The sequence below is a fragment of the Styela clava genome, chromosome 10, assembly GCF_964204865.1.
Source record: "Styela clava chromosome 10, kaStyClav1.hap1.2, whole genome shotgun sequence".
Lineage (NCBI taxonomy): Eukaryota > Metazoa > Chordata > Ascidiacea > Stolidobranchia > Styelidae > Styela > Styela clava.
The window spans coordinates 19978768-20030746 of NC_135259.1; the positions used below are offsets into that span (position 1 = coordinate 19978768).

At 36.3% G+C, this 51979-nt stretch overlaps 1 protein-coding gene, 11 non-coding genes and 1 pseudogene across 12 annotated transcripts; all 13 read left to right on the forward strand.

Moving 5' to 3' along the window:
- The first annotated feature begins 8603 nt into the window (after nt 1-8603).
- On the forward strand, nt 8604-8677 carry Trnan-guu (transfer RNA asparagine (anticodon GUU)). The gene has a single exon. It is a non-coding gene; the product is annotated as a tRNA-Asn (tRNA).
- Nucleotides 8678-8992: 315 nt separating this feature from the next.
- Trnan-guu (transfer RNA asparagine (anticodon GUU)) lies at nt 8993-9066 on the forward strand. Its single transcript has one exon. It is a non-coding gene; the product is annotated as a tRNA-Asn (tRNA).
- A 752-nt stretch (nt 9067-9818) lies between these two features.
- On the forward strand, nt 9819-9892 carry Trnan-guu (transfer RNA asparagine (anticodon GUU)). Its single transcript has one exon. It is a non-coding gene; the product is annotated as a tRNA-Asn (tRNA).
- Nucleotides 9893-10318: 426 nt separating this feature from the next.
- Trnan-guu (transfer RNA asparagine (anticodon GUU)) lies at nt 10319-10392 on the forward strand. Its single transcript has one exon. It is a non-coding gene; the product is annotated as a tRNA-Asn (tRNA).
- A 1856-nt stretch (nt 10393-12248) lies between these two features.
- Trnan-guu (transfer RNA asparagine (anticodon GUU)) lies at nt 12249-12322 on the forward strand. Its single transcript has one exon. It is a non-coding gene; the product is annotated as a tRNA-Asn (tRNA).
- Nucleotides 12323-13203: 881 nt separating this feature from the next.
- Nucleotides 13204-13277, forward strand: Trnan-guu (transfer RNA asparagine (anticodon GUU)). Its single transcript has one exon. It is a non-coding gene; the product is annotated as a tRNA-Asn (tRNA).
- A 423-nt stretch (nt 13278-13700) lies between these two features.
- Nucleotides 13701-13774, forward strand: Trnan-guu (transfer RNA asparagine (anticodon GUU)). Its single transcript has one exon. It is a non-coding gene; the product is annotated as a tRNA-Asn (tRNA).
- Nucleotides 13775-15408: 1634 nt separating this feature from the next.
- Trnan-guu (transfer RNA asparagine (anticodon GUU)) lies at nt 15409-15482 on the forward strand. The gene has a single exon. It is a non-coding gene; the product is annotated as a tRNA-Asn (tRNA).
- A 936-nt stretch (nt 15483-16418) lies between these two features.
- On the forward strand, nt 16419-16492 carry Trnan-guu (transfer RNA asparagine (anticodon GUU)). The gene has a single exon. It is a non-coding gene; the product is annotated as a tRNA-Asn (tRNA).
- A 1185-nt stretch (nt 16493-17677) lies between these two features.
- Nucleotides 17678-17751, forward strand: Trnan-guu (transfer RNA asparagine (anticodon GUU)). The gene has a single exon. It is a non-coding gene; the product is annotated as a tRNA-Asn (tRNA).
- A 1110-nt stretch (nt 17752-18861) lies between these two features.
- Nucleotides 18862-18935, forward strand: Trnan-guu (transfer RNA asparagine (anticodon GUU)). The gene has a single exon. It is a non-coding gene; the product is annotated as a tRNA-Asn (tRNA).
- Nucleotides 18936-20570: 1635 nt separating this feature from the next.
- LOC120341796 (casein kinase II subunit alpha pseudogene) lies at nt 20571-26595 on the forward strand (annotated as a pseudogene).
- Nucleotides 26596-26743: 148 nt separating this feature from the next.
- Nucleotides 26744-49326, forward strand: LOC120342207 (apoptosis-stimulating of p53 protein 1-like). Its single transcript, XM_078116914.1, has 8 exons — nt 26744-27058; nt 27465-27646; nt 28056-28270; nt 28811-28979; nt 29772-31582; nt 36445-36652; nt 43369-43493; nt 45530-49326. The coding sequence occupies exons 1-8, from the start codon at nt 26881-26883 to the stop codon at nt 45633-45635; spliced, it is 2994 nt and encodes a 997-aa protein (XP_077973040.1). The 5' UTR covers nt 26744-26880; the 3' UTR covers nt 45636-49326.
- Nucleotides 49327-51979: the final 2653 nt, after the last annotated feature.

The window sequence follows — 51979 nt, forward strand, 5'->3', positions numbered from 1 at the left end:
AGTTATTTCTAAATTATTGCAAATATTTTGCGTAACTATGTTTCCAGAGTTATAAAAGGAGATCAGAAGCCTCCTTGAACTGGTCAAAAAATTAGGGTTTCGAAAACTATTAAGTTTTAAGAGTTGGAAATTGTACAGAATCTTTTAATGCCTGTAGTTGCTATTTTAATCCTATTATCATTAATATTATTAACTCAATTTTTTTGTGTAATTTTCAGTAAAATGATAAACAACTATTAATATAGATATAACTGTTGCCCAAAAAATTCAAAATTGCATTTCGGGAACTCACAAATTCAGAGCTAGTTTGATGACCATATTGTTGCTGTACAACAGCCATCCACTCACAATAGTGCAACTATTCGTCACAGTAATAAATGGATAAAACAAAGTATTGCCATCAGAAGAAATTACAAATTCTATTGGAAAAGGGTATTGGACCTCCAAAACGTGTTTCAGTCCTGTACCATGTTCATATGATTACTGACTCAGCAGCAACAAATCGATTCTATTTTTAGAACTGGCGTTTTTGCTGACACAAAATTTGCCTTTTTCTCCTGGTCTTCTCTCAAAAAACGTCATCTTTAAATCATAGTTACCGATAAATTTTCATTTATGACCATGCATGAAATGGATAATTACATGTCACCGGGCAATAGGAGAGATCTTTTTACAGCAAAGAAAGCGATAGAAACGTGTTTGCTTGCCTGGTGAAAAACGCCGTGCAATATTGTGTTGGCCGTGTACTAAATTTTAGCGATTCGTAAATTGGCCGAGAAACGCTTCGAATAATTTGCGATTGGATTCGATTTCGAATATTCGGTTCGCTTGGACAGCCCTACGAGTGATAGGCCATGGACTGGAATCGAATCCTCCGAGTCCGTGACGTCACAATGTAAAAGTAGAAAACACGTTTTTGACCATACTACAGCATCGCGCGCTCACAAACATACGCCGTAGCTCATATTTTTTCCCTAATGGTTCCGCCGATAGCTGTTGAATCAATTTGAAAATATATTTTTCTTCTTTTTTGGCTGCCATAATACAAACGTAAACGTGGGTCAATGTGCGCCTTGGCTGTGAACTGGATTACCAGCCCACCACCTTGCGTCAATTCTGGGCGGCTATTTAGAAGTTCTTACATGTGAATATGAAAAATAAAAAGCTTTTGACTACAATGCTTTCCCATAATTCCAGATATTTCTAGCCTTAAATTTACTATGTTGCGTGCGCAAATGGTAGAGAGATGCCACTCGTCGTCAATACAATGCTTGCAATTTAGTAGTTCATGTGAACGTTCTAAAGCGCTCCATCCTTTCCGTTGCTCCCTTTTTAAAGAGAGGATTTCACGTAATAAACCCGATTTAAAAGAGGTATTGATGAGATTCCCCCTTGGGTTGATCCTGCGCATGTTTCATATTTATTTACGCAAATCGAAAACGCATATTTTATTGTGTACCACATGTATACCAAAAAGGATATATAGTACAGTAGTTTGAAGGCGACTGGCGCATCATTGTTATAAGCTATCAATAGTTTTTAACTTGCGTTATATTATCTGTCGTCGTTTTCATTAGGAGTGTTTATAATACACACGAGTGATATTGTTACAAATCTACTTCAACTAGTTAAGGTATGTAGTTAGATTTATAGGAGTAAAAGTACAAACATAGGCGTAAATTAGTAAAAACAGAATTAATTATAGACTCGGTGAAAACGACGTGGACTCGAAATCGAATCCGAGTCAAAAAAATGCCTGGATTCGAATCCGAGTCCGGATCCGAAACTCGGCCCATCCCTAATTGGTAACGTTATAAGCGCTCGTTTGACGTCACACCAGCCCTTTTGTGTCCAAAATTCTATCGTTGTATGATCTAGCCTACTAGGTGATTTAAACCTGCGATCGTTAAACAGCTAATTAAAAAAAACGATGCTCAATAATTCCGACCAAACTTTCGCAGCGGCAAAACGAATGAACAATCTTCTGAAAATTTAATTATCTGCAGAGGTTTCTCAGATAACTCGGCTCGGCGGTATGGTCAGCATATACGAAGTTAAGGTTAAAGTCATCCAACTTCACTTGATAAATCAACAACCCAATAACACCAAAATATTAAACAAAAAGATACACATTTTATTATTAAATTATTATAAATTTCCTGCTGTAAGTATCGCTACTTGCACAGAACCTATTTTAACAAACTGACAGAACTACAATACAAATTATACTACAGAAACTTACATGCGGTACATGTCATGATATTGAAATATGCGTATCGCAAAATTTCAACAAGGTGCACATTGCCAAAATAATATCCAAAAAAATATACTACATGCATGGAATGAAGGATAACAGAGTATATCTAGTTTACAAGAACATTTAATAATCTGGATTGTATAAAATAATATATTATCTATCTGAATTGAGCTCTTGCCGCAGGTCTACCAGCATAACGTTTTTCAATAATTTTATTTGTCTCCTCTTTTGCGTGAATGTTTAACCTTAAATTGAGAAAACGTTTCAAAATTTTAAAAGCGATATTGTGTCAAGATGGGAAATTATATTTCAAGCAACGTTATCTGTCAGAAAAGTAACAGTCGAACATATATTATGAAAGGCATTAATATTTGCGCGAAATATAGTTTATACCTCGCGCAAAAATACGATTGCTTTTTTGGATAGGTGGCATAAATATTGGGTGAGACTATCGATTTTCAAAATTTATCAGGTGTGTAAGACCTAAAAAGAGTTAGCAACGATTGTGGGCATTCATCAGGATTGACATTTTCCATAGAAACAAACAAACAATTTAAACCCTTTGTCTTTATAGGGTTCCCCCAGAAACATCAAGGCTTATTTTTCACTGTTGGATATCGATAAAATTACAATTAAGTTTTATCAACGAAAACGTAGAAGACTAGATCACCTAAATATTTTAGATTTTCGACGCAAAAGAATCGAAATATCCTGCCAATAAAAAGTTGATAAGAGCTGCAACACCAGTCGCGGCGGCTGGTTTTTAAATTTTGTATCTTATAATGTACATGCTTCGATGAAATTCATTAGGCCGCACAATGTGCTAGCCATGAAATCGTTTACATTCTATAATTTTTGGAGCAACTGTTGCAACAGTTCGTTAAATTAAGAAACATTTTTCCGAGAAAATTCATTTCATCAGCTTCTGGAATGATTAATGAAAAACGCAGGCTTTAAACTTTCGGCATGGTGTGAACAGGTATCATAATACGACGTTTCATACTTGCGAAGGAAAGCGATATGTGTTTTTCATACGGAACGTTGCTACGTTGCGACGTAATTGCGTAACGAAGTAATTAGGGAACGTTGTTGTTTAACTCAAGTTGGCGCAGTGGACATTTCAAGAATTGGAGAACATTGAATGAAATAACTTATACAATTTTACTGGTGCACGACAAATTATATCTAATGTCGAATGCTATTCTTAACCTATGCAAATGTGTCGATGTCATATTAGATTAAAACAAGCAAATCGAAGTTTTTGTTATTTAATTTGAAAGCTTTTCAAAAAAATTTCACGCTTTTCAATTTTGCCGATTTTTGTATGATAATCGCAACATTTTATCTCCATCTAATAATTATAATTATTCTCCTAGATTGTCTTTCAAACAATATAAAACCTATCTGCATATAATATAAGGTTCGTGAGATATGAGGTTTCAAAGTTGCTTAACTCACACGGGATGATAAGATAACTATCGCAACTTTCACGAAACCGCACGATAGGGTAAAAATGCAAAACAGTAAAAAATCTTTGAACATATTGACGAACGAGACCTTCTGACGAAGCTAAAACAAACCGACGCTGCCGCGTTCCCTCCGATTCGTTGGACACAAAATTACGTCCGATATGCATCATTGCACTCGGTGTCTCCATTTGGTTTATAGTCACTTTGTCTCAATGACATTAAACAACATGATGCGCAACTCCGGCATTTTTGGCCGAAGATCGTATCCGATAGCAGGCTCCAATGCACATACTTGACGAGACGAAAACGAGCGGATGTGTGCTGCTTCCAAGGCATAGCACGAATGGTGTTCGTGCCTGCTTTGACAGTTGTTGTGGTTTTTAATGATATTTGGAAAATTGAAGGTAAAAAGAAATCGGAAGAAAGTAAGGTAAATACTATTGTTGCATATCACACCCGGGCATCGCACTGTTAAGTACATGTGGGAAAGCCAGCTTTTGTCAAATACTACGAAGTTATTAATTCAGTACGGTACGTAGTTGCCCATTTGCCGAAATTGCATATTTACTTACCCCTTATGGTTTCAAATAGTTCATGCACCTCCATTTAGATTTTTTTAATCAGTGAGGATATATACTCATTGCTGATTGCTGTTCATTGTAACATACTATTGCGCATTCACTTTTATTTGCGTATTGAATCAAAGTGTTAACAAGTTCACCTAACATGTCACTCATGCCGGTCTATATTGTATAGTCTGATCTCTCAAGTATTTGGAGCCACGAATGCTTGTAATTTTCTGACCAAACCCTTTTATTAGTTGGTTTATATACCAAATTCAGTAAAACATTTTTTACATAAAACATGGGATATTGTATTTATTAGCTTTTCCATTCTAAATCATATAGACTGCTTTATTTATTCTTAACGAAAATTAATAAATCTCCTCTCTTTCTTTAGATGTGAAAGTTGTGGACAAACCTGTCTAAGCATTGTGAGACTCCTGCAGCACAAGAGGCAATAGCAAATATAGTAAGTATATCAATCAAGAAATTAAGCCGACATAAAGCAAAACTTTCAACTATTCGTTTAATCTCAATTTCCTATTATTTATTCACAGGACGACTATAGCAGAAGGGGAGATATCAAAAGTCTGGCGACATATCAGTGACAGTGTGATTCCAAGAAATATAATTAGAATACTCCATAAATGTTTGCAATAGAAGAACAACCTATGGAGGCATTCAAAGAAATTTGACCCTTCGGTAAAGTTGTGTATATAGCCCCTACATCCTGCAGGGCTTGAGGGAAATAACTAAAAATTCCAAAGCGTAAGATTACATAAGCGGTCTTATTTGTAAAAAGTCACAAAACATGCCAGACATACTTAAAACAGCTTTGAAAAATGAGGATTACGGGTCACTGACTACACCTGTGTAATATTTGGTTCATCAACTTTTGGTAGTACTATAGAAGAAATTCAGGAAAGGGTATAATCATGATTTATGATAAAATACTGTTATATACTTTGGACAGCTTCAATCTAGACCAGGGATGTCAAACTCGCGGCCCCAGAGAACTTCCAGTGCGGCCCTCGAACGCTTAACAATAATTGTAATAGTATTTTGGAAGTTTTTTTTTATCTAAATGTAATAGATTTTTCAAACCTTTCAAAGTGAAATTGAATATTCACACAGAAAACAATTTACTGAAAGAAGTTTTGAAAAATTAATTTTTTTTGTTAACATCAAGCTAGCGAAAGAATACTTAAATAAAACATTTGAGTGATTAAATTAAACGCAAAGTACATGAAGAAGGTGGCATTTTCAAAGAAAATGGGAGTTGCAATATTTCTGCATTTCACAAAATTCTGAAGCACATTGTGTCATATTAATTTCTCATATTTCCATCAGTACAATGAAAAAACACAATAAGCTCAGCAGTCAATATGACAAATTCGAAGACCAACTTCGAACAGAAAATTTCCATGTGCTTGTATATTAATATAATTATATAACGACTCAATAGCAATAATAATTCAAGCAATCCTATGCCATGCAATGTGGCGCGAAATGTCTTGTCGAAAAAATCTGTCATTTGTTTTTTTACTGATCTATACATGAAATGATAAAAGTAATTTTTTTGCATTACTGGAATTAATTAAACATTCGCAAAGATCCAGATTAACCCATGATCATGTGACCTCGTTAGTTAGAGTTAGTACTATAAAATCATTTCAGTCTGGCCTTAGTATGCTGGTGACACAAAAATGATGCCAAACGTCAGGACAAATGTAATTAAAAACATTGAGTTTATACTATAGTATTTTTGTTAATTTTAGGTTCATATATTCAGATTAAGTCATTTTAGTGTATGTATTATTTATTCCTTAACCAAAGCTTGTTCAAAAATGATTTTGATGGTTGTACATGGAATTTTATGATTTATTGTAATAAATACAATAACTTGCAATAATAGTGGAATGCAAATATTAATATGTAATTGCATTTGAAATTAAAGAAAATAATAAAACCTAATCCAATTGTTTAATTGCATCACAATATATGTCACAAACTAAAACTATCTGAAAAAGACACCACTGACAGTTTGACACCACTGATCTATTCTAGACGATTCAAGCATTGCTTTGGGAAATATTATCACTTCAATTAAATTGAAAAAAATCTCGCTATATTAAATACAAAATCGTTGCTATCATAAAGGTAAACCAATTCAGCCACTCGGAATATATTGGCCTTCACAAAGCAATGGAGGCAAAATTGAGAGTTCATGAGCTATGAAATTTTGTTCTCTTCTTTGTCTTGAACTTTTCATACTCCTCAGCCTCTATTAATTTTTTTTAATTTTAATTACCATGTGATGGTCATACATATCTTTAACTTGTATTTTCTGTCATAATGTATTATCTCAATGTGTCAAACTATTGATTAGTGTGCATATTTTGCTTCCAGATGACATAAATGTCTTGTTTATTACATCAGCTTGGAGTATTGACAAGAAAGAGGTGCCAGTAAATTACGTAATTTTTTTTTAACTCTTTGTTATGATCAGCATTCACAATTAATAGGAATTATAAACAGCCAACAATCAATGAGAATTATATGCCAAATCCCTCAGAATAAATTTGTCTTCTAAAATCGGAGGAAGGCAAAACATATAGGTAGTTTCTATTCACACAAGTCTTTCAAGAAGACTTGCTCGAGAGAAACTAAATGAGTATCGTCAGGTGATCGGTAAGGCTGCAAGTTGAATCAGCCCTGCAACCTCCTGCATAGAAGATAATATTAATTAATGGACTATGATCTAAATTCCTAAATTTAGACACAAACCTATCTACGAGGCATTATGTACCAGCAATGTTACCTACGATTAACTGAATATGTAATATGTCTAATAAATTCACCTACTAAAGCAAGTTCGATAAGTGCAAACTTTGTGTTATGGAATTGTATCACAGCACCGTTAAGAGAAGTAAAAACAGTTTTACTGTTTTGTATGACACCCTCTTTAAATGAAATTTCAATGTTTAAGCGCAAACATTAAAATTACTAACTTTGTCATTATCTGCAAAATGTTCCACACAAATCTTTACGCTATCGCATTTGTAATCTTCTCTGATAAAAAAACGTCTATGATGTCTAGAATTACTCTTTACAGCTTGTCTGCCATTCCAGCTTCCCAAGTGAGCAAAACTTCTTAGATATAGAGATTATTTTCTTTCGTTACAGGCGCAAAAAGGGCAGGTACTACAAGTAAAGAAGACGCCGAGTAGCAAAAGCGATTGGAAAACGATCGCGAAATGCGACGAGAAATATGTGCATTGGAGCGTATCATGAAATACAATCTTTCGCATGTAGTCTTATGGAGTGACGTCAGAGTTGCCTATCATGTTGTTTAATGTCATTGCTTTGTCTAATACTAAGTCAAGATCGATGACCCAAAACATGCGAATCTCACGCGGGATCCGTGACGGGCAACAGTGAATCTGAATCAGCGCAAAACAGAAACTTTTGTAAAAACAAAGTTTTGCCAACCTCCATCGCATATGAGCCGAAGGATAGGATAGGATAGGATAGGATTTACATATTTATCCCGGGGGAGAGGAAAGCCGATAAGACGGCTTATCCATATGGCGAACCACGGCCTCTCGTCCGGTTACCATTCCAAGTCGGGTATGGGATTAGTTTTTTACTGTATTGTTTGTTTTCGGAAGCATGGACTTGGTGGTGGAGGAAGCCGTAACCGACCAGCGGTTACGTGAACCACCCAACGACGGCGAGGAGTCCAGCAATCCTCTCGCACATAACCAACCCTTCATGGGATTCGAACCTGCGAACCCACGCAGAGTAATTAGAGGTGCGGTGGCGAGCGTATTCCTAACGCTTAGCCCGTTGAGCCACACCGCCGCGCCAGGAGGATAGAATTTAAACATATACTTATCCACGGAAAGAAAAACGACGATAAGACGGCTTAATCAAATGGCTAACCACGGCCTCTCGTCCGGTTACCAGTCCATGTCGTGTATGAGATTTGTAGACGAAGTATTTATTTGAAACTCATGGACCTGATCCCTAGAACCAGAGAATTTTTTTTCGGAACTCGCAGTTCAATTTATCAAACCACACATTTGTTATTTCTAATCAGAGTCGATTGTCAGTTATAATTACTCGTTGCTTGTTTTATCTGAAGAAGTTAAACTATGCTCTAACGAAAGCTCATAAATAAACTTACAATTTCGTGGAAAGAGAATATGTTATTCATGCGTGTAATAATTACTCAGCAAATAGCGTTGCTTATAAAGTAAATACGGTTTACCATTTTTTTTTATAAATATTCGGTGCCGTTGTGTTTCCGTAGTCTCTGTGGCGCAATCGGTTAGCGCGTTCGGCTGTTAACCGAAAGGTTGGTGGTTCAAGCCCACCCAGGGACGACTTTCTTTTAAATGTACTGCTGATAAATTAATTATTACTTTCATCACATTGACATTCTCGTTGTATACTTGTGCTTAGTAGCTTAGTAGTTAAGCTTTCTATTGTGGCTATTGTGGTGGAGTCTCTGAAAGCTTTTTCCGGAACCGTCGCAACTCAATTTATCAGACCGTTCATTTGTTATCTGTAATTGGAAGCGAATATCCGTTGTATGTGCCCGTTGCCTGTAATTACCCAGCAAATAGTGTTTGTCCATTGGAAGGTAAGTACCGTTTATGATTATTTTTTATAGATTTTCGGTGCTTCGGCGTCCCATGGTCTCTGTGGCGCAATCGGTTAGCGCGTTCGGCTGTTAACCGAAAGGTTGGTGGTTCGAGCCCACCCAGGGACGTCTTTCCTTTAAATACGCGTTCAAAAATTTACTCTTTTCCTCTCTTTATAACGTTTCAACATTGAAATAAAACGAAGTCCAGTAAACGCGGCATACTTACCCATAGTTGTTATAAGATGGTCGAGCCTACTGTTGTGCAACAGTGCAGGGGATGCGAAACCTTCGGCCCGCGGAGAAGGCCAATTTTGAATGGTGTGCGGCCCTCGGAACGACTTGGTCGTTTTGAACTTAATTGGGTACAAAATGTATCTATGGATCGTTTTGTAATTTATTATTTTCTTCTTATGGTTGTGAAAAAATCGCTTTCTGTTTAACTACAAAGCCATGCTTTGGAATTTTAGGTGGTTGATTACTGTTGTAGTCGCTAGAATGTTATTATTACTTCTATTTAATTTAAAAAATTTTGCGGGCTCTAAGGAATTAGCTTTTCCCCTCAAATTCTTGTGTGATGACGCCATCAAAATTTAAAAATGCGCGCCGTTTCGTGGTTCTGGGACCGCATTTCACGGTACTGTAAAGGATTTGATGCTACTCTTTTTTGGATTTCGTGTCCGTATATTCGAACATCGCTCTCTTGTTTTAAGTTGTGCTAGCCTCGCATGCAACTTTCTGCATTCTTTATTGTTTTGATTAATTCCAGATGACCAAAAATAAATTGATTGAATTACCTCCCGCATGGCATTTGGTCATAAAAATGTAAATATCCTCGATCGTTATTTTTTAAACTTTTTATGTTGCGATGGCGCCCGCCTGTCTCTGTGGCGCAATCGGTTAGCGCGTTCGGCTGTTAACCGAAAGGTTGGTGGTTCGAGCCCACCCAGGGACGTCTTTCTTTAAAATACCTAGTTAAATAAATATTCATTTCATATCATTATAATTTACTTCATAACATATCAACATTAAAACAGGTTGGAAACCAGTGAACGCCGCATTAATATATACAGTACTTGCGCTTAGTCGTGAAAGTAGATCAAGCTACCTATTGTGGCTTAAAATGGCATAAACAAAACTTATCATCTTTAAAATATTGGAGAGCATCAAAAAATTTCCTCCCGATTCCCCGAAAGCTTTTTTCGGAACCGCCCGCAACTCAATTTATCAGACCGTTCATTTGTTATCTCTAATTGGAAGCGATTATCCGTTATAATTGCTCTTTGCTTGTAATTATCCAGCAAATAGCGTTTGTCCATTGGAAGGTAAATACCGTTTATGATTATTTTTATAAATATTCGGTGCCGTGGTGTTCCCCGTGGTCTCTGTGGCGCAATCGGTTAGCGCGTTCGGCTGTTAACCGAAAGGTTGGTGGTTCGAGCCCACCCAGGGACGGCTTTGCTTCTTTTAAATACGCGTTCAAAAATTTACTCTTTTCCTCTCTTTATAACGTTTCAACATTGAAATAAAACGAAGTCCAGTAAACGCGGCATACTTACCCATAGTTGTTATAAAATGGTCGAGCCTACTGTTGTGCAACAGTGAAGGGGGTACGAAACCTTCGGCCCGCGCAGAAGTGCCAATTTTGAATTGTGTGCGGCCCTCGAAACGACTTGTTCGTTTTGAACTTAAAATAAGAACACTTAAAAGTGGTGTGGACAGAACTTATCGTGTTTAAAACTTTAAAAAGCACTAAAAATGTCCTATATATATTTATAAAAATGAGCAACCAGACAACTATACAAGCTGCTATTGCTTTGGTAACCACATTCCCTATCAGAGGTAATGTCACTAATGATAAAATTGTTTTGTTAATGCCACTTTTATTTTTGACGCATTTGGATAGATTTTGATTGAACGACTAAGGCAGGGGTGGGCAACTTCTCTAGTCGACGGGCCAGATGTAGAAAAATGAAGTCCTCGGCGGGCCGGATTATTACAAAAAATACTTCGGTATCCAATCTTCGTTAAGTGCTCGACACCCTCCGTCAATTTTACGTTTCTTGGGATATTCCATGGTTAATAAAACTTAATATAAAATCTAATTTCTAAAATCTAGGTATATTCAGAATCTAAATATAAATATAACTGATGACAGTAGTTGGGGATGTTTACAACGCTCTCTGCTTTGACCTTATATTGTTTGTTTAACAAGTGTGCTAACGCAATTGTTTGTTCACTAAGGCTAAAGTATATTTCACCAGCTCGCACTGACAGTGAGGCGAGAGTAGAGAGATCGGCAACTTTCGGGAATGATGCGACCACATTACAGAGTGTTGTTGGATACAGTCAGCGGGCCGGTCAAAAATCTCGCAGCGGGCCGCACCCGGCCCGCGGGTCGTATGTTGCCCACCCCTGGACTAAGGTATATTTTAAGTCTGATAGATGACTATTCACGGGGTACTCCCATAGTGTGTGTTCCAGGTTAGGGTTGGGCCATAATTTTATGCCGATTTTCCGTTTTTTTGTCCTATACGAGTTCGGGGACTACCTGTGTTAGCCAAGTGAACATCTCCTCTGCCCATAGGCTTCAGTCCGTTTACACAACTCGATGTAAAGTAGGTGGACAAAATTAGTTACCTCCATATTGGTACACACACTTCAAGGTGCGAATTGTGTTGTAGTTCACAGACTGTCGAGTGAAATGGATAACTTCAAGGACCGTAACAGTTTGTAATCGGATAAGATATTAAACGGGTTATACTTAACCATGGGTTGGTTCCGTCGGATTTGTGATTCCATGTTACAAATAAAACACCGATCTCTTGAACTCTTTGGTCGTTAGAAACTGACAAATTGACTTACGATGAAGCTATTAATCAGCATGCGAGAAAATGATTTACGAATACAAAAATTACGTCATTGCACACTTCCATCCTCAATTTATCAGACCACTCATTTATTATCTTCAATCGGTGTCGATTATCAGTTATAATTGCTCGCTGTAATAGTTGTAAAATGCTTGTCTGAAGAATTCTGACTTCGGAAACGTTACAAAAATACATTTGTGTAAGCGTGCAGCAAGACTCTTGAATTAAATAGAATAATCATTTTCACTCTTGCTATAGCATCCTTGTGTAATATGCATACGGATCCACCTGCGCAAAGGCATAGAGCAAGGAAAGGTAATTAGTTTCACGCAACCCCAACCGTAAGTATATAATTACTCCACAGATAGTGTTTGTCCTTCAAAAGGTAAACACCCTTTATCATTATTTTCCTAAACATTATGTGCTACTGCTTCTTCCGTGGTCTCTGTGGCGCAATTGGTTAGCGCGTTCGGCTGTTAACCGGAAGGTTGGTGGTTCGAGCCCACCCAGGGACGACTTTCTTTTAAATACATCGCAAAAATAACATTGATAAAGAAGGGAGTCTAGTAAATACCGTTTACTCGCGTGTAGCTGTGAAAGGATGATCGATCTTGCTATTCGTATTACACAAGGGTGTGCAACTTTAATACACATTTATTGACCAATTGCATTTATTTACCATCTTTTTATAACGTGTCAACATTAAAAGAGAACGGAGTCCACTAAACACCGTATCACTTACCCATAGTTGTTATAAGATGGTCGAGCCTACTGTTGTGCAACAATGCAGGGGATGCAAAACCTTCGGCCCGCGGAGAAGTGCCAATTTTGAATGGTGTGCGGCCCTCGAAACGACTTGGTCGTTTTGAACTTAATTGGGTACAAAATGTATCTATGGATCGTTTTGTAATTTATTATTTTCTTCTTATGGTTGTGAAAAAAATCGCTTTCTGTTTAACTACAAAGCCATGCTTTGGAATTTTCGGTGGTTGATTACTGTTGTAGTCACTAGAATGTTATTATTACTTCTATTTAATTTAAAAAATTTTGCGGGCTCTAGCGAATTAGCTTTCCCCCTTAAATTCTTGTGTGATGACGCCATCAAAATTTAAAAATGCGCGCCGTTTCGTGGTTCTGGGACCGCATTTCAAGGTACTGTAAAGGATTTGATGCTACTCTTTTTTGGATTTCGTGTCCGTATATTCGAACATCGCTCTCTTGTTTTAGGTTGTGCTAGCCTCGCATGCAACTTCCTGCATTCTTTATTGTTTTGATTAATTCCAGATGACCAAAAATAAATTGATTGAATTACCTCCCGCATGGCATTTGGTCATAAAAATGTAAATATCCTCGATCGTTATTTTTTAAACTTTTTATGTTGCGATGGCGCCCGCCTGTCTCTGTGGCGCAATCGGTTAGCGCGTTCGGCTGTTAACCGAAAGGTTGGTGGTTCGAGCCCACCCAGGGACGTCTTTCTTTAAAATATCTTTTTAAATAAATATTCATTTCATATCATTATTATTTACTTCATAACATATCAACATTAAAACAGGTTGGAAACCAGTAAACACCGCATATATATATACAGTACTTGCGCTTAGTCGTGAAAGTAGATCAAGCTACCTATTGTGGCTTAAAATGGCATAAACAAAACTTATCATCTTTAAAATATTGGAGAGCATCAAAAAAATTCCTCCTGAGTCTCTGAGAGCTTTTTTCGGAACCGTCGCAACTCAATTTATCAGAAAACTCATTTGTTATCTGTAATTGGAAGCGAATATCCCTTATATGTGCTCGTTGCCTGCAATTACCCAGCAAATAGCGTTTGTCCATTGGAAGGTAAGTATCGTTTATGATTATTTTTATAGATATTCGGTGCTGCGGCGTCCCGTGGTCTCTGTGGCGCAATCGGTTAGCGCGTTCGGCTGTTAACCGAAAGGTTGGTGGTTCAAGCCCACCCAGGGACGACTTTCTTTTAAATACGCGTTCAAAAATTTACTCTTTTCCTCTCTTCATAACATTTCAACATTGAAATAAAACGAAGTCCAGTAAACGCCGCATACTTACCCATAGTTGTTATAAGATGGTCGAGCCTGCTGTTGTGCAACAGTGCAGGGGGTACGAAACCTTCGGCCCGCGGAGAAGTGCCAATTTTGAATGGTGTGCGGCCCTCGAAACGACTTGATCGTTTTGAACTTAAAATAAGAACACTTAAAAGTGGTGTGGACAGAACTTATCGTGTTTAAAACTTTAAAAAGCACTAAAAATGTCCTATATATATTTATAAAAATGAGCAACCAGACAACTATACAAGCTGCTATTGCTTTGGTAACCACATTCCCTATCAGAGGTAATGTCACTAATGATAAAATTGTTTTGTTAATGCCACTTTTATTTTTGACGCATTTGGATAGATTTTGATTGAACGACTAAGGCAGGGGTGGGCAACTTCTCTAGTCGACGGGCCAGATGTAGAAAAATGAAGTCCTCGGCGGGCCGGATTATTACAAAAAATACTTCGGTATCCAATCTTCGCTAAAGTATATTTCACCAGCTCGCACTGACAGTGAGGCGAGAGTAGAGAGATCGGCAACTTTCGGGAATGATGCGACCACATTACAAAGTGTTGTTGGATACAGTCAGCGGGCCGGTCAAAAATCTCGCAGCGGGCCGCACCCGGCCCGCGGGTCGTATGTTGCCCACCCCTGGACTAAGGTATATTTTAAGTCTGATAGATGACTATTCACGGGGTACTCCCATAGTGTGTGTTCCAGGTTAGGGTTGGGCCATAATTTTATGCCGATTTTCCGTTTTTTTGTCCTATACGAGTTCGGGGACTACCTGTGTTAGCCAAGTGAACATCTCCTCTGCCCATAGGCTTCAGTCCGTTTACACAACTCGATGTAAAGTAGGTGGACAAAATTAGTTACCTCCATATTGGTACACACACTTCAAGGTGCGAATTGTGTTGTAGTTCACAGACTGTCGAGTGAAATGGATAACTTCAAGGACCGTAACAGTTTGTAATCGGATAAGATATTAAACGGGTTATACTTAACCATGGGTTGGTTCCGTCGGATTTGTGATTCCATGTTACAAATAAAACACCGATCTCTTGAACTCTTTGGTCGTTAGAAACTGACAAATTGACTTACGATGAAGCTATTAATCAGCATGCGAGAAAATGATTTACGAATACAAAAATTACGTCATTGCACACTTCCATCCTCAATTTATCAGACCACTCATTTATTATCTTCAATCGGTGTCGATTATCAGTTATAATTGCTCGCTGTAATAGTTGTAAAATGCTTGTCTGAAGAATTCTGACTTCGGAAACGTTACAAAAATACATTTGTGTAAGCGTGCAGCAAGACTCTTGAATTAAATAGAATAATCATTTTCACTCTTGCTATAGCATCCTTGTGTAATATGCATACGGATCCACCTGCGCAAAGGCATAGAGCAAGGAAAGGTAATTAGTTTCACGCAACCCCAACCGTAAGTATATAATTACTCCACAGATAGTGTTTGTCCTTCAAAAGGTAAACACCCTTTATCATTATTTTCCTAAACATTATGTGCTACTGCTTCTTCCGTGGTCTCTGTGGCGCAATTGGTTAGCGCGTTCGGCTGTTAACCGGAAGGTTGGTGGTTCGAGCCCACCCAGGGACGACTTTCTTTTAAATACATCGTAAAAATAACATTGATAAAGAAAGGAGTCCAGTAAACACCGTTTACTCGCGTGTAGTTATGAAAGGATGATCGATCTTGCTATTCGTATTACACAAGGGTGTGCAACTTTTAATGCAGGAGGGCCAGATACGAATAACTGGGTGTTAACGCGGGCCGCACATTTATTGACCATGTGCATTTATTTACCATCTTTTTATAACGTGTCAACATTAAAAGAGAACGGAGTCCGCTAAACACCGTATCACTTACCCATAGTCTTTATGTGATGGTCGAACCTGCTATTGTGCAACAATGCAGGGGGTGCGCAACCTTCAGCCCGTGGAGAAGTGCCAATTTTGAATGGTGTGCGGCCCTCGAAACGACTTGGTCGTTTTGAACTTAATTGGGTACAAAATGTATCTATGGATCGTTTTGTAATTTATTATTTTCTTCTCATGGTTGTGAAAAATATCGCTTTCTGTTCAACTACAAAGCCATGCTTTGGAATTTTCGCTGGTTGATTACTGGTGTAGTCGCTAGAATGTTATTATTACTTCTATTTAATTTAAAAATTTTAGCGGGCTCTAGGGAATTAGCTTTTCATTTCAAATTCTTGTGTGATAACGCCATTAAAATTCAAAAATGCGCACCGTTTCGTGAATCTGGGACCGCATTTCAAGGTATTGTAAAGGATTTGATGCTACTCTTTTTTGGATTGCGTGTCCGTATATTCGAACATCGCTCTCTTGTTCTACGTTGTGCTAGCCTTGCAAGCAACTTTCTTCATTCTTTGTTGTTTTGAATAATTCCAGATGAGAGAGAGAGATTTATTATTTTGTCAACCATAAAACAAGCAATGGTACAATAAAATATATACAAAATATGCAAGTTAATTCGTTTTTTTTTTAACTTTTTATGTTGCGACGGCGCCCGCCGGTCTCTGTGGCGCAATCGGTTAGCGCGTTCGGCTGTTAACCGAAAGGTTGGTGGTTCGAGCCCACCCAGGGACGACTGTCTTTTGAATACATTGTTGAAAAATATTCCTTTCATCAGATTGTCATTCTCGTCATAACGTGCCAACATTGAAAAAGGATGGAGACTAGTAAACGCGTATTCTTATGCTTAGTCGCGGAAAAAGACTAAGCTTTCATTATGGCTAAAAAAAGCATAAACAAAACTTACCATCTTTAAAAATATTGCTTGATACCAAAAAATTTCCTTGCGGGTCTCTTGAGCGCTTTTCTCGGAACCCGCAACCCAATTTATCAGACCACTCATTTGTTATCTTCAATCGGTAGCGATTATCCGTTATGATTGCTCGTGGCTTGTAAGTACTCTGCAAATATCATTTGTTAATTCGAAGGTAAACCATTCAACTTTCTGCATTCTTTGTTGTTTTCAATTATTCTAGATAGGCTTACCATACGTCCCGTTTTAGGCGGGACAGTCCCGCTTTCTAGCGTCTTGTCCCGCCGTACCGACAAGTCAGCCAAAAGTCCCGCTTTTGCGTTCAGCCATTCAGCACAATACACGAACATGTTCTCGTTACTATTGTTGCTGTGTAGCGCAACGCTAGCCTACTTACTGAAAGTGAATGTGTTATGTTGTTTGTTTCGTTGTTCCCGCTAACATCGTTAGTGAACGTATCACATGTAAAATCAGTTCTAATTGGTCCTGTTCGGACGTTCACACGAATGTAACATTGAACAACGTGTTTTTGAAGTTGTTATCTACAGAAAAGCATGCTTAGCAAATAAGTAAATTCTCAATGCTTGAAAACGGTAGACTATTTCATTATTCTTTATTCCTTTTGCTGTACATAAAAAAATCTAAATTTGGATCATTTGTATCGTTAGCGTCTATTCCTTTTTATTTTTCGAACTGAACCCGATATTTAGACAAAGAATATGCGCATGAACTATCGATGACAATATGGTCAATTAAGATAACCGGGATGGCTTTAAATGTAGGCCTATGTAGTAAAATCGGAAACTGTAAAGTTACAGGGTCACAGCCAAGGGGTCGTGTCTTTGGAGGCGTCCCACTTTGAAGTCCAAAAAATATGGTAACCCTAATTCCAGATGACCGAAAAAGCGATCTATTGAATTACCTCCCGCATGGCATTTGGTCATAAAAATGCAAATATCCTCGATCGTTATTTTTTTAAACTTTTTATGCTACGCTCTTCTTCGCTGGTCTCTGTGGCGCAATTGGTTAGCGCGTTCGGCTGTTAACCGAAAGGTTGGTGGTTCGAGCCCACCCAGGGACGACTACTTTATTTTAGATCAGTGCTCTTTCAACAGGGGTTCCGCGCAACCCTAGGGTTCCGCAACATATGTAGTGGGGTTACTTGAATTTATAGGATTCCTTAGGGGTTCCGCGTAAAGAAAAAATTGACTGCTGGGCCAGTAAAGTTGCAAAAAATGGTTATTCTTCTGTTCCGTTTTTGGATGAATTTCTAAGTGCGCAACAGCAAGAAGGACTCTCAGATATCCGTAATGATATTAATTTGGAGGAAACCTTCGAAAAACATGGAAATGAATATTTTTGGATTTCTCTTTACAAAGAGGGTACAGCCATTGCAAAAGAAGCATTAAAACTTCTGTGTCAATTTCCCAATACCTATTCGTGTAACTCAGCATTTTCTGCTTTAACAACTATTGAAACCAAAAAAGAAGTTTTTAAAGAGTGTAGACATGAGTATGAGAATTGCTTTGAGCGCCGTGGTGCCACGATTCAAGAAGATTGCAAAGGAATGCAAGAACAATCTAGTCATTGAATTTCACGCTTGTTACCTTCTTTCTGTTTCGTTGTTGAAGTAGAAATATTTCAATTACAAATATTTCGTGTTACGAGTAGCCTATTTCGTGTTTTATTTTTATTTTTGCTATTTGAGGTTCCTTAAAAAAACAAAAATGATATCAGGGTTTTGCAATAACAAAAAGGTTGAAGAGCATTGTTTTAGATACCTTGCTTTAACAATACTTCCTTTCATCTCATTGCCATTCACTTCAGAACGTGTAATAATTGATAAAATTGATAAAGGATGGTGACCAGTAAACACTGTTTCGCCTACTTGTGCTTGGTCATGAAAGTAGACCAAGCTTGCAATTGTGGCTAAAAATGGCATAAAGTAGACAAACATTAAAATGTGTACAATATTGGAGAGCACCAAAAACTTTCCTCCCGAGTCTCCGAGAGCTTTTCTCGGAACCCGCATCTCAGTTTATCATCCACGCATTTGTTATCTCTAATTGGAAGCGATTATCGGTTATAATTGCCCGTTGCTTGTAACTACTCAGCAAGTATCGTTTGTCAATTAGAAGGTAAATACCGTTTATGATGATTTTCATATATATTCGGTGCCGACGCGTCCGTGGTCTCTGTGGCGCAATCGGTTAGCGCGTTCGGCTGTTAACCGAAAGGTTGGTGGTTCGAGCCCACCCAGGGACGGCCTTCTTTTAAATGCGCTTCTTTAAATTTACTCTTTTCCTCTCTTCATAACGTTTCAACATTGAAATAGAACAAAGTCCAGTAAACGTCGCATACTTGCCCATAGGATGGTCGAGCCTGCTATTGGACAACAGTGTAGGGGGTGCGCAACCTTCAGCCCGCGGAGAAGTGCCAATTTTGAATGGTGTGTGGCCCTCGGAACGACTTGGACATTTAGGACACACCTAATTGGGCACGAAATGTATTTAGGATCGTTTTGTAATTTATTATTATTTTCTTCTTATGGTTGTAAAAAATCAAAAACTGTGGTTCGCAGCGTGGTCGGATTTTTATCTGTACATTACTTTATTTTCCGCTCTCCTATCTGGTTGACAAAACAAAAAAAACTCTGTCATTCTCTGGAATAAACATGACAATTTCATCATGTGTCGCAGCGTCCAAGACAAAAATATCGAACCTATTTCGATATTACCTTTCAAACCAACGAACATAGGGTATTATCTTTTTGTCTATTGACTTATATTCAACGATATACTCAGCATTTCAGCTCCATTAGAATGAAATTCACTTGTCAACAGTGGGAGTGGCGAATGCGACCTTACCGTATGTAGTCCGGTCAAATACTTTTCGTCGAATTTCGATGACGTCATCTCCTTTCGATATCGCCGTCGTTCTTATCTGCCTGGCCCTTCGGCTCTGTTTCGCTTTGCTGTTTTTCATTGTTCTTATGTTCTTCGACGCGATTTTGAATGGCTATGACACATTATTATAATTTGATGGGGATGAGAGGATAGCTCGCCAGGAGAATTAGACTTCGACTTTCCTTCAAGCCGGCCACAGTGTACGGTACCGGCAAAGCGCGAAGAGGACAGACAGACAGAGCTTGTGTTCTACCGGTACCGGTACCTGCATACCGTTACCGGTAGGCTACTCTGATGCCGTACTGGTACCGGTATGGCATGGGACTCTCCTTCAGCTAATACGAGGCTCTGTTCGGTATGGGATTAGTTAGCCAGTTAGACTATTTGTTTTCAGATGCCTTGACTCAATGTCAGATGTTGGGGGAAGCCGTAAACGGCCAGCGTTTTTTTTATGTGATTGTGTCTAATCAACCAGAGTTACCTTAGCCCACACTCAGTCAGCCCACACTCAGCCTGTTAAATCTTGGAATCAGTAAATACTAAGTTGTTCCGTTGCTATATTCTAATATTTGCTGCTTCAATTCAGCAGCACGGTGTCGTTAACTAAATGACTCTTTGAGTCGTTCGCAATGCCTCGTCAGCTCATCAACTGCAACAAGTCTATATTCGTTTTTGTAATTTGTTACATGCCTTTTATTTATTCCATACTGTGTTATTGGTTTTGTACGACAAAACTAAATATCTGAATCCGGTTACGTAAACCACCCTGCAGCGATAAAATAGTCCTTTCGCAGATAAATATCCTCGCATGGAACTCGAACTTGCGAACCCACGCTGGATAATCAAAGGTCAGAAGGTGTGGTGGCGAACGTATTCCTAACACTTACCACAATGTGCCACACGCATTTGTTGTTTGCTAAATCATAAATTCTGATTTTCTCGGGTACCGTATCCACCGCTGTTGAAAACACTTTTTACAGAGACTTTCTTTGTAATTATTCCAATTTTGTTTACAGAAAATTACTATTCAAATATACTACATTCAGACATTGTATATACAGCCTATTATACATCTTGTTTGAGGAATAGTTTTGTCAAATAGCTGAGGCTCACTTGAAGCGTGAGCTGAATTGTTATAAAAAATTCCAAAGACTCTATATTTCATTTACCAATACTGTAATATGGCGACTCCAAGTCGTGCCAGGGTTTACCCTGAAGTGAACACACATCGACCCCGAGACTATTGGGATTATGAATCTCACGTTGTCGACTGGGGACGCAGCCAAGATGATTATCAACTCATACGAAAGCTCGGCCGAGGAAAATACAGTGAAGTCTTTGAAGCAATCAACATCACAAATAACGACAAAGTTGTTGTAAAAATATTAAAACCTGTCAAAAAGAAAAAGATTAAACGAGAAATCAAAATTTTGCAAAATCTTCGAGGAGGGCCGAATGTTATTACACTGCTTGATATCGTAAAGGATCCTGTTTCTCGTACACCCGCTCTAGTATTTGAGCATGTGAACAATATAGACTTTAAACAATTGTATCAAACGCTAACAGATTACGACATTCGATACTATATGTTTGAAATTTTGAAGGCTCTAGATTTCTGCCACAGTATGGGGATAATGCACAGAGATGTGAAACCCCACAATGTCATGATAGATCACGAGAGTCGAAAGTTACGACTCATCGACTGGGGTTTGGCGGAATTCTACCATCCTAGCCAAGAGTATAATGTCCGTGTTGCGTCGAGATATTTCAAAGGCCCTGAATTACTGGTTGATTACCAATATTATGATTATTCGCTCGATATGTGGAGTTTAGGCTGCATGCTGGCTTCTATGATTTTCCGAAAAGAGCCTTTCTTTCATGGCCACGATAATTACGACCAATTGGTACGAATTGCTAAGGTTCTCGGTACTGAAGACCTCTTCGATTACATCGAAAAATACAACATTGAATTGGATCCACGTTTCAATGATATTCTTGGCCGTCATTCAAGGAAACGATGGGAACGCTTCATCCATACTGACAACCAACACTTGGTGAGCCCAGAAGCCCTTGATTTCCTCGACAATTTGCTACGATATGATCATCAAACGCGGCTGACAGCACAAGAAGCGATGGATCATCCGTATTTTTTCCCAGTAGTGAAAGTACAGCAGTCTGGGATAGCTGCGAATCCATCTCAAATAAAGCAAGAGGTCATAGGTGGAATATCTAACTCATCTACCATGCAAGGTAAACCTCATTCAGTGTCAGGTCAGTCTCACTCGCAGAGCAGCGTAGCACAACAGTGAAAATTGTATAAATGAACATTTTTTGGACATCACAGTATGAAGGTTTTTCTCAAATAGCAAGGACTAACGGATATTTGTGAGATTCTCGTTTGAATTTTTTGAACGATAAAAGCCGGTATGTTCTACTTGTATTGCTTTGGATTATTTGCTTATTTTTTGTCGACTTTGCAGTTAATTTTTGCTCATTTTGAAGCCTTATTCTTAAACATACATGAACCGTTTAAATTTGAATTGACTTGTCTACATAGTGTTTTTGTATGCTACACTTATTTACACCTTTCGCTCTACACTAGGCACTATACAAACAAACACTGATATTTAACGAACTAATATTTTTGGACAGGACATTCTGGCCTTTTTATCCAATTTATTACACCCCTGGTGAGGGGATTACATTTGTTGCTGTTATTTACAATTACTTTGCAATTCAAAGTTTTAGATAGAAAAGTTTGCTACACGGGACAGAATCATTGTCAGTGTGACAAATTCTTGCTTGTAGTGTTTTTTGGGTGAATTACTTATTTCGGTACTCCTGGAGTATGTGTATCAAGATGTCGCACAACCTGAACCCTAACTGTGTACACAACCTGAGTTCAGGTTGTGCGCCATCTTGGTGCACATACTTCAGGAGGTCCTTTTTTCCTGCTCAGGACAGGCAGTGCACAAATGACCTCTGATATTAATGGAGCTATAATATGTTTGTAGGTTCAGAATCTTCTCTTTTTTGGCTTTTTAGGCTAATTTAGTACACCCTAGGTCAGTGGTTCCTAAACTTTTTAATATCGTTACACCCAAATTGAATTACCAAAAGCTCAATAAATAATAAAAAAACAGTAGTCATATTGTTATGGATTTTTCCTAGATAAAAAATGGTGATATTACTGACAACTATTGCATTTTCTGATCAGACTTTAAGATGCTAAAATTGCGCTAGCTCGGATTTTAGCATACAATCTGTACAGCGAAGTATTGCTATCATGTTTCCATTAACCGTGGGACATATGACTAGGCTCATTGACTAGATGTGGGCATTGCATGTTCAGCTTTTCTGTCAAAATTACAGGGATTACAAATGAAAAGTTTGGCAACCACTGTCATAGGTAGTAGTGGGCATAAAGTTGCACATGGATTGTATTTAGCCATTTATTTATCCCTGTAAGTTTCAACTTCACACTAGTTGAGGCATTTTCTTATTGATTTCTTGCTGATAATAAACTTTTGAGGTTTTTTAAAAAGCTGTTGAGTGGCTTTTAAACGCTCTGTGGTGGTGTATTTGAAACAGGGTACAATGAATTTTTTTTATGTCAATCAAGATGTATTCAAATGTTCAGGTGTATTGAAATTTAGTTAAATAAGCTTAATGGTTTCTACTTTCAAATTGAATTTGATTTGAAACATTGGACACTGGTAGTTTTAAGTACTTATTACCTAGGTACTTGTTTTTCCCAAAAAACTTGTCGATTAGTGCAATGAAATTGGAAAAATTTAAATCATCAAGTCCATACTTCCAAAAAACAAATACTGTTACTGGCTACCCAATCAAAATTATCTTGTCTCGGTTTTGTATAAATTTCTTGTCATTGCCAGTTTTGAATTTGAACACTATTGCAAACTTTGTGCCATGAACATTCGATAATTGGGTAAAATATAAGTTTAATACACTTTTTTTTGAAACGTACATTGCTATTGGAAACACCTTTTTAACAATGATTTGAAATATCGACATCAGTTTGACTTGAATTCTGACCCTTGTATTGTCTGTATTTATCTTTACTTTGGAGGGAAAGAAGTTTTGGTAAAATTCAATGTCTAGGCTGACTCCCAAAAAAAGAATCCAGTCCATTTGGAGCATATTGCTGAGAGAACATAACTTTTGTGTTGAGCATCCTAGATCACTAAAACTCCTAAGTACAATCATACACAATTAGGAATTGAAGTGTTAAATGAATGTTCTTTGGATACCAAAGTCAGCGAAACTTTTATTAAAACTTTTGTTTTCTCAGTCCTGGTTGTACCCTTTTTACCTATTATAACCAGGTTCTGTGACACTAAGTGAGTCAATGTAAGATTGGCTTAAGTATACAAAATTAAGGTGAAATCTTTGTGAAAGCTTAGCAGTATATAATGTGATTAAAAATGAATTGAATTTTTTTTCTTTTTTGTATACTTAATGTTCCAATTATTAATATTCTGTTTCAACATAGCTCTGCTCTCATTATATTATAGGGAGATCATATTAGTAAAATTTAATCGACTACAACTCATATGGTTTAGAACAGTCTATTTATTTTATTTTGCCCTGCTAAGTCAGTGCTTTGCATTGAAAACTACAGGGTGTCCATTATTGAGTCCTTTTGTAATTTCAATTTTGTTATGAAGTCAGTACTGAATATATCTTATTCAGGTTTGTTGTTTTTTAATCAATAATTGTTCAAGCATTTTTACTTTGTACAATAATATAGCCGGTCAGTTACGGTAGGTAAAAATATAGAGGGTGTCCATAGATCCTCTTTACAACTTTTTAATTTTGTTATGAAGTCAGTTCACAATGTATCTTAACTAGGTTTGTTGTTTTTCAACCATTACTTGTTCAAGTATTTTTACTTCATTTAATCTGTGAGGGCTAAAGCCCAAAACAATATATGGTATCGCTAAATTCCCTTTGCAATTTAAAATTTTTTAGGACTTTATGGACACTCTATATATTAAGTATGACTTGAACTTGAGTAATACTAATGCGCTAAGCATTAGGCTATCGTATCTAAAATGTCATTTCTCTTGTGTTATGTGTGATGTCATTTTTATTGTCTGACATTTACTGGTTGTAATGAATTACACTTGCTATTGCAGGCAACAGCCTGTCATTACACATTCGTTACTTATGTTGCTGTATTTTATTCTCCTAATTATGGTGATTGCATTTAAGTGAATAATCGTATGTGTAAATATAATGTCGGTAACTTTATGTGTATCGTCTTTCTGGGGATTGATATAGCAAAATTTGTATTCGTATTTGAAGTTAATAAAAGTTTGTGTGAATCAATAATTTTGAATTACTCCAAAATACCTTCTAAAAACATTGCTAATAAAGCGTCACTATTTTGACACAACAGCCGAAAATTTTTAATCTTTTCAACTATTATCTCTTACTGTAGCTAAGCTGCAGAAAGCGTTATTTTCAAAATGTAGAATTAATGAAGACCCTTTCCCCCCAGGTTAGATCCCATGGGGATCCCCCTCCCCCAAGTAAGTTTATTCATATGATCGAAAAAAGAGACTTATTGAACACAAAATTTTACCCTTATCCAACTATTGTCTCTCATGTGTGTCACGCAATGTTATTTTTGAAATTGAGGATCATATGATAATTCCCCCATTTAGGCATGATCATATCAATATCTTATCCCAGGTTAGATTATTGCCCCCCCCCCCCCAAAAAAAAGTTCTATGATCTGAGGTAATGGGCTAACTATGCTTTTGTGTCGGGTAAAGAGTAAAATCCTATCTCATCGGTTACTACTCCCCTGGGATAATAAATATGAGAATTATATCATGTTCAATATCTTTTCACATGTTACACTTACCGGTAATAATAATTGCATTGAATACAGAATGAATGTGATTGGATTGCAATTTACTTTATATAGGAAATTCACATTAAATTGTTTAGTTTATTTTGATGGCGTTTATTCACGCTTTTCCTCCCACACCTTGTGAAAAGCAGCCACTGAGAGCCACGAATATTTATTAGATCGAAATCTTTCTAAAATTCGATTTCATATTAATACCATCAATGGTTAATTCAATTGATACTTATCCATAGATAAGCCATTTTATGTGTCTATTTTCCCAAACTAAAAATTGACTATTTTCTCAAAATGTTACTGCAAATGATGGCCTATATTTTCCACGTCTGCATTTCTAAGAATGAAACATTTTTGATTCAGATAATGCTTACTTGTATAAATAGCATTTTCAAAATAAAATATATACTGTAGATAGAATTTTTTAAATTCCCAAAATCACTTTTTGTTTAATTCAATTAAACTGAGTTATCCTTTGCTTTAGTCACGATCTACTTTTTCATGATTTGGTAATTGTGTACTTTCTTGTTATTTCCCCTCCACTAAATTAAGTTAGTTTATTGCTCCACATTCTCTGTTTCTCTTGAGAAAGCCGGGGAAACACCCTAACCCAGTGATCGTTAAACTGTGGGCCGCCGAGCACAAGGTGTACCGCTACATTTGGTTGTTCAATTTGTGTACTGCCAAGTGTACCGGTCATTTGCAGAAGTTTTAAATTGATTATCCCTACATTTACATGTTTACCCTACACATACCCTACGTTTATTACATGGCTAAATTTGAAATTTTCAACGGAATTATTGAGCCTTGAAACCTTGCCTATTTTTCTATATCGGCACCATTTAAAAACTTTGCCAACCACTGGCCTAACCTAAACTTAGATAAACAAAATAAAAAAAAGAGCCAGAAAATTAGTAGAGGGGCAATACCAGGATACTACTCTGTACTGTTAATTGTATTTTGTGTAGGATATTTAAAGTCGAACTTGGCCAACTATGTGCTGTATATATAAATCTGTATTTATTTTCGACCCATAGATGATCCGAGTCTAATTGATAGCAAAGTAATACCAAATGCATTTCATTAATGTATACTTTCTTTTTGCTGTTGTTATGTATATATTAAGCTTTAAGATTAAAATAAATTGCGATATGATGTCACAAACATAATCATTCAGCTGTGACGGGATTACTTGCAATTTCATCAGAAGTTGGAACCTGCTAATATCATATCTGGATTACTCATAAAAGTTCAAAGTTTAAAGGTCATCAAATCATTGATCCATAACTGGATAACTCAAACTTCTGGGGAAGTTCAAAGTTCATAAAATTATTGACCCGTAACTGAATTACTCTAAATTCTGAGGAAGTTAAAAGTTTAAAGGTCACAAACTCGTTAATCCGTGACCGAAATGATGATTCCAGCAGTGATAAAAGTCTTCCTATCTGACGATCCAAACTCAGCTGTTGATGCTCCGATAACTCCTAACACAACTGCACTAGATGTTATACAATACTGTAGAGAGCCCGGTGAAACAGCTTGCCATCTGGCAGAGCTATGGAGGGGGAATGAAAGAGAAGTCAGTGAAGGTATACAGTTGTATTTATTTCTTACTGAAAAATAGGTTTATAATTATAAAGCAGTTTAAAATATGTATATCACAGAGATTGAACATTGTCATATTTTCAAACTCCCCAAAGTCTAAATTCGAAGTTTGAAGTCGGTGTTGAAATTTTTCTTGTCCAGAGTCGGATTTTATTTACCTGGAGCCATCGTCAATTGTAAATTTTTGATGGTTCTACAGCCCTGGCTTTGGTAACGGTGTGGTAAGCAATACAATAAAACATTGTTTGCTTGTAGTTACATACCGGGGAGATGAAAGGCTCCACTTTCAAACCAATTATGTTATTAATCAATCATTAGAATGTAGCGTTCTTACATTCTTGCAGTCAATTTCAAATATTCTTCTTGGAATCAAAATAATTCTTTATTCAGGTGAGAAACCATACACCATACTGCAGCAATGGGGATCATATGCACCAGAAGTTCAGTTTTATCTCCGTCATGTTAGTGGGAGTGCTGGAAACATTATTGAAAGACAGAATAGCTGGGCTGATGATCAAAATGTCATCCAATCTCTTGCGAATCGAACTGATCTGTCTCTGGCTGAGCTTAAGGTAGATACTGTTTTCTTGATTAGGAGTCTAGTGAAGTGGTTTCCAACCTTCGAAGACTTGTGTGCAACCTAGATTACTAAAGCTTGTGGTCCATTTTCAGCAAAGAAATCCCACAAAATAATTTTGGGTATCATTAAAATGTTTTCTTTTTATTGATATAAAGAATGCAGTAAAAGTGTCAATGACCAAACTAATCCTTGTGTCTATTTATCAGCTCGTTAAGTTGAACTTACAAACCTTGTTTCAATTTCAGCTTTATTTTATTTTTAAAACCCACAATATGCCCAATGGAAACTCCAGGCCAATTTGAAAAATCCTACGAGCCGTGCTGAAAATCGCTGTTTTGGTTAACGTTGTAAATTTTGGTCACTTTTCTTACTTTTTTAATTAAATATAAATATTAATTCAGGAAATGGCTCAAAGACAACAAAAACAAATAGAGCAGCAGCAACAAATGCTGGTAGGAAAGGAACAGAGGCTAAGGTTTCTACGACAACAGGCACAACAACAACAAGCAATGTTGGGCGAGAACGATAGACTGAAACGACTCAGAGAGAAAGCTGAAGCCCAAGAAGCTAAGTTAAAGAAAATTAGAGCAATGAGAGGAAAATTGGATCAAAGAAGGTAAAATACTGATGAATCCCATAATTGCGGGTTCCAATCCTGTGAAGGATATCCTATATGTTAGATCAGCATTTTTCAAACTTTTTTTGCCCCCGAAACACCTACACTTTTAGCTCACCTCACAGAAAACCAAAAAATTAGGAAGCAAAAGTGGGTGTTTTCAAAATTAAAAAGGTTGCTGTTGACTTTGCAATTGAAAAATTAGGCCGGCGGTTAGCGATATTGAGCGAGGAACAAAAACACCATGCCTTCCAGACTTGAAAAGATCTGGTCGTTTGTTTAGATAGCAGAGCCTGTTCAATCTTTGTCACCAGTTTTGAGACAAATTTACAACCCGGAGTCTCCAAAGTACGGCCAATAACGCCATGTTACCAATTTACTCACAATTAAGGCATAAGCATTACATAACGCCTAGTGTTTGAGCAAATCCTTGAGTCGTTCGATTTTGCAAAATTTTTTCAAGAAATTTGGGTCGCTTGAAAACGTTTGGGAACCACTGCCATAATCAATTGTTTTATTGGCTTGTTTATATTTCTACAGATATGACAATACAAATCTCTCTGCTGAACTAGAAGCAGTGAGATCGTTGTTTGAAGAAAAACAATCGGAATTATCAAAAGCCGTTTCTAAGGTTGACGACCTAACAAGACAACTTGACGATCTGAAGAATAGCAAACTGGGGTCAGGAGGTCAAGATAGTGGTCAACAGGTCAGAACGCTACTTGAGAGTTTTTTCTTTACATACATCTAAAAAAAATTTACTTTTGTAATATCAAAAAGTAAACCTAAGCTTTTTTTGGAGGGAATTAGTCGAGACCTTACAATAAGCTACAAATAACAGATCTCAGATAGTGAAGCGAAAGTATGTTTTAATAAAAAAACACATTGAAAATATGTGTGGGCCTACATAATAAAGAAATCTAACAAATAAAGCTTCAAGACCCTCCCAATAAATCTAAACATGATATTCGAAACTGATGAAACGACTTTGGTTCTCTTTAGGCCTGGAATCTTCAAAAAAATGTGTAAAAATAATTCTATGAAAAACATGAATCGTAATATTTGTCACTTTCAGCTTATATTTGTTCAAATTCATTTTCAATCTTTGGGTTAGGGGGATTTGGTTTCTTTCGCACCCATTGGCGAAGCCATTGGCCATGAAGAATCTTAAATAAATTATTGAGTTTGAAATCGAAAAAATCTAATACTTGCTTATAATTATCCAAATTTGGGTATTCTCGTAGTATGTGTACCAGGTTAGGGTTTAGGCCATAAATTTATTCCGATTTTCCTTATTTTAGTTCTATTACGAGTTCGGGGACTGTCTGTGTTAGCCAAGTGAATATGTTAGCCAAGTGAACCCCCTGCCCATAGGTTTCAGTCCTTTTACACAACTTGATGAAAAGTAGGCGAACAAAATTAGTTACCTCCATATTGGTACACACACTTCTGGAGCGTCATAATTTGTTTTAAATTTGAATTTCTAATTATAACTCCACAGGTCACTAACACTGCAGTCGATGGAAATTACTCATCCACATCCGAGCTCGAAAAATTACGGAAGGAATTATCAATTTTAAATCACATGAATGAGGAACAACAAAAACAACTCAACGAAAAACGAAGCGTTTTGAAAAAACGGAACGAAGACGCTGGCGACTTAGATCGCAGAATCGAAGACCTTACTGACAGATTAAAAAAGAAAAGAGCAGCTGCAGGTCTTCCCGACGACCAATGGTCTGGGGGCGATAAATACAAAGCGCAATCGTACAAAGTACCCCCAGGAAAAATGCACACGATTGTGGCCGCAGTCGAACCGGTAAAACAAAGCCCGCAAAATGTACAAGAGGATTATGACATGATGCATATGAAGCACAGGCAAGGGAATTACCAGGGATATGGTCAGGAACAAGTTAACAACAACAATAGTCAAGGAATGTTACAACAAGCTGGCCAACCCTATCGTGGTCAAATTGATAATTCGAACAGGCAAACGCCCCCTTATATGCCAAGACAAAACACGTATGGCGCTCCTAGTGGAAATAAACTTCCCCAAAAACAGCAGTTAACAAAATCGAATAGCAGCGATAACTTGCAAGGACAGGGTGATGGTTTTGCAGCTAACCGTGCGATGTTCGAAAAAGCCCAACCGGGCAACAAACCACCCCCTATTTCTGCTGGAAATCGGGCCCAGTCTGCGATGGCACAGCTATTCCCAACGCCACCTCCGAAAGCTGAATCTCTCACTGCCAAAGTGAGACCAATGTTCGCAAAAGGAGCCCAGCAACAGCAAGGCTATGGATCTCCTACCGCAACAAACGCAGCTTCTAGCCCTGGAATAAATCTCTTCGCTTATACTCAACCACCTGCCGTCACAACCCCTTCGTTTCTGCCTTCGAACGTTACCGTACTTCCGAGTGGAAATATTCGATACACCCAACCCCCTGCTGGTCACCCTCCACCCCCGTACCCAAGCGGGTCTCGTGCTGTTTATGGGGACTCTAATTCCCCTGAACGACATGTACCAATTGATATAGAAGCACTTCGAAGAAAATTTGCACACGCACCTCGCCCGCTTAAAAAGAGAAGCTCAATTACGGAGCCAGAGCGACCTCAAGGGCCTGCGATCCCAAAATTCATTTATGAGCAAATTTATAAACAAGCTGACACGCCCTTTTACCGCCCAAGTGGAGATGACACGCCTGCTGTTCCTGTACCTCCCATACCAGACACCCCACCACCAGCATATGTGGCACCTGCGAAGCCTCCACTTCCACCCATACCTGCTCCAGAGCAGCAACTACCAGATGCAATTAGTTATGAGCATAACGTGTCTCCTGCGGCGTATCGCAAACAGCAACAAAATTTACGCAAAATTGCGGCGGCTGTCAATCAAATGAAATCAGGGCAAGAAATCAGTCAAATCCCCACCCCTGAAGTACAAGAAGACCAATCACGTGTCAGAGATGATTACGATGACCACTCCCCACAACATTCAAATGACTTTGAAACTAGTTCAGATATATCTTCTTCCACCCTTCCATCTATAGTCGTACCACAACTTCCTTACGCCCCCGTCCCGACGAAAAGCAATCTCAAAACGAGAGCAAGCATTCCGAAAGGTCTACGGATCCGTTTCGACCCTCTTGCTCTTCTGCTTGATGCCTCTCTTGAAGGGGAATTTGATTTAGTTCAGGATATTATCGACCAGGTTCCAGACCCTAGTGGGGCCAATGATGAAGGGATTACTGCTCTACACAACGCTGTTTGCGCTGGACATACGGACCTTGTTCGATTTCTTGTACATTATGGGTGAGTTGACTTTACTATTTTAGTCTTGCGAAGTATTAGGTTGATTTCACATAGAAAGATTTCACATGGAAAGTGTTTCACATATAAAGATTTCGCGTAGAAATATTCCACATAGAAAGTTTTTCAAAAAAGTTTCACATACAAATCTTGCATATACAAAACTTGCACATACAAAACTTCACATAGATAGCAGGAATAAGTGAAAACGAATTGAATATTGAAATTAGTTATATCACTAGTAGGCCAGATGGCCTGGTGTGGTGTTTATTAAACACTGACCCATATTTCCTATGTGGCCATGAGCCAATCATATGTGGTTACGTGTTTACCTGTATTCAACTCCTCAATTGATAATGTTATCAAATATTCAGTACCTATGTACAACAACCAGACATGTTTCTATTTTCGGTATCATGTCTCGAGGCAAAACACAAAGTTAATTGAAAGGTATTACGAGGGTCATATTACCAGTTCTTTGAAAAGTTAATCATGTTATTGGTTGGTTATTGAGTTTCTGAAACTGATAAACATCTTTGTAACTCGAGATCAAAAAATGAATTGGGTTGAATTTTAAATACATTCTTGGGTACTGCTGTAGTATGTGTACCAGGTTAGGAATAGGCCATAATTTTATTTCGATTTTCCTTATTTTAGTTCTATTACGAGTTCGGAACCACCATATTGGTTGACATACTTTTGAAGCGCCCATTCTTGTGTATAACAGAGATCACCAAGTCCAAATAAACTACTAATCTAAACAGGGTGACCAAAAAACTCAGAACCCATAAATTTAAGATTCATTCAATAACATTTTTGTTTATGTATGATTGCACCCAGAAAAATCCCAGATAGACAAAGATTGTACATATGCACAATAACCAGACATGTTGCTATTTTCGGTATCGTGTTTCTCGGGCATGCCTTGGTATCATGTCATGGTTATTCAAGTTACATGAAACAAGTTCTATAAATATCTTTGAATGTAACTAGAGAACAAGAAACAATATGGATTGTATTTTCCATATATTTTTATGATGTATGTAATAATGAAATATACCTACTGTATATCCATGCCTATAAGCTGAAATTTTAATTTAATTTAAGTTGAACCAGGTCCAGCCAGACGCCTAAAAACGTGGTTTTCAAGTGTCTTGAGGGATTAAAAGCTATTCAAGCAAAAAAAATTGCTTCAATACAACACATCAATAACTTGTTATAATGTTTTATTGCTCTTTCTGACAATCAATAATAATGATTGAAAGTTGTACTTTGTTTTATGACCGAAACAAATAGGTCAATAACAATAAACATGAGAGCAATGTTCAATTTATGGACATGAAGGTTAAATGATAAATAATAATATAGGGTGTCCATAAAGTCTTGAAAATATTTAAAATTGCAAATGAGATATATCGCTACCATATATTGTTTAAGCCCTCACATAAGTATTAAATGAAGTAAAAATACTTAAACAATTACTGATTAAAAGAAACCGGGTCAAGATATATTAAGAACTGACTTTATAAAAAAATTGAAATTGTGAATGGATATTATGGACACCCTTTATGTTAATGTCAGCAAAAAACAGGAAAATGTAAAGGAGTATCGAATGTCATAAAGAAATGCACTGAATGTCATATAAAAGTGTGCCAGTAAATTATAAAATCCAACAGAATTTGGGGGGAATATCAGATTTCGTGGGATAGTGAATTTGAAAAAAAAGTAGAAAATGAGTATCCCTCTAGCGTCCCGATCTTAGAGTACTGAAAATTTGGTATCGATCGAAAATGAAAAACAATGGACACACCAAAATAATACAGCGACATATGCACACAATAGTTACTCAAAGCCCTGTTTTTAGAATTACAATATTTCACAGAACTCGAGGATATTTGGGTTATGTTGTCTATTGAAATGATTTGCAAACATTATTGTTGACCACTTTTTTGGTCAACTTCCAAGAAAATTAACTTGAATGTCCATTCCCCCCTGAAAAATCAGATAAAAGCAAGTATGAATGCACTATGATAAGTTCAATATACATAAAATGATTGCAAACAGATCATTTTGAACTAATGCCAAGTGAAATTTGCACTGATGATCACTACGTCATAAACTTCCAATGCAAGATTACAATTTAGAAGACACACATCTACTGCCCATTCTTTATCAAGTTTACCAATCGTTTGACTATACTGAATGTGTCGAATAATATAACCAAGTACACATTATTAAACTTAACATCGTTGTATACAAATTTAATTTGAAAACCAGAAAATGAACTATTTTGCGATTAGAAATAAACCACAAGAAATTAAATACGCTGTGTACGTACGCCATCCTTTGAAATTAATTCAACCGAATCAGTAAAAACAATTCAATTTTGGGCGCTCCAGAAGTGTGTGTACCAATATTGAGGTAATCAATTTTGTTCGCCTACTTTACATCAAGTTGTGTAAAGGGACTGAAACCTATGGGCAGGGGGTATATTCACTTGGCTAACAGAGACAGTTCTCGATCTAATTTTTAAATTAGATCGTAATGCTGAATCGTAAAAATTTTGAACGTTTTTAAAAATACATACGGTACTCAATTTCATTTTAATAAAAATAATAAAATCATTAACATATTCACTATTTTTGCCTTGTAAATTGGATAACTCCAATATATTTAAGGAGTTTGTCGTCTTTTTCCAATTTCCGTTCATTTCTATTTTTATATGTATAGTTAATAACACTAATATATTTAGGAAGGGAGGTCACATGCCTACTTAAATTACTTTTGTATGACTGCCCTATGTAAATTAACAAATTTTTTTGAGTGATGACATTCTAGACCAGGGGTCGCGACCCCAAATTGGGTCGAAGTGATATATAGGTAGGGCAGCGAAGAGGTCATGGGGTCGGTGAGGTTGCTGAGGTGTTGTAAAGGATGAATACATAAATCATCTAAAATTTGACAAACCATGTTAAATATAGCAGTTTGTACCATGGCTTACTGTAAAACAGGCCCATAGCCGTCACTCTATGCTTATGCTATTGAAAATGTGTGTGCCTCTTGTGACATCACTGTTTGGTTTTAGCTTATTTTATTTGAAACCACCACATGTTCAAACTCAAAGGCCCAGTGAAAGAAGCTCTAAAGTTTCATGAAAAATATACCGGGATCGCACTGGACACTTGAAAGTTGTCTTTGGGGTCGTCCTGAAAAAAGCTTGGGAACTCCTGGTCTAGACTATTACAAAAATCAATAATTTCCATATTTAATGTAGATAATTTTAACTACATTTGAATATGACCTTTATTTACAGTATTTGTCATTTGTATTGTACATATCTATTTCAGATGCTTCCTTCAATTTAGAATTTCTCTTAAATGATGAGTTTATATTATAAATAAATCTCCCTTCCTGTAAGTGGTTAGATTTCAACGTCAGATCAACCATTACAAAATTTTAATTTGTCAATGTCTCGACAGGGCGGCCATTATTGTATGTTTTGGAAAATCTTCTCTACCTTACGGCTATGATAAAAATGTTGTTTTTACAAGCCATGTCCTGTTTCAGGACTTTTGAATAATTGAGCTTGAAAAATTGAAATTAAAAAAAATTGGAAAAAATGTGCTGTATGGATTCAAGATAATTTGAATTATTGTTTTTGAATGACATTTTGGTTTGGAAAATATATTATAAACAATGACGACATAGATTGTTGCATACTTTTTTTGTCTGATGGCCATTTCCACAAAACCTTGGCAATAAATTTTTTTTTAATTCTGGAAAATGAGAATTTACTGTATCAAATATACATAATTTGAAATGTATTTGAATATTCTATATTTTTTGACATTTTGGACCACAACCACCATACATGCCAAACAAATGATATAAAAGTCATAGTTTTTCGCATTTGAAATTTGGTGGTTAATAAAAAAAAGTACATTCATAGTGGAATATTAGAATATTCAATTTTGGGTGCTTAGTTTTTTCCTGCAGATAGCTTTTTGCCTATTAAAATTCCACGCTGATAAATAGAAATCTTTTTGTTATGCTTTCTACTATGCGAAATCTTCCCATCTGAAATATTTTATGTGAAATCTTTCTGTGGAATTTTCAATGTGAGAAACTTTGTATGTGAAATCTTTCTATGTAAAAAACTTTCCACATGAAATTATTTTATGTGAAATCCACCTAATACTTCCAATGAAAATCTCTCATGGCATCTAAACCATAATACAATAAGATTAAAAGCTTACTAACATGGAATTGTCTATAAGCTGGATTAATACATATTAAAAGCTATGGGAAACTCTTCAAGTGTAAGGTGCTTTAGAAAGTCAATAATATTTGGTTTAGGTTTATAGGGATTAGATAGGATATGCGGCTGGGTTATGTTTTATGGAAGTGATAAAATATAGAAAATTAAAGTGTCCTATTATAAAAAATGTTACTAAATTGCTCTTTGTTATATCAATTCCCTTCCTTTTCTTATGAAGGATAATGAAAAGCATGTATTTTGAAATTTCTATATTTTTAGAGATTTTTCAACCATTACTTCATCATTTTGAAATCTGCAATTTTTTGTGAGATGTTTCAACTCTTGGTTAACCCGGGAGTTTTGTGGGTCGGGGGCTGCCACTATTATCAAACTTGCTGCACTGAGGGCAATTTTGATTTTTCAATATTAGGTTTGCTTATAGATATATCTACAGTGTAATACAATACGGACGAAAAAAGACAATTAATTAAACTATTGCACAGAGTTCTTCAAGTCTCTGGAATGTGTCACTGGGGTTTCGCAACACCAAAAATGTTGCAAACCAATGCCGTAACCATTTATTGAAAATATACTTTTTCCTCTTCAGGAGTGACATTAATGCGGCTGATACTGATGGCTGGACGCCTCTGCATTGCGCTGCCTCTTGTAACAACTTGAGTATGGCAAAGTTCCTCGTAGAAAATGGGGCTTGTATCTTCGCAACTACGATAAGCGATGGTGAAACCGCAGCTGATAAATGTGAAGAATTGGATGAAGGATATCTGCCATGCTTTGATTATTTATCAGGAATACAGGTTAGTCTGAAGTTCCCTGGCCGGGATGAATTCTTGGGGATTTTGCTTCATACTTGCTGTAGTATTACTACCGTAATATTCTTTTTTAGGGAGAACTGATTGTTATTATCATTATAATACATATTTATCCACACCTCATTAACTACTTGAACTGTGCGAAAGTCGTAGTGTATGTTAACAATAGCAACCATTAATAATGGTTGAACAAGCAAAGTAATTTTTATAGTGAGGGAGGTATATAAGTTCCAAAGTAGATGAAGGAAGGAATTATGGAAAGGGTTGAGAACCACTGGGTTAGTTGATGCCATACAGCGTGGATGGCAATTTTTTCAATGAGCGGGTCAAAAATTATATTTTCTTTGTATAAGGGAGATTGTGGACCAAAGGTTTTGATAAAATTATGTGTGAACACACAAATTAGAATGTATATGAATTACCGAAAAGATTTTGTAATGCTTCTTCAAATCATTTCATTTTTTCCAAAGGATTTGTAAGGGAGTTACATTAGAAAGGTTTCACATACAATGATTTCACATACAATGATTTCACATACAAAGGTTTCACATACGAATATTTCACATACAAAACTTCACATAGAAAGCAGTAATAAGAGAACATGGATTAAATATTTGAAATTGGTAATATCAGTAGCAGGCCAAATGGCCTGGTGTGGTCTTTATTAATAAACACGGGAGGCATTATGTTTTTTTTTTTCAATCTGGGAACATTTTGAATAATTTAATCCGCGGGTGTGCAACGCTTTTTGTTGTTGTTGCCAAAATTTAGCGAGAAAGGCAAGAGAGGAAAATGCAGCTATCGCTTAGCCTCACAGTAATAAATTCCCTAGGCAAACGCAGCGACAATAGAAATTTTTTCTATGCATTTTATCCATGTGAGCACCTTTTCAAACGTAAACTGTCGGATGAGATTTTTATGGTTGATGGAGAAAAATCTGAGTGTTGACAAGGGACAGACTAAATGGCTTGGCAGGCCGGGTTATGGACTGTAGGCGGCCTGTTGCAGACCCCTGATTTAAACCATTGTCTGACTTATTCAGTAATAGCAAGATACAACTTAACACAATCATAATAATTATAGCTATTGCATTGAATTTCTGTAACATTCTATCCTTCTACTATGAAGGTCACAAATTCGAAACAATGTTTATGAAAAGCCTAAGTAGCTTTAAAACACTTGAGACCTACTTCAAAATATCTCAAAACCATAAAATATATATTATATACAATCAAGTATGATCAGTTAAAAAAGACACAATATATGTACCGCTTATAGATAGTCAAGTAAGTACTGTGGCTCATTTATATATAGTAACATACAGTCGCAGAGTATTCGTAAAGACCTAACATTTTAAAGGATTTACCCATGTATAGTTTGTTAGCCCTTATATGTGTATCAAATGAATACAGGTTAAAATAATACAAACCTGGTTATTAAATTTAGAAATCTGGAATCCCGGTTGCTGACTCCGTAGTTAGAAAGTTCGATTAATATCAATATTAATAAATACAATAGTAATTAATAATCATGTTTATATATTATTAATATTGAGAACTGTCTTCATAACAAAATTGAAATTGTAACAGGACCATACATTATTAGTTGCTGATGTAAAGTCCAAGCTTGTTATTTCAAATACAAAGCTTATTTTTGAATCTTGGCCTCTTTGTAAACCTTTTGTGTTTGGCGGTATTAATGGTTTGTTTAACCACCTGCTAAAAGGTGTATATATACTTGGGCATGAGTCCAGTCCTTCCAAACACACAATAGCTCTTTGTGTATCCGTGGCCGCTCGTTCAGAGTTTTCAAAATGATAATTTCCATATGAAACTATCGTTTATTTTATGATCGCTTTTCTCATTCATCAATGGACCAATTGCCTTGAAATTTTCAGTGGTTAAAGATGTGTGCAATCTTTTCTGTGTGCAATGTAATCAAAAATTGTGCACCTTGTGGTAGTTCCGCTCTCTCGTTAATCATGAAGACTGCAGTACCGTTAGTCTACTGTGACAGTTTGCACACCAGTACTACTCCGTTTTGGCCTTTATGTCCATATATCTGAGCATCGCTCTCTAGTTTCAATAAAAATTTGGTTTCGGTAATCCTTGTATGTAACAGTTAGAATCCAAATGGAAATTGTGCCGTTGTTCATATATTTCAGTTATTTATTTACATATTGCTCGATATGTATCGGCATGTTCGGTCATCATGCATAATCATAATATACCTAAGTCATAACATGATCCAAATAGATTTGTGAGTTCACATGCTATTATTCATTTAGGCTACTTGAGTTATTTAAATTTGCATATTCCTTAATATATCGATCGTGCTGCATGAGTCATAACATGTTGCAAATAGGTTTGTAGGTTTACATGCCGTTGTTCTTTTACTTCAGTGAACTATTTACATCAGTGGTTCCCCAACCGTGGGCCCGTGGCCCTCCAAGGGGGCCACAGAGCATTTGAAGGGGACCACAATGCTAGGTGAAGAACTGATTTTACTTTTCACTTCACAAGAAAACTCCTCGTTCTTCCTAGTACCATTGCCTGATAAGATAATTTCACAGAGTGTTTTCACTTTGTGATCATGAATTGTTTGAACCTAAAGGCATTCAGAATCTACCAATGAAAATAACACTATAAATACTATTCCAATGATAAACAGAGGGGCCATGAGTTCTAAAAGCCTCCGGATAGGGACCACCAGTCATAAAAGGTTGGGTGCCATTGATTACTTATCAATTTTAATCGGTAAGTATGTTGATAGGTATTTGTCTGTCTGTTTGTCTGTTAGATGCACACGAAAGCGAGATTGAATCTGCTCCAGATTTTGCATGTGCATTCATCATATGTCGGACCGGAAGCCTATTGATTTTGGATGAATTATGTCGTATAATTAGCGAGTTATTAATTAATTAGTGATGGGACACAAGGTGTCACTATGGGGTAAGAGCGCTGTTTTGGGGGATCCCCTAACTTTCGATCGATAAGTCTTCGGGCTCTGACCGATATTCTCGTTTACATATTGTTTCATATATCGGTCCGTCTAGTTTTACTGTATAATCATAATATAAGTCATAACATGTTCCAAATAGATTTGTAAGTTCACATGCTGAGGTGGTCAGAGTCATATTGTGAATAATCATTTTGATTTTAAAAATCAGAGAAAATGCATAGGAATACTGAAACAAGTTAGTTTAACAGTCGTCTTTCTTTAAGTACCGTAAAGACAGCATGTACTTGAAATACCCTGCTTTCCCCGACATGAGATCATGAAAAAATTGGTATTTTGAATTTTCCTTCTTTTACTTTGTTTCCAAATTTTATTAAAATGCAGTGTACAGCAGTGTTTACTCTAAGCAAATTATGAGTGCGGAAGTGCTTCGTAGGCGAAAAAACGGAAGTGTTCTGGCCGATTTTTACAAGTTAGGTGCCCTAGCTTTCGTTTTAACTCATTTCAAACAGCATAGATACTCGAAAAAGCGCCCATTTCGTTAATATTACGAATTAAAGAGTCTGTGTGTCGTGTGTGTGTTAGCTTTGTGGTATTTGTGGTTTAGTAATTGAGTGAAAGTTTTTTTTCGACTCCATAATCAACGTGAAGGCGATACATGATTGATGAAAACAATTATGAAGCATATTGTAGAATTCCAAGAAAGAGAATAAAACCTATATTTAACTTTATAGCACGCAAGCACAATTTCTGTGCGCAAATGCAAAATCAAATAAAATGAGTTTGAAAATAGAATTTTTAAATATAGATAATTTGACCTGTCTTAGCTTTTCTGTCATTATGCAGTTTCGTTTGCTGTATTTATCTAATATTGATCAATTATTCGAGTTCCTTTCTGTTGGTTCAAGTAGGATTGTCCTTACTAAGGATACAGAAATCATGTTTTTGTATGCATTGCGCTTTCGAGGCAGGAAGCCAAACTGAAAGATTTTATTCAAATATTTAAATTTGCTATCCTTGTGTTTTTAAGCCAGAAAGCCTAACTTGGAAATTGTATACGAATAATAAAATTTGATATGCATTATTGTTGATTGAATATATTTTAATATTTTGAATATAGATTATAGTTTTGGGTTATGTTGAATAAGACAATGAGTGGCATTGTGGACTATAATTATGTTCAAGGTACAGGGTGACCCCCGAAAAAAAGGCTCTAAACATGGTTCTGTATAAGCAAATTATGATAGAAATTACTGGATTTTAGCTTGTCTTGTCTAATATTTTGAATATAGATTACAATTTTGGGTTATGTTGAATAAGACAATGTGTGGCATTGTGGACTATATATTCAAGGTACCCCATTGATATGATAGAAATTACCGAATTTTAGCTTGTCTTTGCTTTTCTGTCATTATGCAGTTTCGTTTGCTGTATTTATTTAATATTGATCAATTGTTTGAGTTCCTTTCTGTTGGTTCAAGTAGGATCGTCCTTACTGAGGATACAGAAACTGTGTTTTTGTATGCATTGCGCTTTCGAGGCAGTAAGCAAAACTGAAAGATTTTATTCAAATATTTAAATTTGATATGCTTGTACTTATGGGGCGTAAATCCAAACTTGAAAATTTTTACAAATAAATAAATTTGGTAATCGAAATTAGTAAGCCAAACATAAAAATATTATACAAATAATTAAATTTGATATGCATAATTGGTAGTCAATGCTGAATAATGTACTGTCGTTGATTGGATACATTCTAATATTTTTGAATATAGGTTGTACAGTTGGGTCATGTTGAATAAGACAATGTGTGGCATTATGCTTTTAAAGCAGAAAAGTTAAAACTGATGAGACATTTTAAAAAGGGCTCAATAACTTAATGTAGACCAAACCAATATTCTCCAAACTTCCTGAACCTTAGATATTGATTGTGCAGAAGCAGATTTTTAAACGAAATATTCTAAAATTTTTGAAATCAAGAATTCACTCTATCGAATATACCTGATATTTCATGTACATGGATCCTATTCATTCTATAATTAAGAATTTATTTAACAAAAAGTAACTAATTTCAAAAGTATTCAAATATTTGATTCATTTTTGAATCGCTGATGTAGGCTACATATTCAAAGTACAAGGGACCCCCAAGAAAGAGATGCCATAAATTTTTTTTTTTCATATTTTCAATATGTGCCAAATGACCTGGGTTTTATTTTAAACATATGTTTGTGAATGATTGCACCTAAAATGTTCAATCTAATATGTTTCAAATGGCCCAGGTTCTATTTCAAACTTCTGTTTATGTATGATTATACCAAAAGTTTCAATCTAGGACGCTCTGCACCAAAGTTTTATTCTCTCAGTAATATGTTCAAATTGATTTCTGTTTTTTTTTTTGTCATACTGTGGGTAGATATAGGAATTCTAAGGCCTGTTTTCTATTATTATAAAAACATTATTATGCCCACATTATATTCCTGACAATGGCTCAGGTGCTTGGTCTTCTGTGCGTGTATGGTTGTACCCAAAGTTTCAGAATTCTAGGACGCTTTTCACAAAAGTTATGTTTTCTCTAGAATATGTTCCAAACGGCTCGGGTTCTATTTTTTGTCACCCTGTGGGTAGATATAGGGATCATAAGCCAGCTTTCCTATTGTTATAAAAAACATTGGCTGAGATTGAAACGCCAACTTTATATTTCTGACAATGGCTCAGTTGCCTGAATGAGTCCACCATACTGTTAAGAAAATAGGAAAAAAAACTATTTTTGATTTTTTAAATCCTTCCTATTGACATAATTTGGGGATTATGGCTTCGGTTAAAAAATAGCTTAAAAGCATATATATTTTATCACAAATTTCTCAAATTCAAACGCCCACTTTATATTTCTGACAATGGTCCAGATGCCTGAATGAGTCACCTCCATATGATCGCAGACATAGGATTGTACTATTTACTCAATGGGTTTGAGAGGTTTAAATACTCTCGTTAGCGACCTATTTATAAAGTTTCAAGTTTCGCTGTTCCGGTTGAACAGTTCCCCCTATTTTCGGTTGATGTCGTTTTGTACTACGTCAGTGTAATTTGTTACTATTTTGGGTGGAGACATGAATATTTAAAAATTAACATGGATTGATGTCTCACAATATGTTACCGACCTGTTTATAAAATTTCCATGTTTCAGTTGAGCGGTTCTCCCTAAATATAGGTTCACGTCATTTTGTGCTACACAATTTAATAATGATTTGTTACTCTTTTGTGATGAGTAGAAAGAACGTGGTCAGGTAAAATGTCATATGAGGACTCCAAACCAAATGGCAGAGCTTTGTAGAACTGTTTTAAGGAAATGGAAAACATATATTTTTGATTTTCAAACTCTTCTTATTGAAATAATTAAGTGAATATAGACTTTGGTTAAATTCAGTTTAAAAAAAGCATATAAATACTGGGTGTCCATAATCCATAAAGTCTTAAAATTTTTTAAAGCGAATTTATCGATACCGTAATACATTGTTTTGCCCTTACAAATATATTAAATGAAGTAAAAATACTTTTATTAAAAATTCTGATAAATAATCAACAAACCTGGTTAAGATATATTGAGAACTGACTTCATAACAAAATTGTAAAGGGACTTTATGGACAACCTGTATTTCATCGCAATTTTTTCAAAATTTCATCATTCGCCAAGTGTTCCCATTATTAACCACATTAAAGCAAATCCAATATATCATATTTTTCAGGAAAAGTTTGGAATCGTGAACAAAGGACAAGTGTTTGCTTTGTATGATTACGAGGGAGAAGCAGAAGATGAACTTTCTTATAAAGATGGAGATATAATGACTATCATACGACGAGGAGATGACAGGTAGAGATCTTTTTTCCTTGATGTTTTTGAAATATTCATTTTGAAGCAGTATGAAGTGTCTCAACACTGCTGTTTCTGGAGTTTTTTTTTCTCATATTTTTCTTTCTATGAGTATTTTACATCCACAGATTGCCTTAGTTATTCAGAGTAGTAGTGCTTTTATTTTACCGTAAGTCGACGCAAAGGCTGATGAACACAATTGAATTAATATGGCAAGACATTTTACCGGTAAATGCTGGCATCGGCCATGGATTGAATATTTTGCGAAACAGAAATTATTATCCACTGGAAAAGTTTTATTCTAAAGAATATTTTAATGATTTTCTTTCCGCTTTGTACCCAATTAACTGGACCCAACTAATTCTGTTGTGCCTTACAAATCGTGGGATCATAGGGGCTGCTTGTACGAAACCTTGTTTGGTGCAGAAGGTGTGAATAAGAGTCAAATAAACATAATTTTGTTTTGATTGGTTCTCTACTGCTATCAAATATTAATCATTCCTGAATTGGCCTGAGCACCAATTAGATCAACGTTTCTCGAACTTCACATGTACTAGTGTGGAAATCCCAATTTCTCAAAAATACATAGATAAAAATAGTGTCAAAATTCCCAGGGCCAGATCATTTGAAAACCACTGAGTTATATTAAGATTCTGAGATCTTTTGCTTGAAATTAGAAATTAGATATGAAATTCTGTCAAAGAAGCTATTCATGAATATTATATTGTGTATAAGCATCAGGTATATTTACTTTCCCTCCAGCCGGAATCACGTAAGCAAATATATATGGCTTCTATCTGTAATCTGCTGATCAACATTACAGGGTTTGTAGTCATTACTAAGGAGAAATGCACATAACACGCTTTCATAACACAGACGCGATGAAGGCATAGTTATCTTAGAGCAGGGGTGAGGCGAATTACGGCCCACGGGTCGAGCTCGGCCCGCCATAATGTTTCATCCGGCCAGCTTGTGTCTGCTGAAATTTTGACTATACTTATCATGGATATAAATTTCTGTTGACTATATTATATAGCTGATAAATAATGTCATAACATCCCCGATTGTTACATTGTGTTTCTTATTATTATATAAACGTCAGCCTAGCTGTTGTAAATAAACTGTTTGGACCTCCAGAAGTATGCGCACCAAGATGACGCACAACCTGAACATAGTATGTGTGTACCGGTTAGGATTCAGGTTGTGCGACATCTTGGTGCGCATACTTCTGGAGCACCAACTGTTTTTTATAATTGAGTTTTGAGCCTAGGTAACCAGGTCTATTTTTGTATTTATCTGTTTTTCTCATTTTTTTTAGTTTAAAACGTTTTTTAGACTCTAGAAAACCCTCGTTTTTGACCTTCGCTACATTTACAATCTTAACTCGGCAATTGGAAATTTCCTTTGTCATTCCTGGCGATGCGCCTGGTTTCAAGTTACTGTCAGTCGACGTACACCGACTGACATTCCTGCCAGGACTATAAATCCAGCGGTAAAGCACTTAGCTTGTCCGCGCTTGTAGATCAGCGGTTATCAAGGGGGCCACAGTGCAGTTGGGGAGGGCATTTCTATGCAAAGAACTAATTTTACATTCCCATTACAAGAGATCTTCCTGTACTTTCTAGTTTCATTGCTTGATCAGCTCAATGAGTGCTAAAATCCGCCGAAAGTGGGCCTTTCGAGATATTGTCCGAATAGGGGCCACGAGCCATGAAAGGTTGGGGACCACTGCTATAGATTCAGATATAGCTCTCTGTTCACCGTTGGGTTTTGCAACTCTTCTATCATTAATCGTTTGAGTGAGGTGACCTTTTCCTCAGACATAATATAAATAGAAAATGATTTTTTCAGTAAAATTTATATGATAGAATTATTACCTTAAAAATTTAGTACTCCTGAAGTATTAGCACCATGATGACGCATAACCTGAACCCTAACATAGTACACAACCTGAGTTCAGGTTGTGCGCCATCTTGGTGCGCATACGTGAGGAGGTCCGAAAATTTTGATGAAATCAACTCTTTTTATTTTTTTAGTGAGCTGGAATGGTGGTGGGCAAGAAAGCAAGATAAAGAAGGATATATCGCTAGAAATCTACTTGGAATGTGGCCAAGGATAAAGCCTAGAGATGACCGAGATTGAGATGGCCATTGAAACGAAACTTTCAAATTTTCACTCCAAAAAATTTGCACCCTACACAAGATTAAAACTACAAGAATAAGATTGCTAGGTGCCCTGTAAGCTATTTTGAAAATGACTTCAAATGTTTTGAGTTGAGTTTTTTATTCTGTACTTTGAGGAATTGGTACCCTGGATCAAAATAAAACTGCAAGACACTCTTCAGTTATTTTCAACTATGCCTTTGCATTAGTGAATCTGTATGCGTATAACGCAAAGATGCTATAGCAAGAGTGAAAATAACTATTCTATTCAATTCAGGAGTCTTGCTGCACACTAACATAAATGTATTTCTGTAACGTTTCATCTGACCAAAATCAGACTTCCTCGAACAAGCAGTCTACAATACATTTGTGTCATTGTGCTGCAGCACTCTTGAATTGAATAGTATGGTCATGTTTATCCTTCTCCCTTGCTACAACATCCTTGCATTGTCGCATACGAATCAACCAGCGCAAAGGCATTGAAGAAGGATTGGAAGTTACTCTCGTGCAACCTCTACTGATGGTGTTCTTAAGCTTGACTTTTTTTGGAAATTTCTCACGCCAAATTAGTTAATCATTATGCTGGTACATTTACACCAAATGTTTGCTATTTTTCATTCCTTTTTGAAATAGAGCTTTTGGAATTTCACCACAAAGAATTTACACATTGTATCAAAATAAAACCAAGGTGCTCTATCGGCTATTTTCAAATTGGCTTTCTTGGAATTACCAAGTTTATATACTTACGTAAAATCGAAATCCCTTTTCAATTGTTTTTGAAGAAAATATGAGTGTTAAGATATTTTAATTACCGGTATGTTTTGCTTTTAAATTTTGCTTTGATCCTCTTGCACCTCAGACCACTTTTTTTGAGCATGAATTGTTGACTTAGGATGGGATTTGGAATCTTACAATCAAAATACGCCCTAAATACCACTGGAATGTTAAACAGGGGTGCTAAAAGTCTCCAGTTGGTGGCCACGTGCTTTTAAAGGTCTATAATATGATTTTGGCCATCTTCGACTGTAAATTCTAATTATATCTTCCAATACACATTTATCTGTTACATGATTTAATATCGAGCGTATGCCAGACAAGTGGTCGTATTGTCATGCATTGTGTGTTCTCGACCTTTCTTTTTAAAAATCTATTGTTACATCACTAACAATAGTATGACATAACAAACACCTGTTTGAATCTATTGTTTCAAATTTTGGAACAGTCGTCAGAATTGATACAGAATTTTTTATGAAGATGCATCCACACATTTACTCTAAATTAGACTCGGGATAAGTAGACTCCGTTACTTGATAACTAATCTAAACAAAACTGGAATCTCTCTGGTTCTGCACTTCTAACTCAATTTATAGGTATGTCCTAAAGATGGCGGTTTGTTTTGTTGTTTAAATGAGGATCCCACGACTCTAAATTATTGAAGGATATTCTTGATTATATCATGGAAGATCTACGATCTCCATCTGGTACAGTATTGTTTACCTCATCTATTACACCCTGGGAACAGGGGAAATGAAATTTCTATTTACCAAGTTAGATCGAAACAGCTAGCAGGTCCGGCCGAACGCCAGAAATCGTGTGTTTTCATGAATCTTGAGGTTCTAAAAAAGCATTTCAAGCTACAAAAAATTGCTATGTGGGTTACAGAAAGATGCTTCTATTTTTTTACATTTCAAAAAAAAAGGGGGGGGGGCAATCTTCAAAACCACCCCCTGTCATACGCCCCCTGCCTGGGAAAGATGGTGGACATGACTGAAATCATAGCTTTTACTAGAATTAATATTTGTAGATTTGGACCATTTTCATAGAGTTCCACTGAGCAATAGGTACCGGCACTCCTAATCCTACTGTAAAGATTACTGTTTTTCGCTAAAAATATTTCTACTTATATCTTTACCTATAAACCGGAAAAGTGTTTTATGTCTATGGTGCTATATCATTTGAAGAATTAATAAATAATACCGGTATTATTGAAACATTGGATGTATTCGTCAATTCAACCATTTTACTTTAAAATTTTCCACCCTGTATGTAATCTTTATCTTGGCTAGAAAAGGCTCTATTCAATATATGGTGCTATCGAACTTACATAGATATTTACGCTGTCATATGGCAGGTGCTTTCCAACGTCATGTTTTATATCTGTCATTACAAAATTTCTTATGGGCTCTACTAGGCTCCTACATGGTTTAATATTTGTGGATTTGGACGTTTTTTATTCAAATCTACCAAGCAAGAAGTACTTCTAGTACACTGCAAAGATCAGCGTTTTTCGCTTAAACGTTTATAAAGCTGTATCACTCATATGTAATAACACTGTCATATGGAAGATGCTTTTCAACTTCGTGTTTTATATCTCCATCACATGTGTTTATAACGGTTCCATTACATTTGAACCCGTGTACATTTGAACCCACGACAATTGCACCTGCATACTATTGCACCTATGAAAATTTTTGTTGTTTTACGGATATTTGAACCCATACTAACCCTAACCTATGGGTTTTGCACCCGCATATAGATTGAACCCGCGAATATACACATGGGTTCAAATGAACGTGGGCTCAAATGTACGGTCACCGTTTATAACAATTGGAAATCAATATCTGCCATTACCAAATCAGCTTTACCATACGTTTTCAATAGTTATTGAGAATTTTTTATACCGCATCACTATCAGACAAGCAGTCATTGATATCTGTCCATATATAAGATAATATTTATTATTTGAAAGGACCGTAATCTTCCCAGTTCGGCATCGCCTATCTAATTTGTTACACCTTGGGTGGAATTTGGACCCGGGATGTGTAATGTACGTTGCTCACACAGTTAAGTTGGCGCTCCAGAAGTGTGTGTACTAATATGGAGACGAGCTTATCGGTCAGAGACCGAATACTTATTGATCGGAAGTTAGGGTATCCTCCAAAACAGCGCTCTTTCTCCATAGTGACACTTTGTGTCCCATCACTAATTAATTGATAACTCGCTAATTATACGACATAATTCGCCCAAAATTAATAGGCTTCTGGTCCGAGATATTATGACTGCACATGCAAAATCTGGAGCAGATTCAATCTCGCTTCCGTGAGATATCGCGTGCATCTGACAGACAAATAATACCCATCAACATACTTACTGATTAAAATCGATAAGTAACAACTAGTTTTGTTCGCCTAATTTACTTCAAGTTGTATGTAGGGAATGAAACCTATGGGCAGGGGTATATTCACTTGGATAACACAGACAGTCTCCAAACTCGTAATAGAACTAAAATAATAAAAATCAGAATAAAATTATGTCCTAACCTGGTACACACACTAACTCTTCAACTGCTTGAGGCTTGAGACTATTCGCTCTTTTATCAATTTATAAATATATTAATCAAAATTGCTTTGGTACAGACCATTTGTACAAAGCCTTACAGGTGTTTAAGTTTGCACAATTTTAGTTCATATATGTTCTCTGTAATTACGGTGCAAGTTTTGTAATTTCACTGATTATTTTTAAATATACTTTTCAATTAACATGTGCCATATTATTAATTTTTGTCATGATGATGTCATAATAATTCATTGTGTTGTTGTTTTATGATGTAACACTTATTATATGTATTGTCATTTATTTTCAAATAAACTATTATTATTCAAACTACAGTATGTTATATATTATTAACTGATTCTCTTTGGCAGGACGTAATTGTACATGATTTTTTATCGCAATGGGTCTTTCAGTCCAGGCACGTAAATTGATAAAAACGTGGATTCATCACTCAGTCAGTTCGCGTTGTTGTCACATACAATATGAAACATGTTTCATTAATAACTAAATAAGAAGAGTCACATTTCGTAATTGCATTTCAAAAACATAACTAGGCCTACATAACCACAATAAAAATTGGGCATTCACTGCGACCTTTGATGGACTAGAAATCTAAGATGGCGGCGATTCGAATTTTCTTCAGAACCGATTCGAATAATTTAGTATTCGATTCGAAATGCCAAGATCTATAACTTGCCTGCAATTAACAAATTTGCTTTTACGAGACGAATAAACATACATACATACATACATACAAATTTCGTTTCAACCGCTGTATACTGATATCGCTATGCCAGCAGGACTTCGTAATGTAGAAATCCAAATTCCTATCCGAATTGAAAAAGAAAAAAAAATGGTTACGACTCCGCTCCAGGTTATGAAAAAATTTAAAACGGAGTCCAGATTTTAAAAGAAAATGACTCATACTCGAGTTCCGAACTCGGAAAAATCAAATTTTGAAACATTTGGCTTGTTCGACTACCTTGGGGCCTTTGTAGCAAAGATGTACATTTCTATTCAATTTTATAAAGAATCGAAGTTTGCTATTAAACATATCCAACCGTGTACAGAGCCAAGATTATGGCAAAAGCGTACCTGACTTATAGCCGGTGATGGGATTCAGCCGGTTCGCATCGGTTCTATAGAACTGTCTCACGGAATTTTATGAGAACAGCGAACCGGTTAGCATTACTGAAAAAAAAACATGAATTTTTGGCTGAAAATATGACTTTTGTGAAGGAACCGGCTGACGAAACATTTGAATCTCACCTCTGCTTATAGCAATCCATGTTCAGTCGAGGGCTGAGTACTGTGATTTGAGCAAACTGGTATCAAAATATTTAAAACCATGTGGTACTGTAGCGAGTACATAAGGATAGTTCAAACGGCCAACGCTTATGTGTCGAGATTCCAAGTCACTCTTAGAGATTGAATTTTAATATTTATCCCGAGTAGGAGAGTCGATGAGACGACTTAATCAAATGGCGAATGAATAAAAATATCGCGGGATGAAATATATATATCTGTCCTGCAATGGGGAGATGTCCATTTTGGACAACACCGAACCAAAACACACAAGAACAACATCTTATGTACATTTTTAGGGACAAATTTGTTATTTCAAGTAAAATTTATAAAAAGACTGAAAATTGCTTATTTCGAAATTCTCCAAATTCATAAATTAGGTCGATAAAGGGCCCGTTGTAATTATACAACAGATGCCAACCAAAAATGTAGCGTATAGGAACATGTTGTTGAACGTTGTTGATGTAGTTTAATATTGTAGATATACACGGAGCACAAATGAATTTGGAGAATTTCGAAATAAGCAATTTTCAGTTTCTTTTATAAATTTTACTTGAAATAACGAATTTATTCCTAAACATTTACAATATAGTAATTGTATCCTCGGACATACCCGTAACATATATGTTTTTAATGAAGCGGCTTTGCGGTAAGACACAAACGTGCACGTTTTACGAGCGCCATTTTATTATATTCGTGAGCGATTCATTGAACACCAGACGTTTTTTGACTTACTTGCAATCCTTCGTCGAGAAGAATCAACCGAGATAGATGGATATACGCACTTGCACACCCTGGGTAACTCCTACAGCAAAGTACGTCTATGGTGAGATTATTTAAGATATCAGTGACTGCCTTATCTGGCCTTGTTCATATGAAAAGGTCCGAGTAAGCGTCGTATTGAAAGAAATCTAACATTTCCCCCAATTTTGGGATGGCTGCGCTCTTGTAACCTACTCGGATACGATTCTATGTCATATAATTATTTGGAGCAATCAATTCTCATGAGGTATCCGAATTATAATTAGCCTTATCGATCCAATCATTTGAAGTATGATTACTCATTAAGAATTGGTCTTTCGATTTAATATTTAAAGTATTGCTCCCCTGATTTCATAATCAGTTTTTATCTGTCAAATGTATTGTTATGCTGAATATGGAGTCGAAATAAACTTATGCTTATACCAGAACATTTTTGAGTTTTTTTTTTTCACATACTCCTATCATACTTATAAAAATCGGAGCAATTACTAATTTTTCTTTTAATACTTCAGTTCAGGAATATCGGCTTGGACGGTAATGTTTGAGTCCGCTCCCCTAACATGATAGGTCCTTGAACGCCGCCCAGGTGTCCGGAGCGGTTTTCTGGGAGCTATTATCAGAAGACCCTCCTAAGGTGCCATTCATGATGACTATATAAATTTGAAGTAAATTAACTGTGATTTGCTAGACTTGTTGTCCATGCATTTCAAAAAATCTCTCTGTACATCAGTGGCTGCTTTTGAAATTGGAACTTCGGCTTCCACAGAGGTTCACAAAGCGTTTTTTTGGGGGCCATTGGGGGAAAAGACCTTCAGTGCTATTTACCATGAATACATTAATTTATTCAACAGGTAAGTTAACTGTGATTTACTGGACTTGTTGTCGATGCGAGGTTGTCATGCCTTTCAAAAAATGGTGCTCCAG

Coding starts and splice junctions, on each gene's coding strand:
- LOC120342207 (XM_078116914.1), top strand. CDS start 26,881: ATGATGATTCCAGCAGTGATAAAAGTCTTCCTATCTGACGATCCAAAC. Junction 28,980..29,771: donor GTCAAGATAGTGGTCAACAG/GTCAGAACGCTA, acceptor ATAACTCCACAG/GTCACTAACACTGCAGTCGA. Junction 43,494..45,529: donor ATACGACGAGGAGATGACAG/GTAGAGATCTTT, acceptor TTATTTTTTTAG/TGAGCTGGAATGGTGGTGGG.